The 60,948-nt window shown below is 44.6% G+C and overlaps 3 protein-coding genes and 3 pseudogenes across 3 annotated transcripts in view; 3 read left to right on the forward strand and 3 right to left on the reverse strand.

Moving 5' to 3' along the window:
- The window catches only part of CLEC4F (C-type lectin domain family 4 member F), a 10,049-nt gene extending 7,230 nt beyond the window's left edge, over positions 1 to 2,819 (reverse strand). Inside the window, 2 exon segments of the mRNA XM_021001145.2 lie at positions 1,334 to 1,438; positions 2,653 to 2,819. Of these exon segments, the coding sequence (XP_020856804.2) occupies positions 1,334 to 1,438; positions 2,653 to 2,815 (268 nt within the window). The 5' untranslated portion in view covers positions 2,816 to 2,819.
- Positions 2,820 to 13,482: 10,663 nt separating this feature from the next.
- LOC110218431 (lithostathine-1-beta-like) lies at positions 13,483 to 20,059 on the forward strand. Its single transcript, XM_078149104.1, has 5 exons — positions 13,483 to 13,487; positions 17,277 to 17,391; positions 18,628 to 18,768; positions 19,631 to 19,742; positions 19,992 to 20,059. Exons 1-5 carry the CDS (start codon positions 13,483 to 13,485, stop codon positions 20,057 to 20,059), a joined length of 441 nt encoding a protein of 146 aa, XP_078005230.1.
- Positions 20,060 to 31,356: 11,297 nt separating this feature from the next.
- On the forward strand, positions 31,357 to 33,401 carry LOC110218384 (lithostathine-1-alpha-like). Its single transcript, XM_078149105.1, has 4 exons — positions 31,357 to 31,418; positions 31,609 to 31,729; positions 32,045 to 32,182; positions 33,174 to 33,401. The coding sequence occupies exons 1-4, from the start codon at positions 31,357 to 31,359 to the stop codon at positions 33,399 to 33,401; spliced, it is 549 nt and encodes a 182-aa protein (XP_078005231.1).
- Positions 33,402 to 43,899: 10,498 nt separating this feature from the next.
- Positions 43,900 to 46,190, forward strand: LOC110218410 (lithostathine-1-beta-like; annotated as a pseudogene).
- Positions 46,191 to 46,801: 611 nt separating this feature from the next.
- Positions 46,802 to 47,347, reverse strand: LOC110218409 (succinate dehydrogenase [ubiquinone] cytochrome b small subunit, mitochondrial pseudogene; annotated as a pseudogene).
- A 12,094-nt stretch (positions 47,348 to 59,441) lies between these two features.
- On the reverse strand, positions 59,442 to 59,759 carry LOC110218411 (cytochrome c pseudogene; annotated as a pseudogene).
- Positions 59,760 to 60,948: the final 1,189 nt, after the last annotated feature.

Below are 60,948 nucleotides of genomic sequence, written 5' to 3' on the forward strand. Positions count from 1 at the left end.
GGTCACCTACATACAATGACCTAACTCTAGTAGTGGGGAAGAAGGAAAAGGAAAAGAAGATATTTTCTTTTGGTCCTATGTCTGGTCCCTTTAAGCTCTGGCTATTTGGGTCAATGTTAATATTGGTAAAGGCAGAGGGTTAGGACAGATGACCTTTGAAGGCTCGTATGATCATAAATGTAGAGTTAGAAGAGACGGTAGAGGCCATTGAATCCAACCTCTTCACGTCATAGAGGAGGAAACTGAGGCACAGTGGTTCAGTGAATTCCACCATTTTTATGTAAAGGAGTGGAGGGACAAAACATTGAGGGCTAGTAATTGCCTCCTTTCTAGGCTTATTGGTGCAGCCACTCATTTGGTTTAGAGAATGGCCATTGGGTATCATTCTCACTCATACTCTGTGATGTGAGACAATTCAAGGACAACTATTTCTGCAAATCTGCAAAATTCTGCAAATTCTGCAAAACCATATTCTTAGGTTATTATAGCTGTTCTGAGAATTGTAAGATAGCAAGAAACAATTGTTCCAACCCTAGCAAGGATTAGAAAGGTGAATGCAAGAGAGATTTCTCCCAATAAAAAGTTAACATTTACGTAGCACTTTCCATATATTATTTCATTTGAGCATCACAACAATACTGTGAAGTAGGTGCTATTATTAGCTCTACATCACATATGAGGAAACTGAGGCACAGAAAAGTTAGAGCACTTGACTAGGGCCACACAACTAGTAAGTGTGTGGGGTACAATTTGAAATTAGGTATTCTAGACTCTAAGTCTAGAGGCATCAACCTAAGTACTGAATGCCCCTGGGTACTTCAGGCTTAGGGGAAATGGGGAAAGTACTTATCTTGAGACTATAGATGGTACCCCTTGGGGGGCATAGATCTTTCAGAGCTGAACTCGTGGCCATCTCAAAAGCTGATGGGAAGGTGAAGAGGAAGAGTTCTCTCAGGTTGAGAGAAGCCTAGACAAGACCACATTTGGGGAGGGGGTGGGATGTTTACAGGAGAGGGGCAAAGGGAGGGCCATTGTTGTTGTTCAGTCATTTCAATTGTGTCCAGCTCTATGACTCCATTTGGGGTTTCCTTGTCAAAGATACTGGAATGGCTTGCCATTTCCTTCTCCAGCTCATTTTACAGATGAGGAAACGGAGGCAAAAAAGGTTAAGTGACTTGCCCAGGGTCACACAGCTAGTAAATGTCGGAGGCCAGATTTGAACTCAGGAACATGAGTTTTCCTGACTCCAGGCCTGGCACTCTATCCACTGTGCCAACTAGCTGCCCAAGGGAGGGCCAGTAAGGCCCAAAGTCCAAAGCTCCTAGAAACTTACACACAACAATAGTAGCCACCAGAGTTATGATCAGACAGATGAGGATAACTAAAACCATCCTTGATGTCCTGAGGGATGAGATTTCCTTGGTCTTGGAGTACAGACCTGAAGAAAGAGAGCAGTGTCTCAGGAAAGCATTTGTTCTGTGACCTTGGACAGTTCCCCAGCCCTCAATTTCCTCAGTTGTGGAATGAAGATAAGATCATCTTCCCTGCTTCCTTCTCCATTGAGGTAAATCATTCTTTGAAAAAGATACGAGCCTCAATTGTGAAGTATTCCTCTGATGGCAATCCTTGGAATTTGATATTCATAACAGCTCCATGAAGGAAACACTACAGGTTGTCACTGATTTTATAGATGAAGGCACTGAGACTTGGAGGGGCTCAGTAAATAAGTTGCCCAGGCACACAGCAAGTGTGTGTTGGAGGCAGAACGTCAATGGAGGCGTCCTTGGCTCTAAGGCTAATACATCAGTTGCCGTGCTGCACTGCCTCTCATTTATAAAATTTAAAAAAACCACATCGTATGTTTGAGTTGGAAGGGTCAATCAACATTTATTGAGTGCTCACTGTATGCCAGGCAATGTGCTAAATGCTGGGAATATAAAGGAAGCTAAAGCCAGTACTTGTTCGGAAGGAGCTCAGAATCCAGTGGGAAAGGCAATCTACAAACAACTATATACAAACGAGCCATGGACAAGACAAATTGGAGATAATCAACAGAGGAAAGGCTATGAGATTAATGGGGATTGGAAAAGGTTTCTTGTAGAAAGAGGGATTGTAGCTAGGACACGAAGGAAACCAGAGAAGCAGGTAGGCAGAAGAGCAGAGGGAGCATCCCAGACGTGGGGGCAGCCAGAGAGTATGCCCAGAATCAGGAGATGGAGCTGAGGAATAGTCAGGAGGCCAGGGTCACTGGTTCACAGAGTACCTGGAGAGGAATAAAGAATAAGACGACCGTAAGCGTGTGGAGGATGGGTGAGGGTTACAAAAGGCTTGGAATGTCAACCAAAGGATTTTGTCCTTGGTCCTGGAGCCCCTGGAGTTTGTAAGGTAGGGGGTGATATGGCTGGACCTGAGCTTTAGGAAAATCACTTTGGTGGCTGACTGGAAGATGGACTGGAGTAGGGAAAGACTAAAGGTATTGAAGTAATCCAGGCATGAGGTGATGAGGGTCTACACCAGGGTGGGGACAGTGTCAGAGGAGAGAAGGAAGCATATTCAAGAGAGTTGCAAAGGGAGATTCAACAGGACTTGCAACTGATTGGAAGTGGAAGATAAGAGATAGCTATTATTATCCCTATTTTCCACATGACAAACCTGAGGAGGAGTCCATGATAACATCTAGATTATGAGTCTGAAGAGCTGGGAGGATAGCAGTGCCCTCGCTAATAATAAAGCAGTTGGGAAGATGGGAGGGTTTGGGTGGAAGAATGATGAGTTCAGCTCTGGTTGTGTTGAGTTGAAGGTGCCTACAGGACATCCAGTTCCAGATATCTGAAAAGCAGTTGGAGATGAGAGACTGGAGGTCAGCAGGGAGGTTGAGCTGGCTAAGCAGATCTGAAAATCCTTAACATAAAGATGATAATGAAAGCATGGGAGCTGATGAGATGACTGAGGGTGAACAGAATCCTGTGGGATGCTCACAGTTAGTGAGCATGAACTGGATGAAAACCCAGTACAGGAGACTGAGACTGAGTGGTCAGAGAAGTAGGAGGAGAACCAGAAAGGAATAGTTTCACGTACACTCTAAAGTCGTATGTTGATGGGTAATGGTAAGATTAAAAGTATGACAGCAATCATAATAATTATCATTTAAATAGCCTTTTGAAGTTTGTAAAACATTTCATAAATATTATCTTATTTTGTCCTCATAAAAATATCCCTCCCTGGGCGGGGGTGGGGTGAGATAGGAACCTGAAGCAAAAAGGTGTTAAGTGATTTGTTCAGGGTCACATAACTAGTAAGTGCCAGAGGTTGGATTTGAACTCAGGCCTTCTTGACTCCAAGTCTTAACAGTCTATCCACTGTGCCATCCTCCCAGTTCCTCAGACTTATAATCTAGGTGTTATCATGAACTCCTCCTCAGGCTTGTCATGTGGAAAATGGGGATAATAATAGCTATCTCTTGTCCTCCACTTCCAATCAGTTGCAAGTCGTGTTGAATCTTCTTTTGCAACATCTCTTCGATATGCTTCCTTCTCTCCTCTGACATTGTCCCCACCCTGGTGTAGACCCTCATCACCTCATACCTGGATTACTTCAATAGGCTGCTGGTGGGTCTGCCTACCTCTAGTCTTTCCCTACTCCAGTCCATCTTCCGGTCAGCTACCAAAGTGATTTTCCTAAAGCTCAGGTCCAACCATATCACCCCCTACCTTACAAACTCCAGGGGCTCCAGGACCAAGGATAAAATCCTCTGGTTGGCATTTAAAGCCTTTTGTAACCCTCACCCATCCCCCACACACTTACAGTCATCGTATTCTTTATTCCTCTCCATGTATTCTGTGAACCAGTAACCCTGGCCTCCTGGCTATTCCTCAGCTCCATCTCCTGATTCTGGGCATTCTCTCTGGCTGCCCCATGCCTGGGATGCTCCCCCTGCTCTTCTGCCTCTCAGCTTCTCCAGCATCCTTCAAGTCCCAGCTACAGTCCCACTTTCTACAAGAAACCTTTTCCAATCCCCATTAAGCTACCTAGCTGTACGTAGCTGAGGTGGGAGTAGAGTCATGGGGAATGAGTGAGCTGGGGAATGGGGAGACTGGGGTGTTTGAGGGACTACCATTATGTATGTGGAAGGCACCTAATGTGAGGATAGGATTTGGGGAGGAGATCTCAAAGATCACTTAATTTTTAACCTGGGATCCACAGGGTATCTGCGAACTTGAATGAGAAAAATGTCTCTTTATTTTCACCAAACCCTAACTCAAATTTAGCATTTCTTTCAATTATGAACGTAAAGAGCAAAACATTCTTCTGAGAAGGAGTCCATAGGCTTTACCAATTTGCCAAGGAGGTGTCTAACACAAACTAAGTTGAGAACCTCTGATGTAGTCCCTTCCTTTTACAGAAAAAGGAACTGAGGTTCAAAGTGAAGGGACTCACCCAACGTCATATAGGTAGGAAAAGTGGCAAAGCTGAGATTTAAACCCAGGTCCTTTGACTCACTGGTCATTGCTTTTTCTGTTGTGGGACGTCCTGAGCTGGCAAAGGGGCCTCACGCGTGGAAGAACATGACTAAAATGAGGAAGGACTAAAAGTCTTAGCACAGAAGTAAAAGAAAATGAGGCAGCAATGGGAGAAGAGAAGGAAGAGAAATCAAAGACCCAGAGTCCCCCCCTCCTCTCTCCCCATTGTGCCTGAGAGCTGAGGAGGACATGAAAGAGGGTGGAGCGGAGGGAGACTGGGAACCTAACAGCAGAGAGGCTTTCTCAGAGGTCAGGAACCTTCGAGAAAGTCAGTCAGTGCTGATCAATCTTTAAGCATTTATGAAGTGCCTCCTGTGCTTTGGGTACTGTGCTAAACCCTGGAAATACCAAGGAACACGAAAACAATCCCTGACCTCGGGGAGGTCACGGATGGACAAGGGAGGAAAAGCTTGGGCTGGGGGAGGAACTATGAAGGGGGGTCCATGTGTGCGTGTGTGTGCATGTGTGTATGTGTGTGTATGTGTGTATGTGCGTGTATGTGTGTGAATGTGTGTGTGTGTGTGAGAGAGAGAGAGAGAGAGAGAGAGAGAGAGAGAGAGAGAGAGAGTGTGTGTGTGTGTGTGTGTGTTCTCCTGAACATGAGTTGGGAGGCAGCCTGGTACATGGAAAAAGCCCTGCTCTGGAGTCAGGGCCATCGCTGGCGCACCAGCGCTTCCCGTTATTGACTGTGTGACTTGATGAATTCCTTCGCCTCTGTGGGTCTGCCTTTCCTTGCTGGATTTGCACCACATCGGATCTTCTCCATTTGTGTGCATGTCTTGGACCCCCTTGGCAGTCAGTCTGGTGAAGCCCGTGGATGAACGCCTTATCAGAGTGTTTGTAAATGCAGAGAATAAAATACGTGCCAGTTTTCCTTCCACATCGTGACTTTCCCCATCATGGTTTTAATATATTGTGGGTCGGCATAAGAATTAAATGGGAATTTTGTGGAGTTTTGTGGGAGCTGCGCATGATACACAAAAGCCTGCAGACAACACAGTAAAAGTTCAGAAACTCAGAAATGCATAAACATAAATGTATAGTATTATATAATATCAACATATTTTATCTTTTGATACATAATAATTCAGACTTTCTTCTCTGGTACAAAGAGAGGGCCAAAAAATTTATGAGGGTTTTCTAGATTGTGAGGGCACCACCCCCGTAACGCCTGTGATGTGGAAGGTATAGCTATATTGAACCGTACTGAGTTATCTAAGGATTAGGAAAGCATTCCCAGACCATAGGTCACTACATGGATTTGAAGGTCCTTTCCAGGGCAGGGCAGATTGGGGAGCTTTCTCAAGGCCTGAGTACAGGTCAAGGACCTGTATCTGTGTGTGATGTTAACTGCCGCTGATGCTTGTCTTTGACTGAGAAGGAAAATGGGGCTGGGGATGTGTTTAGAGGGTGGGGTGTAAAAAAGGACCAGGGCCAGTGTCAGTGTGGAAAACCAGAGCCCTAGAGCCAGAAGAGACCTCAAGAAATCACTGGGTCCTAGCCCCTTGGCCTCGGGACAATTATTCTCTAAACCAGGAATTTCTTTTACTCAGAATCTGTCAACTTGAGGTGGTCCAGTGGATAAAGCACTGGCTCTTGGAGACAAGAAGAACTGAGTTCAAATCTGGGCAAGGATACTTACTAGCTGTGTGACCCTGGGTAAGTTAGTTAACCTTTGCCTGCCTCAGTTTCCCCAACTCTAAAATGGGGATAATGAGTGCTAGATTTGTCCTCCTTACCTCACAGGCTGTTATGAAGAACAAATGAGACAGTATTTGTAAAACACTTAACATGGAGCTTGGCACATGGTAGGTCCTTAACAAATGCTTATTCCCTTTCCCTTGATAATCTTATATATTTTATTTTATGAATTTAAAAATATTTTTTCTGAAAAAGAGTCCCTTAAGCTTCTGAAAAGGAGCCACACCAGATTGTCCATGAGATCCAGGACACAAAAAAGGCTAAGACCCCCTGATCTCTGGGAGAGATGTTGGGTAAGGTGTTGTATAAGATGTGTTACATACGCTGTTATGAAAGTCAGGGATGGGTTGACCGATCATGGGCTTAGAGATAATTCATAGAAGTGTGGACTTAGATCTGAAAGAGACATTGGGAGCCAACTTCCTCTTTTTACAGATGAAGGAACTGAGTCTCATAGAGATAAAAAGACTTACTAGCTAGCGAGTGCTGGCAGTGCCATCCAAGTCGCCTGGACCCTTAGTCTGGCATCCTAGACGCTAAGTCACACCACCTCTGAGTGAAAAATGAATTAAACTTTCATCCTCCCAACCTTTGCCCCCACTCTCACCCTGGAAGATCTCTTCCCTCTGCCTCTCCCACCCCCAAGTGAGGGCTCCCTCCCCTCAGTGCTGAGTTCCTCTGAGGAAATATCCAGGCCAGTCAACCTTTATTGTCCTCCTGACTCTGTTCCTGAGGCAATGTAGCTTGCTACCATGCCCAGAAAGAGGGGACCTCCTTCTCATCCTCTTCCTCCTCACCCTTTAATCTCTCTTTTAGGCATTGTCTTCCCCATTAGAATGTAAGAATGTGAGGGTACAGTGTACATTCCAAGTGTTTAGCACAGTGCCTGTAACCACTGAGCAAATAAATGCCCATTGACCTGACTCCCAGACCCTATCTGGTTTACTCCTCCCCTGCCCCTGCCTGGGCTGCCCAGGGATCAGGGCCAGCCATGTTGAGATGAGTCCAGGAGAGGATCCCAAAGGAAGGGAAGTGGAGGGAGGGGGCTCAGGCAGCTCACCTTGAGGCTTCAGTGTAATGTGTTGGTGAGCTGCATTGAAGTGGGCGCTCGAGCTGACTGGCTCTCTCTCCTCTGCTGTGGGCTGGTCCCCCATCTCTGCCTAGGAGCCAGACCCAATCCCTGTTTATGGCTCTTCTCTTCAAGAGATTTTTGTCCAGAGAGAACAGAAGTGAAACTGACATAACTCCTGTGCCTTTATAGGCTGATAACCTGGTCCTCATCCCAACTTACCCCTAAGCCCTCAGTCCTTTTGACTCAGCAGAACTGTGGTCAGCAGTCATGGGGTAGGGCTCTCCATCTAGTTTGGGGACTCTCAAGACAATTCCTCAACAACTTCTGTATCAGGTCCTGCTCCTCTCTTGCCTCAGAACTCTGCTTAGGGTCTAACTTTCAAGAAGTCTCTCCCCCTAATCCTAGCCAGAGACTGACAGCCCTTGACCTCAGTCCCCCTTGGGGCAAGTGCCCTGAGACCACAGGAGGCTGAATCAGGTTTAATAGAAAATCTGAGAGCTTGAGGAGACTTCAGTGACCATCTGGTGTGACCTGTACATGAACAAGAATCCCTGTATTTATAATGCATCTAACAAGTAGTTTTTGCTTGAAGGCTTCCAGTGAGGAGGAGCCAGGGAAGATCCTCTATGGGACACTGTCTCCGGACAGACAGCAACAGAGTAGAGGAGGAACCAAGGGGTGGGGAGAGTGGGACTGCCAGCCCTGAGTTGGAGCATTTTGGTGTGGTGGGAAGAGCGCTGGCTTTGTAAGAACTGGGTTATCGACTTCTGGCTTTGCCGCTTCATGCTTATGTGACTTTAGCAAGAACCGAGCTCCGGTATCCTCGTTTATGAAAGGACAGGGTTGGGTTGTTGCTGTTGTCGACTCTTTGTGACCCCATTTGGGGTTTTCTTGGCAGAGACACTGGAGTGGTTTGCCATTTCCTTCTTCAGCTCATTTTGCAGATGAGGAAAGTGAAGCAAACGGGTGAAGTGGCTTGCTTAGGCTCACATAGCTAGTATGTGTCTGAGGCTGGATTTGAACTCAGGTCTTCCTGACTCCAGCCTTGGTACTCTGTCTACTGTGCCACCCAGCTGTCCCAGCATTGGATTAGGTGATCTCTAAGGTTCCTTAGCTCAAAGTCTGATGATCCAGCTGTCTCTTGGACATCTCCAACTGGGTGTCCCATAGACGTCTTATACTCAACATGCTCAAATCCTCCCCTCTTTCCAACTTCCTTATTGCTTTCATAGGCACTAGAATCCTCTCACCCAGACTTGCGCCTTCAGTGTCTGGACTCCTCACTCCCATTCTCCTCATATTTCCAGGTTATTGCCAAGTCTTGTCTTTTCTGTGTGTCAGTCAATAAGCATTCGTTAAGCACCTACTGTGTGCCAGGTGGGGCTGAATACAGCCCCTTCTCTCAAGGAGCTCACATTCTATTGGAGACAAGAAGCGAACAATTACACAAATGTCCTTCCTGTGTGTACTCTATTCAAAACCTTTTGTATGTGCCCCCTTCCTATATGCTCACAGAGCTACCATCCTGGGGCAGAGCCTCATCATCACACACCCAGACTGTTGTAAAGCCTTCTAGTTGTAAACTCACTATCTCAAGCCTCTCTCCCCTCAGATCTTTTGTCCACTCAGCTGCCAAAGTGACCTTCTAGCCACCTCTGACCGGGTCCATCAATAAATTCTGATTATTCCCTCCAGGGTCAAACAAAGTCATCTTTTATGTTTTTAGAGCCCTTCACAAGCCGGGCCCTTCTTACCTTCTCAGTCCCCTCCACACACCCTCAATCCATCTCCACCGGCCCTTCTGGTTGTGCCTTGTACATTAGCCTTTGCCCTGGGTGTCCGCCATGCCTAGAATACTCTTTCTTCTCACATTCACTGGCTTCCTTCAAGACTCAGCTTTAGGGGCAGCTAGGTGGTGCAGTGGATAGAGCACCAGCCTTGGAGTCAGGAGGACCTGAGTTCAAATCCAGCCTCAGACACTTACTAGCTAGCTGTGTGACCCTGTGCAAGTCACTTAACTCCCATTGCCTCCAAAATTCAAAAAAAAAAAAAAGACTCCCTGCTAATTCCTCCTTCTGTAGGAGGTCTCTCTGAATCCCTGTAGCTACCGTAGCCTTCCCTCCGGGATTATTTTCCATCTACTCTTATATGTAGGGTGTCCTGAAAGTCTCAATGCAGTTTTAAGCTTGGAGTAACCTGCATATCTTGTATGTACAGTTATTTGCGTGTTGTTCTCTGCCACCACCTCCCCCATTAGAATGTGAGGTCCTTGAGACCGGATAGTTTCTGCCTTTCTTTGTTTTCCCCAGCAAGATCTGGGGACAGTGCCTGGTATATAGTATAAGTGCTTAATGAATGCTTGTTGGCTCAGGAGTGAAAATACCAGGGGTCTGGATGAAAAAGAGTAACAGGAAGAGATGACTTAGCGTGGGGGAATGTCTGGGTAACATGGTGTGGTGGTAGAATCAGCGAGCCTGAATTTGGATTCTGCCTTTGCTGACTTACTGTAGTCATGGTCACTTGCATGTCTCTGCTTGATTTTCCTCTTCTGTTAAAAGAGGGGGTCAGACCAGATGACCTGAAGGACTAGGGGCCTTTAGGGCCCCCTCCAACTCTCTAGCTATGACTTGGTCAGCCTCTATAAAATAAAGCAGTTGGACTAGATGACCCTAAGGCTGCTGAAATCAAGGGTGGGGGGAGGAAAGCGGAAGGAGGGAAGCTTCCCAGGGACCTCGAAGACATGAGCTCCTCTGGACGGAAAGGACACTTCTGCACGGGCGCCGTGTGTCTGCAGGAGTCAGTGAAGAAGAGAAGGAAATGCTGACTTTAACTTTCCATTTCCTCACTATCTCCATCCTCCTCCCTCCTTCTTATTCTTGGAGGGGAAATTCAGAGGCTGAACCTGGGCAAATAATCCATAACCATAGCCCTTTACTGCTCTACAAAAGAAATGAGGTCAAGAAGGAAGGGGCCTCAAGAAGGAAGAGGATGGTAAGATTTAGGACAGAAAGAATGGTGGACACCATCTAGTGCAATCCTGGTTCTCTCCCGGTTCTCCTCTTACCTCCCTGTCCTCTTCTCAGGCTTTTTTTTTTTCCCTGCAGGATCAGCATCTATGTTGTGTCCCCTTCATGTGTTTCTGCCTTGGGTTTCTGTCCTAGACTCTCTTTTCTTCTCTTTCTTTATACTCCCTGGTAACCTTATCAGCTCCTATGGGTTCAATTATCATCTATATCCTAAGGACTCCACCCCCCTCCACTTCCTGAGGTCCAATCCCACATCACCAACTGCCCATAGGACACCAGCACCCGGATGTCCCATAGCTACCATAAACTCAACATTCCTAAAGCAGAACTCATTACATCCCCTCCCCTCAATATACTCCTGTTCCCTGTTCCTATTGAGGGTGCCACCTTTCTTCCATTGAGTCACGTTGGCAACCTCAGTGACATTCTCAGCTTTCCACCTTTATTAGCCACCCCTCAGAGACAATCAGCTGCCACATCTTCTACCTCTCCAGAATGTGACCTTTCTGTCCACCCACACAGTGGCCACTCCAGTTCAGGCTCACATCCCCTCCTGCTTGGACTAATGCTGGTCTTCTCTCTAATCCATCCTCCACAAAGCAGACAAAGTTATACACCTAAAACAAAAGTCTGACCATGTACTTTTCTGCTCAAGAAGCTTCAGTGGGAATCATTAGCAGCAGTGGTGGTTTCCAGATTTCTATGCCCACAGACACCAAAGACAACTTAGAAAGTCATCAGGAAAGGCCTATCAGACCTGGGTGAGAGAAGAGTGTGGTCCAGTGCAGGCTTCACTACCATAGCCCCTGCCCCAGCAAACCAGAAGCAGGCCTTGGGAGTGACTGAATCAGCAGTGGCAGTGGTGACTTCCACACTTCTCAGCCCACAGATGGTAAGGGGTTTGAACAACTGGTTGGAAGGAGATTACAGGGGTCTCTTTGCTAGCACTGAGACAGGACTCTGTTGCTTTGTCCATACTTGGATCTGGGACACAATCCTGGGTGGCAGTCCTGGGGCAATGGGGAGTGCTAGCATAGCAGAGCTTGTGGCAGCAGTGGAGGGGGGACCCTCCTCATTCCAGGGCAAAAAAGAGTGTTTGTAGTTGCTCACAGACCAAAGCACAGGCCAAGAGAAGAGTAAACACCTCTCCTTAGATTATACTATCTTGGAAGGACTGAAAACTTACAGGTCCCTAGAAGTATCTCTGAAAACAGCTGCATAAAACCCCTAAAGTTTGCCTTCCACCTAGGAAGCATAGCCCTACCTTAACAAAGAGTTAAAAAGTCAAGCAATAGGCTGGGAAAATGATCAAACAACAGAAAAGACTCTGACTATGGAAATTTACTTTTGTGAGAAGAAAGATCAAAACACACACTCAGAAGAAGACAACAAAGTCAAAGCTCCTACATTCAGAGCCTCCAAGAAAAATATGAATCGGTCTCAGGCCATGGAAGAGCTGAAAAAAGATTTTGAAAATCAAGTAAGAGAAGTAGAGGAAAAATTGGGAAGAGATATGAGAGAGATACAAGAAAATCATGAAAAACAAATCAACAGCCTTGTAAAAGAGAAACAAAAAATACTGAAGAAAATAGCACCTTAAAAAATAGACTAAGCCGAATGGTAAAAGGGGTCCAAAAAGCCAATGAGGAGAAGAATGCCTTAAAAGGCAGAACTGGCCAAATGGAAAAGGAGATCCAAAAGCTCACTGAGGAAAATAACTCCTTAAAAATTAGAATGGAGTAAATGGAAGCTAATAACTTCATGAGAAATCAAGGAATCACCAAGCAAAACCAAAAGAATGAAAAAATAGAAAACAATGTGAAATATCTTGTTGGAAAAACAATGACCTGGAAAATAGATCCAGGAGAGAGATAATTTAAAAATTATTGGACTGCCTGAAAGCCATGATCAAAAAAAGAGTCTTCACATGATCTTTCAAGAAATTATCAAGGAAAATTGCCTTGCTATTCTAGAACCAAAGGGTAAAGTAGAAATTGAAAAAAAAATCTACCCATCACTTCTTAAAAGAGATCTCAAAAGGAAAAATCCAGGAATACTATAGCCAAATTACAGAGTTCCCAGGTCAAGGAGAAAATATTGCAAGCAGCCAGAAAGAAACAATTCCCTTATCATGAAGCCACAGTCAGGATAATACAAGATTTAGCAGCCTATACGTTAAAGGATTGCAGGGGTTTGAATATGGTATTCCAAAGGGGAAAGGAGCTAGAATTACAACTAAGAATCACCTACCCAGCAAAACTGAGTATAATCCATGAGGGGGGAAATGGATATTCAATGAGATAGAGGAATTTCAAGCATTCTTGAGAAGAGATCAGAGCTAAATAGAAAATGTGACTTTCATATACAAGATTCAAGAGAGGCATGAAAAGGTAAACAGGAAAGAGAAATCATAAGGGGCTTATTAAAGTTGAACGGTTTATATTCCTACATGGAAACATGATATTTGTAACTCATAAGACCTTTCTCATTATCAGGGTAGTTAGAAGGAGTATATATAGACAGAAGGCACAGGTGTGAGTTGAATATCTGAAAAATAAAATTAAGGGATGAGAGAAGAAAATTAAGAGAAAGGGAAAGGGAGAGGTAGAGTGGGGTAAATTATCTCACAAAAGAGGTGAGAAAAAGCTTTTACAGTGGAGGGGAAGAAGTGGGAGGTGAGAGAGAGTAAGTGAATCTTACTCTCATCAGAGTTGGCTCAAAGAGTGAATAACATACATACTCCATTGAGTATAGAAATCTATCTTACCCTACAGGAAAGTAAGGGGGAAGGGGAGTGATAGAAGGGAGGGCAGATTGAAGGAAGGGGTAGTCAGAAGCAAAACAAAATTTGAGGAGGGACAAAGGAGAGATAATAGCTTAAATAGGGGGGAGGATAGGATGGAGGGAAATACAGTTAGTCTTCCACAACATGACTACTATGGATATGTTTTGCATGACTACACATGTATAACCTATATTGAATTGCTTGCCTTCTCAACGGGGGGGGGGGAGGGAGGAAGGGAGAGAATTTGGACCTTAAAGTTTTAAAAATAAATGTTAAAAATTATGTTTACATGAAACCGAGGGAAAATAAAATACTAAATAATTTTTTTTAAAAAGATGCTTCAGTGATTTCCTATTGCTTCTACGATAACACACGAACATGAGGTGAGAAACAAATCAGGAAGACCCAAGTTCAAATCCAGCTTCCAGCTTCAGGTGCTTCCTAGCTGGGCAAATCACTTAACTTCTTTTTGCCTCAGTTTCCTTCTCTGTAAAATGGGGATGGTAACAGTTCCTGCCTCCCAGGGTTGTTGTGAAGATTAAATGAGATAATATTTGGCATATAAGCTCTTGATAAGTGGGCATTGAATTTAACGGAATGGAATTGACTCTCCCATTTTATAGATGAGGAAAGAGATGGAGAATTACAATGGAAAGGATTCTAGATTTGGAGGGAAAGGACTTGGGCTCTGCTCCCATGTGTCCTTATTACTTAATAATAATAGCCTCACATAGTGAATCCTCAAAAGTTCAGAAAGCATTTTAAGTCATCTCTGTGACCTTGTTACTGCACCCACAAGTGGATATCCACATGGGGACAATAGCTTGGTGGCAATAAATGCCTATGATGGACTCATCTCAGCCTGTGCTACCTGTGGTCGCACAGATCACAATCTCCAAGCGTTTGAATTCGTTCAGAGTGTCATGTCAGGGTTTGGCCATCAGGTGGCATTCTATCCGAACTATTCATCTACCTACGGAAGTTGTTTGGTTGTGTCAGACTCTCCGTGAACCCATTGGGGGTTTTCTTGGCCATTTCCTTCTCCAGCTCATTTTATAGATGAGAGAAACTGAGGCAATCAGGGTTAAGTGACTTGCCCAGGGTCACACAGCTAGTAAGTATCTGAGGTCAGATTTGACCTCAGGAAAATGAGTCTTTAGGCAGTTAGGTGGCATGGTGGACAGAATGCCAAGCCTGCAGTCAGAAAGACCTGAGTTAAAATCCTGCCTTGTGGATTAACAGAAAGCGGAGGAGTTTAAATCCTCCCCCTATCCCACCAACATAGCTACTACTCACTAGGCACAGGGTTGGTACTAGCTGCAGTTGCTCAGCTGATTTTGGGTAATGGCAGGCATAGTGTGGCCCCCCAAACATTCCAGCATCCCTCTCATCCTCCATCTCCCCCTCCTTCTCCCATCAAGGCTTCCATCTTTCCTCTAGAAGTCAGAATCTGAAACAAGAGAGAGAGGCAGGGAAGCCTAGAAAAGCACTCAGTGCAGACAGCAAGTTTTCATCCTGCCTTGCAGGTCCTGCTCCTATCACAAAGAGGGGAAAGAGAGGGGCGGGGAGTCCTCTTCCTGTGCCAGGGACATCACTCTTTCTCCCTGAACCATTTCCTTGAGGCCAGATTATCCCACAGAGGCAACAGGGTGAGGCAAATTCTCCTAGGCTATTTATCATCTGAACCTCACAAAAATCACTGGAGAGAAAGATACTTCTAGAATTATTATCCCTATTTTACAGATAGTGAAACTGAGACTTTGATGAGCTGATTTATACACAGTCGTGGAGTTAATAATCAATCAACGAGAATTTATTAAACACTTACAAAGTGTCAGGCACTGTACACAAAGAAAGGCAAACATACAGCCCCTGCCCGCAAGGAGCTCTCATTCTAATGGGGAAGAAAACATATGAAGAGCTGGGATCTATACAGAGAAGATGAAGTCCATCTCAAAAGGAGGGGGCATCAGCAGCTTGGGAAGTAGTGGGGACCAAGAAGGAGCCCTGAAGAAGGTGGGATTTGAGTTGGGACTTGAAGGAAGCCAAGGAAACTGAGAGGTGCAGCTGAGGGGTGGGGCAGAGATTCCTGAAGTGGGAGGCAGCCAGGGCAAAGGCATGGAGGTGGGAGATTCCTGGGAAATGGAGCATCTTGCTCTAGGAACTGCAAGGAGGCCTGTGCAGCTGGATGGTAGAGTTTATGGAGGGGAGCAAAGGGTAAGAAGGCTGGAAAGGTAGCAAGGGACCAGGTTACACAGAGGAGTTATATTTGTTCTTGGAGGTAATCGGGAGCCGTTGGAGCTCTTTGAGCAGGGGTGGTGTGTGTATGACAGGATCAGAACTATACTTTAGGGAAATCAGCTTGGCGTCTAGGTGTTGGAAATGGATAGAACACCCGGTCTGGAGTCAGGAAGACACCAGTACAAATCCAGCCTCATTTACCTACTAATTGTGCAACCCTAGAAAAGTCACTCAATCTGTCTTCCTCAGTCGCCTTAACTGTAAAATGAGGATAATAATAGCACCAACCTTGCTGAGTTGCTGTGAGGATCAAATGAGATAATATTTGTAGAGCACCTGACACCTAGTAGGCACTTAATCAATGCTTATTCTCTTTCCCCCACTCTTCCCCTCAGCAGCTGAATAGAAGATGGCTTGTTGGATTTGAGCCCGTGTCTTGCTGTCTCCAAGTCTTGGGCTCCCTGGGTTAGACCACACTGACTTTCTGGGATTCAGTGTCCTCCTCTTGCCAGAAGTAGGAATTAGATGATCTCTGAGCTTCCACCCAGTTCTGAATGATGTGATTCTAAATATGGACTTTTCATTTTCCATCCCTGGGGGTGACCTATTTACCATCCTGGTAGAACTGGAAGGAATCTTAGTACACACGTATCAGTGACTGATCCTCTTACCTTTCCATGTACCCTGAGCATTTACCAGCAGAAGAGTTGGCACTAAATGTTAGGCGGTTTCCTTCTGTTCATTGCCTACCAAAGATGTCCCTTCCTAGCCTATTTCTATCCTTTCCTATTGAGGTGGCTGCTGGGGCCTGGAGTCAGGAAGACCTGGGTCAAATCTGGCCTCAGATACTTAGCTGTATGATCCTGACCTCGGGGGAGAAGCTGTAGAGGTAAGTTTAAACTAGATGTCAAGAAGAACTCCCTAACACTTAGATTTATTGCAGAGTGGAGTGGGTTTCCTTGGGAGGGAGTGGGTGCCCCCTCACTGGATGTCTTACAGCAGAGGCCAGATGACCATCTCTCAGGCAGACTATAAAAGGGACTCTCATTTGGACGGGGGTGGGACAAGATGGCATTAAGATGCCTTCCGGATCTGAAATGCTGTGATTTTGAAAACATGCTACAAAGGTAGGAGGGCCAAAAGCATGATGTAGATATGGAACAGCATCATAGTGATGGGTAGCAATGGTTGTATTCAGGTGTCAAACCTTGAAGATTCTCGTGCTCCCACCTGTCATTTCCTCCTGCCTCCAGGCTTCTATCTCTTGGTTCCCACTGCCCCTGATGCCCCAGCTTCTTCTCTGTGCTCGTCCTTCCCATGTTCAGTTCTTGGGTCCTCGCTGTGCACTCACTCACCTCTGGCACCTTGTTCCATGGCCATGGGAAAGGAACATTTGAGATCCCCTGGGAAACGACCTTCCTGGTCTACTTTCTGGGAGAAATTATGACCTGGCTCTTCTGGGAAGCAAATATTTCTCATGCCAGCACTTTCTCTTTCTGGGAAGAGACCAGTCTTAATTCCTGGCCACCCCATCCTCCCCTTTCCATTCCCTCCTGTTTTATTCTTCCACTAGACTCTTACCCTTCTCTCTCTCTATAAAGGCCCATGCAGGCCCTGGCTGGATATGTTGATCCAGGCACTAGCCAAATGGTAAGTGGGGAAATTGGAGGGGAGGACCATTCCAGGAATAGGGACCATCCTCCCCTACTTAGGAGAGGCATCCCTCCTGGTAAGGTTACAGCAGCTCTGGACCTGCTCCAGGGGCCCTGGGATCTCTCTAAATCGCAGATCTCCAGATTTCCCCATGCCCAGGGAAGGGGAGGCTGAAAACCTTGGGCAGTAAGAGGGGTGGGTTGGTAGAAGGGACCCCTGAAGAGAAGAGGGAGGAATAGGATCTCTGCAGTCCTCTCCTTCACCCTGGCTGCCCTCAGAGTCCAGTGCTTCTCAGGGTCTCAGGGTCTTCTCTACTTCTATAGACACAATGCTGTCTCCCCAGCCTCTGCAGGCTTCTCTTGTGCTGCACGCTGCTCCCAGATCTGGTCCTGGGTGAGTCACTCCTGGACAGTGGTGATATGCTCCCTGCCCTCTCCTATCTACTACTAAAGCCAGGCAGAGAAAACGGGTTCCACTGGGCTCAGTTTGAGTGCCTACGTGATGTGATGCAACCAGGTGACCATGAAAATAGTGCTGGCATTGGCATCAGCGGTCACAGACTTACCTGTGTGACCGTAGAGAAATCCCTTTACCTCTCTGTGTGCTGGGTCTCCCATCTGTAAAATTTAGGGGTTAGACTAGACGGTCTCTACAGACCCCTCCCCCTTGAAATCTATGGTCTCATGACCTTAGTCCAACCTTCTCATTTTACAGATAAAGAAACTGAGGCTACGAGAGGCAACATCACTTGCCTAAGGTCACACAATGAGCTTTTATTGAGCACCTCTTATGTTCCAGGAATATTTAAGTTCTTTATACATACATAGACACACACACACACACACACACACACATCTTATCATTTGATCCTCATAGCAACCTTAAGAGATAGGCATTATCATTCCTATTTTACAGTTGAGGAAACTGAGGCAGACAGAGGGGATTCTGTGGTTCTGCATAGAAGAGCTCCAAGGAGCCTTCCAGATTTAGAACCTCCGATCCTATTCTGAATCAGAGAGGAGAGAATTCAGGGGCCTCATTGGTGGGATTCCTTCTGACCGCATCCCCTGCCCCTAGCAGGACTCCCCACTTCTCATTTTGCTCCTTTCTATCCTCTGCCCTCAGGCCAGATTTCCAAATGGACCACTCCCCTGCAGATCTCCTGCCCAGAAAGATCCAAGACCTATGGCTCCTATTGCTATGGAATATTCCAACAACCAAAGACCTGGAACTCTGCAGAGGTGCTTGGGTGTGGTTACAGCAAACCCTGTACCAGGTGGGTGGGTGGGGGTGTTTGCCTCTTTGCCTCAGGGTTCCTTGGGTCAATGCCATGGTATGAGGATGAGATGCCACCTTCATCACCCCCTAATCTGACCCAGATGTCATCCATGTATTTTTCCTGTCCTATCGAGATCCTCAATCCTCCCCCCCATTCCCACCTGCCCTCATGTGGCCTTCTCTGTAAGGACAGGACCTCCCCAAGCCCCCCCAGTCCTTGTCTTTTCTAATCTCCCTAGCTGTCCTTTCCTCCACCCTTCCCTCCTGCCACAGATCCTCACAGGGTGGTGAACCCTCCTCTGCCTCTTCTTCACCCCACCCCTTCCATGTGCCCTCTTTTCTTCTCCACAGCTGAACTGTCAGAGCCTGCCCTCAGGTCATCTCTTGTCCTTGATGAATGAGTCAGAAGCTGCTTTTGTGGCTGCCCTGGCCACTCAGAGTTTAGGAGAGAATCGGAGTCACCTCTGGATTGGCCTTCACGACCCCTCCCAGGTTCGTTCTCCCCACCCACCCCCATCTACTGTCTATCTCCTCTCTTTGAATTGAGGAAGAGGGAAACAGGGGGAAAGGAAGAGCCCCTGAGGCTAGGAGGATATTCCGTGGGGTGTCTGACCTTCTTTCCTGGGCCCATGGTCATGCCCAGTGCTGCTTCTCTGTCCTCAGTCTTCACCATGAGGCCATCCCATGCAGAGACCCATTGTTCAGCACCAATCATGGTTGTTCCTTTGGGTTTACTTGGGAGAAGGGGAACGGAAGTGGATGGGCTACTTCCAGTTCCCCTGTGCTGGAGGTTTTCAAAAAGAGGCTGATAGTCATGGGAGGTATCAGAATGTAAGGCAGGAGTCCTGGATTGGAAGTCAGAGAACTTGGGTTCAAATCCCAAATCTGCCACTGTAACCTGCGTGACCTTGGGCTAGTAATATTTCTGAGTCTAGAGGTGGTAGATGAGGTGATCTCAGGTACCTTCTGACTTGAAATCAATGATAATAATAATAGCTAGCAATGATAATAATAATAATATCACTTTAAGGTTTGCCAAGTGCTTTCTTCATTGTGTTTGATATGATCCTTATAACAACCCTTACAGGTAGGTGCTATTATTATCCCCATTTTAGAGATGAGGAAACTGAGGCAGACAGAAGTCAAGTGACTTGCCCAAGGTCACACAGCCTGCATGTATCTGAGGCAGGATTCAAATTTAGTTATTTCTGACTCTAGTATTTTCTTCACTATACCGCAGGTTGCCTTTATTATGATGTTGTCTATCTGTTGGGTGATTGCCAGAGGGGATTTTTGTACAGGTGCGGGTGGGACTCAATGTCCTCTGACATTGCCTCTGGACTCCCCTCCTCAGAACATCTGCTGGCGCTGGAGTGACAATGCCACACTGACTTTAGTTACCTGGGAGAAAGGAGCCCCCACTAAAACCACCCTCAAGTTCTGTGTGAGTCTGTCTCCACGCTCAGGTGAGAGGAAAAAAACCCTTTCCCTTCAGTTCTACCCCTTCCCCTAAGTCACACAGGACACTTGGTGAGTTGAAGCTGCTAAAGGGACTCTTCTTCCCTCTCCCTCTTGCTCACTCCTTTTATTCCCTCCCTTCCTCAAATCTTTCTTCTGCAGGTCATAAATCTATATTCCACTTGTGGGGTCATGCAGCTCCTGAGGTCGAGGGCCACTAGGGTGGGGACCACTTTCCCTTTTCTCTTTGTCTTCAGGGTTTCTACAATGGAAGAATCAACACTGTAATGAGGAGCTCCCCTTTATCTGCAAGTTCTCAGCCTAGAGTGGGGGCTGGAGGGAGGAGGGAGCTGATCATGAAGTCACAGAGGAGCTAGGAGTGGACTCAGAGGACCAGGGGGGTGGCCTCTGCCCTCCCCAAGACACCTCTCCTCCTCTTCCTCACCCTCCCTTTCCTTTCCTGCCTCTTCCCTCCCCCTTATTCTTCTCCCCTTCCTTTCCCTCATTTTCTCTCCCTTCTCCTCCCCATTTTCTTCCCTCTCTTCCTCTCTTCTGTCCCATCTCTTCTCCTCTTCTTTCCCCTCCATTCCCTCTCCCTTCCCTTTTTCTCTCCCAATCTCTCCCTTCCCTTCCTTTCTCACCCAAGTTTCTATGTGGGCTTCAGAGTATTAAATACATCAAAATAAATCTGGCTTCCCCAACTGAATGTCTTCTATGTCTATTTTGCTTGAATTCACAGGAAGGGGAGATCCCTGTGGGCTATGGGTGGTCAAGAAAGGCTTCAGGTAGAAGATGGGACCTGTTGGACTTGGAGTTAGGAAGACCTGAGTTCAAATCCTGCTTCAGACATTTATAAGCTTAGTAGTGTGACCCTGGACAAGTCACTTAGCCTTAGTTTCTTCATAGCATATAAATAGCAATAATAGCATATCTACCCCACAGGGCTGTTATGAGGATAAAATGAGTTAATGTAGAGGGTAGTTAGGTGGCCTAGTTGATAGTGCTAGGCCCAGAGTCAGGAAGACCTGAGTTCAAATTTGACCTCAGATACTTGCCAGTTGGGTGACTTTGGGCAAGTCACTTGATCTCTGTCTGCCTCAGTTTCCTTATCTGTAAAATAGGGATAATAATAGTGTCTACCTCCCAGGATTGTTATGAAGCTCAAAGGAGATAATATTGTAAAGCATTTGGCATAATGCCTGGAACATAGTAAGCATCAGAGAAATGTTAGCTATAACTATTATTGTTATTATTATTCCCAATGCTTTGTGAATCTCGAGGTGCTATAGAGATGTTAGTGATGATGATGATGATGGTGGTGATGATGATGATGATGACCTTCATGTTGTGTAGGATGAGCTAGGTGGAAATAAGTGGAAAACGCCATGAATAAAGGTGTCAGATGGTAAAGGTGATGTGTTTGGGGAAGTCAATGAGTAGAATGAACTGAGTTTTGTGGAGGGGTCATGTCTGTGATGGGCAGCTAGGAGGCACAGTGGACAGAGTGCTGGGCCTGGAGTCAGGAATACCTGAGTACAAATCCAACCTCAGATACTTACTAGCTGTGTGACCCTGGGCAAGTCACTTATCCCAGTTTGCCTTGGTTTCCTTTTCTGTAAAATGAGCTGGAGAAGGAAATGGCAAATCACTCCGGTATCTTTGCCAGGAAAACTATATGGACAGTACTAAAAATGATAAAAGAGATGACACCAGAAGATGAGCCCCTCAGGTCAGGAGTTGTCAAACATGCTACTGGGGAAGAGTAGGGGATAACTACAAGTAGTTCCAGGACTAATGAAGTGGCTGGGCTAAAGCTGAAAGGTGTGTCTAGTGATGGAAGGAATGTCTGAAGCTGTAAGTATGAATATAGTGTACGTGTGTGTGTGTGTGTGTGTGTGTGTGTGTTCAGTTGTGTCCAGCTCTTTGTGACCCCATTTGGGGTTTTCTTGGCAAAAATACTAGAGTGGTTTGCCATTTTTTTCTCCAACTCAGGAGGAATCTGAGGCCAACAGGGTTAAGTGACTTGCCCAAGGTCTTACATCTGCTAAGTGTATGAGACCAGGTTTGAACTCAAGAAGATAAGGCATCCTGACTCCAGGCCCAGCACCACCTAGCTGCCTATGCAATATTGCATAGGAACCTGGAATGTAAGATCTGTGAACCAAGACAAACAGAATGTGGTCAAACAGGAGATAGAAAGCTTCAGCATTGACTTCTTGGATGTCAGTGAACTTAAATGGATGGGAACATGAGCTTGGACAGACTTTGGGAGACAGTGGAGGAGACAAGGGCCTGGCATGGTATAATCCATGAGATCACAAAGAGTTGGACACGACTGAACCACTGAATAGAACAACCAAAATCATTTATATAGAGCTTCCTATGGGCCAGGAATGGTGCTTTATGGTTAGAGGGAAGGTATTCCAGTATTCCACCCTTTCTCCCACCTATGATATCCCTAACAGGCGTAACCCAGGCTCTGATCTAGAACAGTGAGGCATAGCAGATGGAGGGATGGTTCAAGATCAGAGGCTTTGGATTCAAATTCAGCCCAGCAGCTTGCTATCTATGTGAACCTTGGCAAGTCACCCAGCCTTTCTAGACCCCAGTTTCTTCATCTTTACAATAAGCAGATTGGACTATATCTCTATGGTCCTTCTAACTCTAATTGCTGTCTTAGGGATAGGACCTGGGTCAAATACAAACTCTGTCACTCATTAACTATGTGACTTTGGGCAAATCACTTTATCTCTGTTGGCCCGATTGCCTCATCTTTAAAGTGAGGTCCATTCCAACTCGACATTTATCAACCCATGATAGGGAGCTCACTTTTCCATTTAACTATGAGCTCCTTGAGAGGAGGGACTGTCTTTTGCCTTTCTTTATATCCCCAGCCCTTAGCACAGTGGCTGGCACATAGCAGGCACTTCACAAATGCTGGTTGACTTGACTCCTTTGTGAGGCAGACCCCTCCATAGTTGAACAGCTAGCTCCTATTGTAGAAAACTTTTCTTTATTTTGAGTCCTCTGGGTTCTCAGCACCTACTGAATACTGAGCAGCTTCTCAGTAAGCCTGAATGAATCAATGAATATAATCTCTTAGAGGAGTTTAGAAGAGAGAGAAATTAGCCAGTGCATTAAAACTCATTCATGTGCATTTAACTCAACTCCTAACCAAGTTGGGTAAGGGTGGGGCTGCGTGCTACCACATGAACCTATACCAGAATGGTGGAGAGAATGCTGATGCATCACTGGGGGAGGGGCAGAGTTGGTTGAAGGGCATTGGAGGTGAGAGACAGTCTTTTTCTTTTTAATATAAATTTATTTATTTTTTAGTTTTCAACATTTACTTCCACAAGATTTTGAGTTCCAAATTTTCACACCATCTTGCCCCTCCCCCCACCCCAAAATGCATGCATTCTGAATAGCCCTTCCCCTAGTCTGCCCTCTCTTCTATCTCTCCCACCCTTCTCTTATCCCTTCCCCTTCTATTTTCCTGTAGGGTAGGATAGGCTTCTGTACCCCATTTCCTGCATTTCTTATTTCCCAGTTGCATGTGAAAAGATTTTTTTTAAACATGTGTTTTTAAAACTTTGGGTTCCAAATTTTCTCCCTTCCTCCCTCCCCACCTACCCTCACTGAAAAGGCTAGCAACTCAATATAGGTTATACATATGCAGTTATGCAAAACACTTTCATAGTAGACATGTTGTGAAAAACTAACTCTATTTCCCTTAATCCTATCCTGCCCACCCCTTTATTCTATTCTTTCTTTTGACCCTGTCGCTCCTCAGAAGTGTTTGCTTCTGATTACCCCCTTTCCCAATCTGCCCTCCTTTCTATCATCCCCCTGCTCTCTTGTCCCCTTCACCCCCTAGTAAACTGTAGGGTAAGACAGACTTCCATATCCAATTGAATGTGTATGTTATTCCCTCCTCAAGCCAAATCCTATGAGAATAAGATTCACTCATTCCCGGTGAGAGACATTCTTGATTCATTCTTAGAGAGAGGGCACAAATGATTCTAGGCCTTTGAGGGGACCAATTAGAAATATCTGGAGGGATAGAGACAGACTTTGGAAGGCAAACATATAGAGGAATTCAGCACCTCAACTTTCTCTGATTTCCAACTCGCCTCCTTGGAGATTATGGGGAATTTCTTATTAGGTGAGATTAAGGCTCCTCTCTCTTAGTTGAGCAAGATCTTATCTCATTACCATTTAATGAACTCATATATTCACACATTTTCAGCTATAAAATGTTCTAATATATACTATAAAATACACTCATGTATTTTCTGCTTTATTCTAATATATGTGTATATATCTACTATTTTAGAATAAAGCAGAAAGTACATGAGTATAGTTTTTAGGCTTGTTTTGTGAGTTTTCTGGTTTTTTTTCTTTTTTGACTTCTTTTATTTCCATTTACAATCTATTTGGATAAATGTGTTTACTCACTGTTTACTATTTGTGATGTGTGTGTGTGTTTTTTTTTAGTAGGTAGCATTTGATATGAAGGGGCCAAGCCAATGGATGTAACCTTAGGATACCCTCCTCTAACGGACAGCAATGAAAGATGTTAACATCTATTGAACCTAAAGATTAATGTCCCTCAATCTCTCTTGGGGCTGATGTTGTTACTACCAATCTGGTGAGCATTCCCCAGGACTCACTAAAGAAGTAAAGCAAGCACCAAGCTCACAAAGAAGGCAGTTAAAGAGGGGCTTAAGGACAAAGACATTATGGTGTTTGTTTGTTTGTTTGTTTGTTTTTTGGCTAGGCAATGGGGTTAAGTGACTTGTCCAGGATCACACAGCTAGCAAGTATTGTGAGTCTGAGGCTGGATTTGAACTCAGGCCCTCCTGAATCCAGGGCCAGTGCTCTATTCACTGTGCCACCTAGATGTCTGGGGGCAAAGACGTTATGAATGGAAGTTGAGTTGCTATGGTGGAGAAAGGCAATTAAGAGGGGAACAAAAAGCCAAGACCACAAAGAAGATTGTACTCAGGCTTGCATGTGTCAAACCCAACTGTCAATCTAAGAGGATGCTGGCCAATAAGAGATGCAAGCATTTTGGACTGGGAAGAGACAAGAAGAGAAAGGGCCAAATGACCCAGTTCTGAGCTTCCTAAAATGAAACATTGCTATTAGTTACATTCCTAAGTCTCACATTTGCTGTGTTGGGAGGGAAAAAATGCTTGAGGAAAGTGAGATCTGTGGTCAGAGAAATTGGTCCCATGTAGGAGTAAGATGTGGATGCTTGATGTAGCTAAGGATATAATTTTGTGGTTCACACAGATGTGTCCCAATCAATCTTAACTCAAAGTCTTTTGTCATTCAGAAAGCCCAGTTGGGGATTTTTGGTGGTCTTTGGATGTTAGCAGGATTGTTAAAATACGTTAATGACTGCCTCCATGCCCAGGCAAACTGTGGGGTGGGGGTGGAATGGGAAATACAAAGAAATAACAATATGGACAGTTTGTAGTTCAGCCATTATATATGGGGCAATCACTGGCATTCAGCAAATCAGTAGCGAATTCATCACGATGGCGGTGGGGAGAGTTGCCTTTTTTTTCAAATAATTCTCTTAATGAGGTGGCTGCTTCCCACATGTATTTGGCTTAAATGATGCTTTGTGGAGAATTGCTTAATAGGGATTAAAATGCCTGGTAGTAGCACAAGCATTTATTAAGCACTTGCTGTGTGCCGGGCACTGCATCACGTAGAGTACATGAGTAGGTGGTCATTAAAGTGATGGCCTATTAATTGAGACATCTGATGATGTTGTTCATTATGAGATAAGGGATCATGTGAAAGACAGTTGTTTTAAAAAAAAAAGGTGACTTGCAATAGTAAAATGTGTTTGGAAAGCACCGACACTGATATTACAGCAATTTGGAACATGCACAGACCACCCAAGGCAGAGTTATCTAAGACATTTGGGACCTACTCCTGGGAGACAGGATCGACACTGAGTAGGCATTCTGGGTCAGCTCACCCTGTGGCTAAGAGTATCCTCTTTCCATTGGCTGCTCCATTGAACCCTTTAGGAAGCTCCTCTAAGCACAGAGTGCCTAATACAGTGTAGATGTGCTTTCCAAAGGTTTGAGTTGAACTAAAGAAAACTGTGCCCTAGACCAGCGATATTGAGTGGGACAGATAGATAGCATTCTCCTTGGGTACCCCCATGATGACGCTCTTGCTCTTTCCCAGTTACCAGTGGAGTGAAGCAAGGCTCTGTGCTTGTTCCCATGCATTTTAGCATGATGTTTTCAGCAATGTTGTCAGATGCCTTCAACAAGGATGAAAAAAACATCAAGGTCAGCTACAAAATTGTAGAAGGCATAGATTGCCCCAGAATATCTGCAAACCTTGACATTGAAATAATTCTAGGGATGTCATGATGCCCTAGAGTTATTTTATTCTGCTTAGCTCGAGATGGCAGACCCAGGAGTGATGGGTGGAAGTTGTAAAGAGGCAAATTTTGTTTTAATTTGGAAAAAAACCCAGCCATGCAAAAAAAAGGATGGGCTGCCCCAGGGACTAATGGCTCCCTCCAGCACCCTTCCTAATTATTCAAGCAGAGGCTAAATGGCCACTTATTAGATATATTATAATGGGTCATTCAGTTAATAAGTATTTATTAAGCATGTACACTGTGCCAGGCATTGTGCTAAGTGCTAGAGATACAAAAAGAGCAAAGGACAGTCCTTGCCCTCAAGGAGTTACAGTCTAATAGAGGAGACAACATGCAAACAAATATATAAAAACAAGCTATATAGAAGATAAATAGCAAACAATTAAAAGAGGAAGAACATGAGAATTAAGGGATGTTGGGAAAGGTTTCCTGTTGAGACTTAAAGGAAGCCAAGAAAGTCCAAAGTTGGAGATGAGGAGCAAGAGCATTATAGACAGTGGCTAGTCACAGAAAACGCCCAGAATTGAGAGATGGAGTGTCTTGTTCCTAGAATAGCAACGAGGTCACTGTCACTGGATCAAAGAATAAGTAGTGAGGAATAAGATGAAAGAAGACTGGAAAGGTAGGAGGTAGTGAGGACCTAAAGGGATCTGAATGCCAAATAGAAAATTTTGTATTTGATCCTGGAGGCAATAGGAATTTATGGAATGGGTGGGTGTGTTGTGGTGATGACAAGATTGGACCTGCATCTAGGAAAATCACTTTAGGGGCTGAATGAAGGATGGATTGGAGTGGGGAAAGACTAGGGCTAGGCAGACTTCCCAGCAGCTACTACAATAGTTCAGGGGTAAGGCGATGAGGGCCTGCACCAAGGTGGTGGCAGTGTCGGAGGAGAGAAGGGGGTATATTTGAAAGATGTTACAAAGTTTAAGTCAACAGATCTTGGAAAAAGGTTGGATGTGGAGGGAGTTAGAGTTAGTGAGAGGTACCTAGGTTGTGAGCCTGAGGTCTTGGGAGGATGGTGGTACCCTCAACTTCCTTAATAGGGAAGTTTGGAAAGGAGGAGGGTTTAGGGGGAAAGGTAATAAGTTCCGTTTTGGATAGGTTGAGTTAAAATATCTACTGGACATCCATTCTGAGATTTCTGAAAGGCAGTTGAAAACATGAGATTGAAGGTCAGCAGAAAACTTAGGGCAGGAAAAGTAGATTTGAAAATGGTCAGCATAGGGATGGTAATTAAATCTGTGGGGGCTGATAATTAAATCCAGGGGAGCTGATGAGATCACCAAGTGAAGTAGTATAAAGGGAGGCAAGATGAGGACCCAAGCCAGAACCTTGTGGGATACCTATAGCAAGAGGGTGTGACCTGGATGAGGAACCAGCAAAGGAAGGTTAGGAGTGATCTGATAGAAAGAGAACCAGGAAACACTAATGTCCCAAAGACCTAGAGAAAAGTGAGAATTAAGGACAACAGGGTGATCAACAGTTTCAAAGGCTTCAGACAGGACAAGAAGAATGAGGGCTGAGAAAAAGCCACTGGATTTGACAATTAAGAGATCATTGGTAACTTTGCAGAGAGCAATATTGGTAGATGGTAATTTTTCAAAGTCAGATTGTAAGGGGTTAAGAAGAACATGAGAGGAAAGAAAAGGGAGACACCTGTCATAGGTGGACTTTTTATGGACTTTAGACACAAACTAGAGACATAGAAGAGATACAGATAGATAACAGGAATAGAAGGATCAAGCGATGGTGAGGGGTTTTTGAGGATGGAAGATACATGGATGGGTTTGTAGGTAGTAGGGAGCCAGTAGACAGGGAGAGATTGAAGAGAATTGGTAGAGTGGGGATGTATTGAAGGAGAGGAGGTGCAGTGGAATCTCATGCTAAGGGGCTGTGAGATGGAGAATCTGGAAGCAGCAATGGGGAGCAAGGAGAATTCCAACTCTTCTGCCTTGACCAGTGAGCCAAGGGGAATAAGTGAAGGTGTAAATAGTACTAGAAAGGGTGACCAGGGAAGCTGTGTCATTAGAGGGGAATCAGGTTTCACTAATAGCTAGAAGATGGAAGAAGTGGGGAAAGAAAATATTTTTAGGATGAAGGAAAATTCATGCCTGGAAGAAGACATTCCAGAGGGCATAGTCAAAGGGTGGGTAGTGTTTGGTTGGGACTTTGGGATGGGAGGATTGAGGGGGATAGGAATAAGGAATGGGGACTGGGTTTTGGAAGATGACCTACAAGGGTTCAGAATCAGTGGGATATGTAGTGACAATGTTCATAATTGACCACCATTTTTCCCAAAGGAGGCTGGAGACCAGGTGAATACCTCATAGAAAGCATGCAGTCAGATGGGAGCCTCTATTTCACCATTGATCTTTTCTCCGAAGGCTAGAGATTAGCCAGGATATGACACAGCAGGAGTTGGAATACAGAGAAGCAGAAGAAGACTTGCCTGAACTGATGCAGAATGAAGTAAGCAGAGCCAAGAAAACAACATATGCAATAATTACAATAATGTCAAAATCAAATGACCAAACAATCAAAACTGAATGATGAAAAATCATAATGTGAAGCTTGGCCCCAAGAAAAGAAAAAAGATATCTCCCCTCTTCTCCTTTGCAGAGGTGGGAACCTACAGGTAAGAAACATTGTATTTAAAGCACAAGTTTTTTGATATGTTGGTTAGTTTTGCTAAACTGATTTCTACCTTTTTTAAAAAAGTCTTTGTCAGAAGAGGTGGTTCTCTGTGAGTAGGAGGAGGTGTACACTGGGAAAGGGAGGAGAGAAAAACAAAAGATAACAATAAAAATGCCCTTTAAAAGAGTGCCATAGTAATATGGCAAAACAGGAAAATGGTAAATGTTGGAGATGTGGGAAAACTGGAACACTAATGCATTGTTGGTGGAGTTGTGAACTGATCCAACCATTCTGGAGAGCAATTTGGAACTATGCCCAAAGGGCTATAAAACTGTGCATACCCTTTGATTCAGCAATAGCACTATTAGGTCTGTATCCCAAAGAGATCATAAAAAAGGGAAAAGGACCCATATGTACAAAAATATTTATAGCAGCTCTTTTTATGGTGATAAAGAATTGGAAATTGAGAGGATGCCCATCAATTAGGGAGTGGCTGAACAAGTTCCAATATATGAATGTAATAGAATACTAATGTTCTATAAGAAATGATGAGCAGGCAGATTTCATAAAAACCTGGAAAGTCTTACATGAACTGATGCTGAGTGAAGTGAGCAGAACCAGGAGAACATTGTACATAGTAACAGCAACATTATGTAGTGACCCAACTTTGATAGACTTAGCTCTTCTCCGCATTACAATGATCTACGGCAATTCCAAAACACTCATGATGGAAAATGCTATCCACATCCAAAGAATGAACTATGGAGTCTAAATGCAGATTGAAGCATACTATTCTCTCTCTCTCTCTCTCTCTCTCTCTCTCTCTCTCTCTCTCTCTCTCTCTCTCTCTCTCTCCCTCCCTCGGTTTTTCCCTTTTGTTCTGATTCTTTTTTTCACAACATGACTAATGTAGAAATATGTTTAATATGATTGTACATGTATAGCCTATAGCAGATTGGGGGGGAGGAGAGGGGAGAAGGGGGAAAATTTGGAACTCAAAATCTTATAAAATTGAATGTTGAAAACTAAAAAATAAATAAGTAAATAATGTTTAAAGTGCCATAGCTCCCTTCCAAATAGCAATTTGGAATTTTAGCCCAGAAGTCACTAAGCTATGCATGTCCTTTAACTTATCCATATCACTCCTAGGCATTACCCACCTATTGGTAGGGGGGTAATAGGGGTGGGACACATATTTTGAGATATAGTCAGCTTGTGACTTCATTTTGCTTGACAATATCAATTTATTAAAAGGAAGGGCTTTCAAAGTATGAGAATTAGTGTGTAGAGGTAATGATAATAAAAGAAAAGAGAAAAGGATGTTCATGGAATGCTCAAAAATATACTGAAGGGAGAAGGAAGTGTAGATGGAAACGCAATGAACAGGACAGCATTGGCACTATCATATTAATTTGAATACACATTAAAACAAACCATAGGTGACATAATTTCATGTTGCATATACAACCCACTTTCTTTCTTCTCTGTATATTGAAAAGTTCACCTTAGTTTATGTCTGACCAGCCCATCATCAAAAAGATAGGAAAAACAAGCTTTAAAATTGTTAGTCTGGTATTGGTGACTGAATGAGCCCTGCCAACACTTCTCCAATTTCTTTCTTGTCTAAAATATCCCAAGAATTTATATTAGAGGGGTGTGCACAGTCAAGTTGCCTTGTAACCTTGCCTCCACTGGCAGGAATCCTCTTCTCTAGCTCCAAGATCTATGGTCCCACACCTTTCCTAGACTCCTTTTTCCCATACCAGGATAATGCTGGAAACTCATTCATTTCAGGGTAAATTCCCTCCTTCTCCTCATCTTACCTCAGGTTTCCCAAGGCTATGGGAATGGGGCAGCTGGAAGCCACTGGAGAAAGTACTAACCCTCTGCCCCTGCCTGGAGAAATGATCGTCCCTCTGTGCCTGATAGAAGGCACTGCTTGTACTGGCTCCTGAACCCAGCTTGGGAAAAACCACGCCCTATGCCCAGAACCCCCTTACCCATCATTAACACATGTGCTCCAACCTTCACCCTCCCCATCTCTGTCTTTACTTAATCACCTTCTCTTCTTCCCCTGCCTGTGGCCACTCCCCTTTTGGCCCTCTCCTTGTAAAAGTCCTCTCACTGCCACATCAGACACATGATCCCTTAGCCCTGCCAATCTGGTAAGTGAGAGATGAAGGGCTTGGAAAAGGAAAATCAGTCACTCCCCACACTGAGGTCATTCCCTTCCCAGAGGCAAGAAGGAGGCATCTCATCTCAGGAAGGCAGCTGGCTTGGAGAGAAATGAAAGCAGACATTTATTCCTAAGCAACTATGAAAGGGAAGGGTCTTTCCCTCTTAACCCCAGCTACCACCAGATTCTGTCCAGCCCCCAGAGTCACCAGAATACTCCACACCTCAGGAAAGGAGAGGAGGAAGGGGTCAGTAGAGAGCCCAGTTCCAGCCTCAAGGAAGAGAGAACATGCTCTGAGACCCCACCCCTGGCCCAATCTCTGGGCTGACCTCCGGGCTAGGGGTGCCATGGGGCTTAGGGGCTCTGTTCTATACCCTCAGGCTCCAAAGTAATGCTGCCCCCTGACTTCTCAGAGCTGCTTTTCACGTGCCTGCTCCTTACAGGCCTGGCACAAGGGGAGTCCCACCAGAGCTTCCCACCTGGGCCTGGGAGAATCCATGGGAGAAAAGAGAAGGGGCTAGAGGGAAGGGGTGTGGGGATCAGAGAAGTCAGTATGGGCAGCTGGGATCTCCAGGGCTTCATAGATTCAAGGCCACACAGAGAAGGCCAGGGTCTTCCATTCACCTTCTCTCTTCCCTCTCCCAGGACTGGAGGACCCCTCTGATCCTCCCTCAGCAAGGAGCTCCTGCCCTGAAGGCTTTAGCTTCTTTAATTCTCACTGCTACGGCTTGATACATCAGGAAGAGGCTTGGACCACTGCTGAAGCTGGTTGGAGAAAGGCATCCCTGAGAGAGGGGAGGGGGGAAGCTACCATTTTAATGTAGTCTAGAATTCAGACATGGCTCACAATGAACTCCCTACCACTCTCCCCTACCTCTGACCCTTCTGCTAAGTGACAACCAGACATTTTCCTCTGGGGCCATTCTTAGCCCTCCGTGGTCCTGAACAGTAGGTTCCTCTCTCAGGGCCCTCAGCCTTTTCTTGCCTCTGGTGACTACCCTGACCTCTGTAGCAGTCCGTATTCTCATGTCCTTTTTCCTTCTTCTAATGACACGAGCTCCTTCTGCCTTCTCCCACAGCTGCTGTGCCAAGACTTCCGCTTGGGTCACCTCGTGTCCCTGCTCAATGAGGCTGAGACACTTTTTGTGGCCACCATGATCACTGAGAGTCAGAGTAATGAGAAGCCCATTTGGATTGGTCTGTATGACCCTAATAAGGTGAGACCCAAAGTGCCTCCCTCTCCTTGCTCAGGGGGGAGAGCAGGTGGGGAAGGGCTGGTCTGATTCCAGTCACTGGCTCAGGTTCTTTCTCCCCTTTCCAGAGTAAAAGTCTGGACTCCTGGGAAAGGGGAGGGAACGGGAAGGAAACCTGAGGACACCTGCAAGTGGCAGAGAGACTTGAGGATGGGGGGTGGGACAAGCCTGTGTAGTATCTATCCAGCCCCTCCCCCCCACCTCCCTGGCATTCACCTCCCATCTGCACCACAGGAACTCCACCCACTGCTTTTGATTCAATTAGCATGTATGGTGTATTCAGCTGCCCAACTCTGAGTTTCCCCTAGGAATTGTGCTAAAAGGCAAAAACAGTCTCTGTCCGCCCCCTCCAAAGCCCATACTACAATGGATGAGACAATGTGGAAATAACTAAATCCAAGCAAGAGCTCTCCAGAACACATGGAAAGTCATCTGGAAGGGAAGGGCATTGGCTGTTGGGGGACCAAGACAGACCTCTTGCAGGAAGTGGAATTGGAGCCAGAGACACCGGCATCCTGGCTGTTCCACAAACAAGACGCTCCATCTCTGGGCTCCGGGCTTTTTCACGGTGGTGCCCCTTGCTGGGGGTGCTCTCCCTTCTCATCTCTGCCTCCTGGCTTCCTTTGAGGCCCAGTTAAAGCCCCATCATTTACAGGAAGCCTTTCCCAACCCCTCTTAATTCTAGTGCTTCCCCTCTCTGAATTATGTCTGGTATATAGCTTGTTTGTATATGTTTGCTTGCCTGTTATCTCCACCATTAGACTGTAAGCTCCTTGAGGGCGGAGATTGTCTTTTGCCCCTTTTCTGTATCCCAAGTGCTTAGCATAGTGTTTGGCACATAGTAGGTCCTTACTAAATGTTGATTGGTCGGGTTGAGTCTTGAGTATTGGAGGATAGGTGATTGGGGAGTGTCTCACTCTTCACTAACCACTGCATTACCTGATCCCTCCCCTAGAACCGCAGGTGGCGCTGGTCCAGCAATGGCCTTTTTCTCTACCAAGCCTGGGGGGATAAGGGAGCCCCCAGTCAAACCAACCCAAACTATTGTGTAATACTGACTCAGGATTCAGGTGAGAAAGAGAGAGATAGAGAGACATCAACAATTCTGGCAACAGCCAGGCCCATTTCCTCCATCCCTGTGTTTGCTGAAGCCATGGATTCGCAGGGGCCCCTCCTTACCTAGAATATGAGTTCTCCTCTCTCTTCTCCTCTCCTGCTCTTTTCCCTCTCCTCCCCTCCCCTCCCCTCTTCTCCCCTCTTTTCTCCTTCCCTCCCATTCTCCTCCACAAACCCCTACTGATACACTTCCTCCAATGATTATCAGTTGATGTCGATTAAACATTCAGACTTAGTTATGTTTTAGAATTTTTAAAAAATTAAATTGGTATAGTAAAAACAGTCCCAATCACTTCCCCTACAGGAAAAAAAAAACCCAAGGATAAGTACCCTCTCCTCCAAGTACATACAGAGTCAAGGGAAAAGAGTGCTCAAACTGAAAAGGCACATGCAGTGACGTCCTCCGTGCCTAATGCAGACTTTGCTACTCACTACTGTTCCAGGCAGCTAGGTAGCACCATAGTGCACAAAGTGCTGGGCCTGGAGTCAGAAAGACTTGTCTTCCTGAGTTCAGATCCGGCCTCAGACACTTACTAGCTGTGTGACCCTGGGCAAGTCATTTAACCTTATTTGCCTCAGTTGCCTCACCTGTAAAAGGAGCTGGAGAAAGAAATGGCAAACCAGCCCAGTATCTTTGCCAAGAAAACCCCAAATGGGCTCACACAGAGTCAGACACAACTGCAGTGACTGTATAACAACATTATTCCAGAAACCCTGGTAGAATATTGAAGAGAAGTCAAACTCCTCATACTTTTTCAAGTCAAGGAGGTGGGAGACTGGAGAAGATAGAGGTCCTTTGCTTTCTCAGCGAGGGATTTCCTCTCAGGGACTTGGCTGGAGCTCCTCATTCCTTTATACTGGCCAGACACCACAATGCTGGATTCAGATCTGGCTTGCTGTTTTACCTAAGACCCAAAAAGTCTCTTTCCAATGCGCCTTCTGCTCGGCGTCATTCCATTGCATTCAATGGATTTCACACCTTCTCAAATAACCAAGGACTTTTAACTTCCAGTCTAATGCACTTGATTGAGCGGTTACTTCAATAGAAGTGTTCTCATCGGGTTCAAACAGCTGCTTTAAGTTGGATAGGGTGTTTCATTTGATACAGTTGACTCCCACTCTTACATAAGAACGGGTATAGAACCAAAAGGCAAAAGGCCAAGGTTATCAGAATAGGGGCCATCAGACCCAGTCAGCCCAGACCAACATAACTATTTCTCTGTAGAATTCCACGTATGGAATAAACTGTCCTTCCCCTCACCCTGCTGCCTTTTTTGTTCTCTGTGGTTGGTACTCGATTCTTCAAATATAGATTATCATGTGTATGTGTACATACACATATTTTGCAGGGTTAGGGCCAGCTTCTCTCTACTCTAGCCTGCTGTAAGAGCCTATCTTTATGAATTTATTCCTCAAGGCTTTACTGAACAACTACTGAGTGACCTACTCATTGCTGAGATTCCTACAGATTACAGGGAAGACAGAATATGTCCCCCATCCTTTGGGAGTGTAAAGGTTAACTGGAAGTAAAGACACTATACATGATATCCAAGACAGAATTCTAGAACCACAGAATTTCAGAATTAGAAAGGAACTTGACCACCATGCAGTCTAAGCCATATTCCCAAACCATCCTCAGTACAACATGCAGTGTCTTTATTTTGGTCCGATTCTCCCTTTTTGGAGAGGACAAGTTATAGGAACAGGCCAGGCTGGAATCAGACAGGCACCTTGAACGAAGAATGTGAGCTTCCCCATTGGTGTCTGGGTGAGAGGACAGGGGAGAACTTCTGATTGGATTTCAGGGACTGGGGATGCCTTGGAGATCATCTGGTAAAGTACACTCTCAGTAACTCTCATCTCAGCCCAAGTGGGTAAGAAAGTTGTGTTTGAGCCCATGTAACTTCCACTTGCTTCTGCTCGAGGCTACCATGGACAGTTCCTGGAGGGAAGAGACTTTTAACATCCATGAGATTTCCTCATCCAAAACACAGGTCTGCCCTGCTGCACACTGTCTTCTGTACAGGAAAAGGGGAAAGGAAGACCATTGCAAGAACATTTGTTGTTCTCCTCCTGAGGCAGACAGAGAGATGGCTCTTGGGATAAGAGTCTGCCCACCTCTCTACCCCTCAACCTTCCCCAAGATTTCTTAGGGCTATGGGAAGAAGGCAGCTGTCAATTTTGGGGAAGAACTAATCTTGTGTCCCTTCCTTGTATTCCAGGAATAATGAGTTGCTCATGCCAGCTCCTGAACCTACCTTGGGAAAGATCACACCCTTTGCCCGGAATCCCCCTGTCCCTCATACACACGTATTCTGATTCTCACTCCCCCTCTTTGCCTTTGCCTAGGGTACTCTTCTTCCACCCCTGCCAATGTCCTTCCCCCAGCTTGTCCTCTCTCTATAAAGGCCCTGCCATGACCTGGCCAGACACATCATCCCCAAACCTTCCCAGCCTGGTAAGTTAGGAGAAGAAGGGCCTGGGGAGGGTGAGTTCATCCAGATCAGTGAGACCAATCCCATCACTGGAAGAAGAAGGAGGCATTTTATCTCAGGGAGGGAACTAGCTTCTGGAGAAGTGTTAGCAGGATCTCATCCCTGAACAACTCTGAAAGAGTGGGCACTTCCCATCTCCTAGTGACCATCAGATTCCTTCCAGCCCCCAGAGTCATCATATTGACCAAGAACACAGGAAGGGACAAGGTGGAAGGGCAGAGTAGGGCGGTCTGGGTGAAGAACAACAGGAGAACAAAGTCTTGGTTCTCTAAAGCTCTGAGGCCCCATCTCTAACCTCATTTCAGGGCCAAGGACACCTAAAGGCCCAATCTTCACTTCGCACCCTGTCTCCCATGTTGTTGCCCAGCTTCTCAGGGATATGGTCACCTGCCTGCTTCTCTCAGGCCTGGCACAAAGTGAGTCCCCCCAGTGACTCCCTGAGGACTTCACACCTGAGTCCGGTAGGAGGGTGGGGGGGACAGTTAGGCAGGAAAGGGGAGAAGTGGGTATGAAGGCTAGTGGGGACAGTGTAATCAGGCTTTGTGGATCCAGGCCCAGAAATCAGGAGGCCCAGGTCCCTTCTCATGCAGCTCCTCTCCTCCCTCCCCCAGGCCAGGAGAAGTCCCCTGCTCCTCCCTCTGCCAGGAGATCCTGCCCTGAGGGCTTTGCCTTTCATGGCTCCCACTGTTATGGTTTATTGATTACTGAAGAGACCTGGGCCACAGTGGAGGTTTGTTGGGGACAGGAACCCCTAAGAGGGGTGAAGGGGTCCTCTCACCTCATTGTCCCCCAGGTGAACCCTACTCCTTACCTCCCAATCATTTCCCCCCTCCTCTGTTCCTTCATTGTATGTACCTCTAGACCCTTATCCCACTATGACCCTGGAGGCACATGGCCTCCTACAAAACCCTCATTCTTCTCCTCCTGCCTTTGTTGACCACCCCGTTACCTGCAGCTCCCCTAAGGTGGCCCATCTTCCCAGTCTCCCTCCTTCAATGACATCAGACCTTCCTGCTTCTCCCCACAGTTGCTGTGCCAAGACTATCCCTCTGGTCATCTGCTGTCCCTGCTCAATGGGGCTGAGGCCTCCTTTGTGGCCACCATGATTACTGAGAGTAGGGTTGGCCTGCAACCTTTCTGGATTGGCCTGCATGACACTAACCAGGTGTGACTCCGAAGCTCCTCCCTCTCTCTGTCCCAGGGGTGAGAGTAGGAAGGAGGGAGGGGGCTCTGGTCCCAGTCTACCAGCTCAGGCTCCTTCTCCCATTGGCCCCTGGGAAGTGTATGAGGAAGTGTGCCTAGAGGGCAGGAAGATCTTGGGCAGACCTGTGAGGTGTCCAAGGCCAGAGAGGTTGCTCACCTGCTCCCTTCTACTGCCAGCCCCACGAATTGGGGAATGGCTGAACAGATTGTGGCATATGACTGTAATGAAGTACTAGTGGACTATCAGAAATGATGAGGGGGGTGGTTTCAGAAAAAACATGGCAAGACCCAGATGAACTGATGCAAAGTGAAGCTGGATGATTGTGCATAGTAACAGCAACGTTGTAATAATGAACAGCTGTGAAAGGTATGGTTACTCTGATCTACACAACGATCTAAGACAATTCTAAAGGTCTCATGATAAAAAAAAAATGTTCTCCACCTCCAGAGAGGGAAGTGATGAACTCTGAGTCAAACTGAAGTAGAATTTTCTCACTTTATTTTTCTTGCTTTTTGGGACATACGGCTAATATGGACATGTGTTTTGCATAGATTTCATATGAATAATTGATATCATATCAATTGCCTTCTCATTGGGTGGGGGAGGAGTGGGAGGGAGGGAGAGAATATAGAACTCAAAATTTAAAAAGAAAAGATCATAAAAATTTACACACAAAAATATTTTAAAGCACCCACACCCCATCCTTACTGCTACTCCTCTGCCCCATTCCAGTTGGTTAGATGGACGGGTTTGGTGTGCCCAGCCCTGAGCACTCCCAGAGAAGCTTCTCAGTGACCACTCTGGTGGTGATCCAAGATCACAAAGCAGAAAGCAGGAATTTAGGGAACAGTCTCTAATATCCAATTACCCAGACTCCCCTGGGAGTTCAGGGCAGAAAAGCATAAGGAACCTGAGACTCAAAAGGGTCCCTGAAGGGAATGAGGAAGGGTGAACTGGGGGAGGATCTACCTGACTTTTTAGATGGGGTAAGCTATGGAAGGGAGGAGGGAGGGTGCTCAGAAATTACAGCAGGTTTGGCAGCTTATGGAAGGGCTCAGAGGGCAGACGAAGCCTGGCATGTTCTGGAGGGCCTGGGGAAAGTTTGTATGTAGTTGATCTGGGGAGGAGGAGGGGAAAAATCATTGGGCAAAAGTCTCATTTTGCACTAACCATTGCCCTTCCTGGTTGTCTCTCCTCAGAATGGCAGATGGAAATGGAGCAGCAAGGCCCTATACCTCTACCAAGCCTGGGAGGAGAATGGTCCTAATATAATGACCAACCCAGCTTCTGTGCCAAACTGACTCCTGAATCTGGTGAGAGAACAAAACCCCAGCAGGTCTGGTATCTATGCAGGCCCATTCCCTCCACTTCTCTGCTGGTTGAAGCCCTGGCTGGATGCGTACTCACACTTAAAATATGGAAGTATCTCTCCTCTCCCCTCCCTTCTCTCTTCTTCTCTCCACTATTCTCCTCTCTCCTCTCTTTTCCTTCCCTCCCTCCCTTTTTCTTCCCTTCCCTCCCCTCTTCTCTTATTTCTCCCCTTAATCTTTCCTTCAGCTACCCTCTCCTCCATATCTCCTTTCCCAACTTTCTTCTCCTTTCTTTCCTTTCAATCTCTCAGTTTGCCTCTTGCCTTTCTTTTTTTACTTTTACTTTTTTTTCCCTTTTTTACTTCCCACCTTTTCCTTTTTTTACTTTTACTTCCCACCTCCCCTTCTTTACTCTTTTCTCTATTTTAGACCACAGGGGAATACGTGAATGAGTATAAGACCCCTGGGCATGAGGTCTGAGTCATCTGCATGGGATGATTTCCTGATGGTTGCCCTGGACAACCTAACCCAGGCCATCTCTCTGCAGGATTCCAGAAATGGAGAAATGTACTCTGTAATGAAAAGCATCCCTACCTCTGCAAGTTCCAAGCCTAGAGGAGACAAGCCAGAAGAAGGGGTGGGAATTCTGCAGCCCTGGAGCCAAGCACGCACCCTGAGCACCCTGGCCAAAATCTGTTCTCTCACAAAGCCTTCTTCTTCTTCTTCTTCCTCACACTCAAACCTCCCCTCCTTTTTGAAATTTCCCTCATGTCCCCATTCTGCCTCCTCCTCTCACTTACATTCTTCTTGTTGCTGCCTGGCCTGGAATACTGGCAATCAGAATAAACCATCTTCTTACCTACCCCACTGCCTCTAGTGCAGTTTGGAACCTGACTCTTTGAATCTGGTTAGGGGTGTGTGTGTGTGTGTGTGTGTGCGCGCGCACGCGCGTACATGTGTATGAGTTTTAGCATGAAATAGTCTTTCCTCTCTCCTTCAACCAGAGCCTTTCATTAATCATTCTTTCAATACTAAACCAAAATTGGAGAATGTGACACTTGATCTGCATCTTGAGGGAAGTTGACTCTTCTAAGATCACCAGTTTTTCTAGAGGGCCCTTGTGGGCACCTCTATGTGTACCTCCTGAAAAGTTCCCTATTTCAAGGGAGCTATGAGCCCACAGCCACTCAAAGCCATAAGCTCCACCCCTAAACCCAATGTTTACTCTTACTAGTCATTCACAGGACACAATTAGTACAAAGCAAAGGCATTTAATGAAAAAATATAGTAAGAAAAATAGCCATAGAATTTTCCATGATCCCAGGAGATGAACCCTCACCAATATACAGATCAGTGGGGGAAGAGTGGACACACATGGACATCATGCATTAGGGGCTAACATGTAGGGGATGCACATGTGGCAACATTGTGTGTGGAGGACAAGAGATGGAGAAAAAAATTCGTATACTGGAAGAGTATATGAATAGGTAACCCAGGTGACTAGGACAGCTGCCTTAAGATATACTATGATTCCCCTGCTGCAGGGCCGCCCATGTTTTTTGGTGATGTCACCCCTCAATTCTCACTGGGTAGCCCGTCTCCTCTGCCCCAGGAGATGCAGCATCGAATCTTGGACTGTCCACACCTGCCTTTCTTTCACCCCTGGGCTGTGCTCACTGTGGCCACCTACAGGACCTCAGCTGAAGTGTTCAGCTGAGACGCTCCTCTCTAACAAGATCCTTGGGCTCCTGCTTCTCCTTCTTTTAGCTTAAACTGAAAAGCCAAACTTCAGTTTGCTATGTGACAAAGGCCTCCTCTGCTGAGCTGTACTATGGCTTCTCTCTACAATGAGAGAGGTCTGCCAGAAACCAGTCAACAGTTATCCAACAAGTGAGTTTGGGTTTTTTCACACTGGGGTCCCTGGTTATAAAATATCTGCCCTTCCAAAGAATCTTCTTCCTACCCTTCCTTCTCACACATAGATCTCCCCTCTAAAATCTCCATCCTGTCTCCTCTTCTCCACGAGGCCAGAATATGATGGCACACAGATCCCTGTCCTTTTGGAGAGAAAGTGTCAACATATTAGGCTATGTGAGGGACTGCCTTTGTCACTAAGAGAGCTGAAATTTGCCATCCAGGTTTAAACTAAAAGAGCAGATTTCAAACATTTGGGTCTCAGGACTACTTTATTTAGACATATGTGGTCCTAAAACATATTTATGCAAATTAGCAGAAGTACCCATGATACTTCTGAAGTCTCCAACAAGGTAATCAGTTCCTTTGGTGCCCAAGAAAATGTGTTTCTTCAAATTCACATTTTCTAGTTATTAATAAGATCTTTCTCTACCTCTTTATAAAACTGAAGTATTCCCACACAAATGAGGAATCCTTCTACATTATTAACAATGAGATATAAATCCTGCAATCCACCTAATTTTCTCTCCAAAACAGTCCAAAATCCTGCCAGTAACCTTTATTTCTTCATATACATATTTAGCAGTGCATGTTAAACCAAAGTGATTTTTCAACTTACATTAGACATCCCAATGTTCATCTATAGCACAGGAAATGTCTTGCATCCTTGGAAAAGAAATAAATCTCTTCTTTTACAGAAAGAACTTTTTCTTTCCTTCATATCATTAACAGCTCAGTATGAGAAGAGGTTTAAAGGAATGAACTGATGCCATATTGGGGGCTGGCTTCCAACATCTCCAAAGGCCTGGGTGCCTCAGAGTTACTGAAACATCCTTCAGCTTTCCACCAGTCCACCAAAACCTTTCTGAGTTTTCCCATGAAATGAAAATGTTGAAAAAAGCCAAAAGAGTTCAGATGACCAGGGGAGGCCTCTGAAAGACTTTGGCCCTTGTTCTGAAGGCCTCTGTTTGAGATCCCTTTCTTTCTCTCGTAACTAGAGCCAGCAGCAAGCCTCTCAGGCTTTGAACTCTCCATCAACAAGGGAGAAGGGGATGATGGGAGAACATAAGGGCAAAAGGGGAGAAATTTGCTGCCCCTTGCCAAGTTTAAGGACAATTTGCTAGGAATGAATATAACAAGTCTCAGAAATCCTGCTAAGGACTGAGCTCTGGTTTCAGAGGCACCAGCAGAGGGGAAGAAGTAGGAACCTGATTCTTCTTCCCATCCTGGGGCTGGAGCTGGTGCTGCAGAATGGCCAGTCAATCAAATAATTAACATTTATTAAGGACTGACTATGTTCTATGAACTGTGCTCAGAACTAGGGATTCAAAAAGATGCAAAAGACAGACCCTGCCCTCCAGGAACTTACAGTCTAGTGGGAGATGATAACAGGCAAACAAAATGTACAAATATGCTATCTACAAAATAGATAGGAAATAATCAAGAAAGGGAAGGCATCAGGTGTAAGAAGGTGTGGGAAAGGGGCAGTTAGGTGGCACAGTGGATAGAGTACCACCCTGGAGTCAGGAGGACCTGAGTTCAAATCCGGCCTCAGACACATAACACTTACTAGCTATGTGACTTTGGGCAAGTCACTTAACCCCATTGCCTAGCCAAAAACAAACAAACAAACAAAAAAACACCAAAAAAAAAGAAGGTGTGGGAAAGACTTCCTGAGGCTTTTCACCGTGGCTTAAAGGAAGCCAGGGAAATCACTAGGTTGGGACTAGGAGAGAGAACACTCCAGGTGTGACGGCCAGCCAGAGAAGATACCTGGAGCCTAGAGATAGAGTGTTTTGTTGTTGGATCAGGCAGGAGAGCAGTGTCACTGGACCAGAGACTGCTTGATGTAGAGCATAGGGGCAGGTACTGGAGAGGCAGGAGGACAGGCTTGAAACATCTACCAGAGGATTTTGTATTTGATCTTGGAGATGATGGGAAGCTCTGGAGGTTATTAAGAAGGGATGTGACATGGAAAGATCTGAGTTTTAGGAAAATCAGATTATTTGTGGCTAAATGGAGGAGAGATTGGAATGGGGAGAGATGAAAGGCAGGCCAACCAAAGAGCAGGTCATTACAACATTGCAGGCCAGATCTAAGCACCCTGGATTGGGAAGTCAAGTGTCCAGAATGAAAGAAGCGATGGCACCAAGGACCATAGGATTGCTTACATCCTGTCCAGGGTCTTCTGGGCTGCTCTGGGAACCATACTGGAGAGAGACATTGGCATTTAAACTAGACTATGTCCTCAGTAGGGCCATCTTTGAATCACTCACTGGGTACCTCAAGGGCCTGTCAGTGGGCTCCAAAGTTGTTAATGAGGAGGAATCAAATGGATTTCCAACTACCCAAGTCCTACTGATGAGAAAACATTTTAAACCTCTAGTAGAGACTCTTCTAAAAGAGAGGGAGGTAATTGCCAGGAGTAGGCAGGTGGCAGAGGGATGCTGTAGCCTGAAGGCCTAGGAGACTTGGGATTGATTTTTCTTTTTTTGGTGATCTTGGGAGATCTTCCGCTTGGCCTTGCCTATGTCCTTTTGTCTCTCCCCTTTGGGGGCAAAGTTGTGCTAGAAGCAGCAGCAGGGAACTTGGTTCTTTGTGGACTATGTCAATGAAACCCCAAATCAACTCTAGAAAATGTGCCAGTGATCACTGAGAGGCCCTTTCTAAGAGCCTGACGATTTTCTTTCTTGTCCAGGGAATTCCAGTAATTAACAGGAAGACAGAGGGTCCAGTCAAGGTCCTTGGGTCCATTAACTGGAATTCCCTCCTTCTCCAGGGCCAAGGTCTATGACCCCATAACTTCCCTGGATTCTAGTCTCCTTCATCCAAGTCCTTCAGGAAGCTCACTTGTTCTGATGTGTATTTCCTCTTCCTCTAATCACCAACCTTCACCTAGATTTCCCATGGCTATGGGAACAAGGCAGCTGGCATGCTGAGGGGAAGGAACCAGTCTTTGTCGCTCCTTCATGTTCCGGGAAGAAAGCAAGGCTCATGCCTGCTCTTGGAGCCAGAATGAGGAAGACTACACCCCCTTCCAGGAATCTCCTTATCAACACCTGTGCTCTGACCTTCACTCCATTCCCCCACCTCTGCCTAGTTACCTCCTCTCCCACCCCTGCCAATGTCTACACCCCTTTGGGCCCTCTCTCTATAAAGGTTCTGTCACTTTCTGATCAGATACACTATCCCTTAGTCCTGACAATCTGGTAAGTGAGGGAAAGTGTGGGAGGTTGGGTCCCTCCAGTCTCTTGAGCCCATTATCTTCCTAGGTGGAAGGAGGAGGCATCCACTAGGTATCTTGGAGAGAGATGCCGGTAGACAGTCATATCTAAACAACTCTGAAAGAGGAAGTGGTCTTTGCTCAATGGTCCATTCCATCAGTTGCACCCAGATTCTGTCTCTTACCTAGGGTCTGCAGATTCCCTCAGACCCTAGAAAGGGGAGAAGAGGAAGGAGAGAGTAGGGAACATAGTCCCAGCCTGGGCCCAGAGAGCAGTAGAACAGCAGCTCCCTGGGTCTATTGTGGTCTAGGCCACCATCCTTGTCCCCATCCCTCTATGATCCTTGGGTGGGACATGACAGGGGGATCAGATTTCTCTTCTCTCTTCCCCAGAATCAAAAGTGATGCTATCTGCCATGATGTCCCTGAGCTTCTCAAGGCTGCTCTTCACCTGCCTGCTGCTGCCAGGCCTGATACAAGGTGAGCCCCTCTAAACCTTCCCCTTGACTACACATCTGGGCCTAGAAAAACCCAGGGATCTTTGACATATTAAGAAGGAAAGGGAAGGGGCAGGACAGCAGGAGTATGAGGACAGTGGAACAGAGAAAGAGCAGTTGGGGGTTTGTAGGGTACAAAGAGAGATGTCCAGAGAACAGGAGCCTCAGCTTCCCTCACATGCAGCTCCTCTCTTCCTTCCCCAGGCCAGGAGAAAGCCCCTGCTCCCCCATCTGCCAGGAGCTCCTGCCCCTAGGGTTTTAGCTTCCATAACTCCCACTGCTACAGCTTGTTGCAGTCCTGAAGAGAATTGGAACACTGCTGAGGTGTGTTGGGAAGAGGATCCCCTGAGGGGGGTGGCTGGGTTTGTCTTAGTCTCTCAGTGCCTCTTGGGGTCAGAAATGGGGTCACAATGAGTCTCTAACTCTTCACCTCTCACCCAGACCATCCACTCTCCAGGACTCCAGAGCTAAGTTCCTTCTTTTTCTGTGACTCTTAGACCCTCACTTCCCATGATGGTGATCCTTGTACCCCTTTAGCCATCTAACCATGGTCCCCTGCCCTGGGGCCTTCAGCCTTTTCTCTTTTCCTCTACTGATCACCCTGTCCCCTGAAGCTCCCTTGGAACATTCTCTGGCCTCCTTTGCTCTCTGCCTCTCCCAGTGACCCCTACTTCCTCCATGCCTTCCACAGTTGCTGTGCCAGGCCTATCCCTCAGGCCACCTGGGGTCCCTGCTCAATGAGGCTGAGGCCTCCTTTGTGGCTGCCATGATCAAGGAGAATTATATTGGTGAGAACCCAGTCTGGATTGGTCTGCATGACCCCAACAAGGTAAGACCCAGAAGCCCCTCCTTCTCTGTGTCCAGGAGAGTGAAGGGGGAAAGCAGTGTGTGTGTGCATGCGTGGGCGTGTGTGTGTGTGTGTGTTTGTGTACATGGGGAAGGTTGTTTGTACTAGTCTTGGAGGTCCAAGACCCTGAGAAAAGCACTAGAATTAGGGAAGTATATGAGCTGTGCTAGAGAAGGCAGGAGGGTTTGGAGGGGCATGGAGGGAGGTCTGGATGATGTCAAGGGTCAGAAAGTGTCTGCACCTCCACCTGCAACTCTTGGTACTCATTCATCTCCCATTTCACTTCAGTATCTCTGTCCATTCTTTTTGACTCAATGGACAAGTCTTTTGTGCCCATATCTGTGCTTAGCTCTCAGCATACCCCAAGAGGAGACTGCTCAGACACCACCTTTGTGGAGACAAGAGTCACATCAGGAAATTTTGCATCTAGGGAAGAGTGCAAAACACCCCAGGACCTAGGGCTCCCCTAGAGGCTCAGGATAGGAAATGGGGCAAGATAAAATTAGAGGATGAGGCCCAGGAGGTAGAGAAGATTTTCTGGTGGAGGACTGGGCTCTGCCTGGATCTCATAGAGAGAATGTGAGGGAGTGGAAGCAGGCTGGTGCTGAGGAATCCCAGAAGCAGCACCAGGGATAGCAACATCTAGAAAGATTTAGAGAATGGAATAAGCCTGTTTTGAGTCTGCATGTGCAGTTGATCTGTTTATTAAGGGTCTAAAGGAGGTTGGTGGTTGGTGAGAGGTGTCTCACTGTTCTCTAACCACTTCCCTTTTTGATCCTCTCCCCTCAGAAACGTAGGTAGAGATGGAGTAACAATGCCCTTTACCTCTACCAAGCCTGGGAGAACAATTATCCAAGCAAAACTGATCCTAACTACTGTGTCATCCTGACTCATGAGTCTGGTGAGCTAGAGAAAAGAAAAAACATTCACACCTCCATCATCTACTTAGAAGCATTCCCTTCACTATGTGTTGTCTGAAAGCCCGGATGCATGGAGGCACTTCCTTTCTAGAATATGGGAGTGACTCCTCTCCTCTCCTCTTGTCCTATCTTGTAATGTTTTCTCCTTTTCCTCCTCCTCTTTTCTCAACCCTCTTCTCTCTTTCCTTTCTTTCATTTCTCCTTTCTCTTCCCCTCTCTTTTCTTCTACTTCCCTTCCCTCCTTATATTTACTCTCCATGTTTCTTAGGTCAAGCTTGAATGAGTGTGCCACTTATGGCCAGGAAGCCACTGTCATCAGACTAGGGACCTCCCATCCTAACTTGTCTCTCCAACTTAACCTGGGCCCTCTCTCTACAGAATTCCAGAACTGGAAAGATGACTCTTGTCAGGAGAAGCACCTCGACCTCTGCAAGTTTCAAGCCTAGAGAGGAGAAGCCAGAAGAAGTATTTGGAATTCTGCTGCTTTGGAGCCAAAGGAGGGCCATGGCCATGGTCTCTGCCTTCCCAGAGAATCTTCTTTCCATCCTCCTTCCTCACACCAGCCCCTTCCCTCCTCTCCTCTTTGTTATCTACCAACTGTCTCCACTTTTCCTCTTCCTTTTCTTCTCTTCCCTCTACCCCCCACTCAGTGTTCCTTGCCTCAGGGCCTTTTTTTCCCTTTCTTACATATTTTTTATTATATGAATTAACAAAATGGCTTTTTGCTCAGTATTCCCAAGAACAAGAAGCATTTTAAGAGGGACAGGGCTGCTGGACAAATCCAGTCACAACAGGATGATGAATAACTGAATTAAGAGATCAGTAAATTGAAATGTGGCAGCTTACAAGGGTTAAGCAAGATATAAACCTAGTGAGATCCTGAGACAACTTAGTAACTCTCAGAACTTGGAACACAAGCTAATCTCACAATTTCCTTAATCTAATCCTTCTTGGATTACATTCCTCATAGAAACCAATTATTGAAATTAACTGTGCCTGACTGGAGAATGAGTGAGGTCTCACCAGTGGAGTTCATTGCTACTTTCCTCTCATTTTCATTGGTTAATAATGTGATAGAGCAGAGGCAATGGGTGTACAATCATTTCTGTTTCCAGGAAAGTCAGAGGCTCCACAGCATGGTGACAGCTTTGCAGATGCCCACATCGTGATAGTTGAAATAGCAGAGTCCTGCAAAGGTCACCGCTGAGAGCATCAAGAGGCTTGCATTGGCTCCTTTCACCAACTTGTCTTCATGAACGTAGTCAGTAATAACCTGTTCAAGACCCCAGTGACTGTGGAGGGTAAGGACTGCAGCCAGTGAGTAGTCCACCACAGAGCTCGGGTACAGATAGGCAGCTGGGAGCAAGCCCAGCAGCAAGAAACTGATAGCTCTCTCACTAGTCCAGTGCAGAGACGCAGCCTTAGAGTTAGAGCTGCGGCTGGCAGACAGGCGGATGTGCTGTCTCCGGGGACAGGCCAGTCCAGCAGAGACGCTGAGGCGAAGGCGGGTCTGACCACTCGGGCATCCAGGAGCAGAGCTCGGCCCCGGGCACAGCTCAGAAGGTTCAGGCGCCCCAGCGCCGCAGCCGCAGCCAGCGCCATGTCTGCCCGAAGCCGCCTCAGGGCCTTTCATCCCCATATGCCACATTTAGCTCAAAGTTGATAAGTGACCTGAATATAAATGGTCACACTATTTTTAAAAAGTAGAAGAGATCAAGTTTAAGTTCTTATCACAATATTGTTAAGGTGAGAATTCTTAACCAAGGAGTCAAAGAGATCATTCAAAACAAAAATTTGAATTACATGAAATTGCAAAACTAAGTTTGACCTTGATATAGGAAATTTGGCTTTCTCCTATATTCTTTGGAGGAAGGAGACAGTACCCTCTTATGAGAACTCGTTAATGAGGATTGTCCTTTAAGTTCCTTCCTCTTAGGTTATGTCTGTGAGTAGATTTCTAGTAGACTCCTCCAATCATTCTGTATCTTTGAATAAACTTTTGATCTGATGCCTGAATTTTTTTTAATAAACCTCCAGTTTTTAAACAAGGTAGTGTTTTATGATTTATAAAGTACTTTCCTCATGTGAGGCTTGTAAAAACAACCCTAATTTTAGAAAAGAGGAAATGGACACTCAGAGAAACTACCAAGGTCACAGAGCTAGAAATGCCCCAACACGGATCTTCGGATTTCACGTCGGTCACCTCTTTCTCCAATAACTTTGATTCTTCAGTAAGAGCTGGAGTGATGCTACTTTCCAGGCCCACCTCCTCATTTCAGTTCAGCTTAGAATTTCCCTTAGGTCATGTAGAACACCATTTCTTGTTGAACTCAGACCTTAGCCTTCTCTCCATGTGTGGGAAGCTCTATTGACTCTGAGACGTCCTTCCAACTGAGCAGCTGGCATCAAACTTCGGGCTCCTGCTCCAGTGTTTGCTCATTTGGATCAGGAAGGCAGAAGCCTCTTTGATCCACAAGCATTCATGCTTTTGGCTTCATGAAATCCTTCCTTGGCCCAGCCCCCTTCTCCCCTCCTGGAAGCCTCTAAGGCTGTCACACTCAGAAGATTCTTGGTCTTCTTATGTTTCTGTGTGTATCAAATTGCGTGAAGCATACAGAGAAGCCGATGGCTTTGGTAGGTCCTCCCCTCAGAAGAAGCAGTTTGTGCTTTGATTGAGTCACACATGGAGTTGGTTGCCCCAGTGTTCTAAGGTCCCATCTGGGACCATATTCCAATGGCCCCTGAGTTCTTGAGATAGTTCCACTTTCCTGGGTCCTATCTTCCTCATGCCAACCCCTGCCCAGTGCAGGTAGCATATCTCTGCCTCTCCGGGTATCAAAGGTCCTGTCCACTGTCCCTGCCTCTAAAAAGAAGAGACTTTTGTTCATGTGGTTGGTACAGTTGTTGAGCAGAGCTGAATGACCTATAAGGAAGAATTGGCAGAGCAGAGACCGCCAGATCCATGAAGAGAGAGGCAAACCATCATCTTCAGAGATGAGTTCAATTGCTTTTCAGGCAACCAATCAATGTGCACATTTTTATTCACCATTTCCTGTGTCCCAGATACTACTGAGGATGCAAAGAAAGACAGAAAATAAGTCCTTATCTCAAGGAGCTCCCATTCTAATGGTGGAGAGCATATATAAGTCACTCTGTACAAGACCAGTCCAGAAGAAATAACAGATCACTTCAGAGGGAGCTTTACTGAGTTAGTCCCCCACGAGCCACAGGCATGAGGCCTCATTCATTAGGTAGTCAAAGGAGGAGCAGCACCACCTGGGCCAGGAGCAGGAGCAGATAGAGAAGCAAAAGCCCCCTCCTGATGCAGACACAGCTGATTTTTCCTCCCTGATGACTGATTTCCATAATGTCCCCAGAAAAATGAGCCAGCCCCAATGCTGTTGCATCCCTAAATCTAGGCCTCTATAAATCCCTATGAGACAGCTAGGTGGTTCAGTGGATAGAACACTGGGATTGGAAATGAGAAGACTCATCTTTCTGAGTTCAAATCAGGCCTCAGATACTTACTAGCTGTGTGAACCTGGGCAAGTCACTTCACCCTGTTTGCTTCAGTTTCCTAATCTGTAAAATGAGCTGGAGAAAGAAGTGACAAATTACTCCAGTATCTTAGCCAAGAAAACCCCAAATGGAGTCACAAAACATCTGATACAACTGAAGAACAAATCAGTGAATTTTATAGCTGATAAGTCTGATCAAAAGATCATAGATGCTTCTTGAAGTTTAGGAATTTTGGAATTGTGTTATGTATGAAGAGGTGAGGAACCACTTACTGGAAAAGAGACATTTCTACAGTTTATATAAAAATCACATACAAATAAACTGGGGAAGAGGCATCAGTAGTAACTGAGTAATTAATGAGAAAGGTAACAATTTTAGAATTTAACAAATAAGAGTGCTAGCATAGCAATGGACCACACGGAACTCAGGACAATGAAACTGAATATGGCAGTGAGTCCAGTAGTGTTCTGAAGGGTGATCACTCTGTTTAAGCTCCACATAAGGAGGGTAATGCCCTATTACACCTAGCTAGACTATCTTAGTTAGACATATATATTCAATATTCTTGGAATGTTTTCTTATCCCTTCTCAGCAAAAGTATGGAAGACAATGGAGAAGTCCTCACACGTATTGAATTACCAAATGTGTTTTGAGACTTTATTGGGAGGGTCATTATTCAGTGTGAGAGACAGTGTGGGCATTAACAGCTAGGTAAGATCCCTGGGAACTTCCTGTGCCTACATTGTGGTGGCCACATATGTCTGCCCCAACACCTATGTTTCATTTCTATGTGGCTCCAGCCACTGAGAGGGAGTCCATGGTGGATGCTGGGCTTACACACAGAAGAAGAACTCAGAAATGATGAATGTTTCTCCACATTTGACTTGTAGTTGTACATTTGAGCTCCTGAGCCTGAGCTCAATTTCTGACCTTTCAAAATGAGGTCTAGGTCTCAGGAATGAATGAATTAATTAATTATAAAGCATTCATTAAGCATTCACTACATACAAAGTGCCGTGCTAAGTCTGGATGCACAGACAGAAAGCCAGACAGTCCCTCCTCTCAAGGACTTCCCATTCAATTGGGGGAAAATACACATGGAAGGTCACAGCTGCTTATCATATGGAAAGCTCCCAGGGTCATTAGGGTGCAGCGGCAAAGCTAATGTCAGGCCTCTTCTTCAGTGTCATTTCCACTGATAAAATCAGTGAATCTTTTCACAGACTTCGTTTTTGTTTGTTTGTTTGTTTTTGTTTTTGTTGTTTTAGGCAATGGGTTAAGTGACTTGCCCAGGGTCACACAGCTAGTAAGTGTTATGTGTCTGAGGTCGAATTTGAACTCAGGTCCTCCTGAATCCAGGGCCAGTGCTCTATCCACTGAGCCACCTAGCAGCCCCAACAGACTTTGTTGACAAAAACTTTCATCCCTTTTTCAGTATAATTGGTATGTTGTAAGAGGAACATTAACAGACCCGCAGTAGGTACTTGGGAGTGGGGATAGGGGTTGGAGGACTACAGTAAGGTCCTCGAGGAACTATAAGGACTGGTGAGCAAAATGTGTATATTTAGTCTGGAGGAGATTGAGAAGTATTGGCTCTGAGAGTATTGAGGGTACTCAGAAGTTGTCCAACCAAACATGTGTTAAGTCAGGGAATCCTTTGCTGAGGCAAAAAGTGGTCTAAGGAAGACACTGTTCTCCACTGTTACAGTTTCCTCACATGGAAATTAGTTGCTGAAATAAGCATTCATCAAGTACCTACTGTATGCCGGGTGCTATGCTAAGCAGTGAGGATACAAAGAAAGGCAAAAGGTAGTCCTTGCTCAAGGGTCTCATAGGTAATGGTTCTGGAGGAGTGAAGACAATATACTAGCAAATATTCACAAGGAAATATGTGTGTATGCATGTATACAAATATATGTATATATGTGTATGTGTGTATACACACACACACACACACATACACACATATATATAATAAATAACAATAATCAATAGGGGATAGCACAAGAATTAAGGAAGAATCAGGAAAAGCTTCTTGTAGATAGTGGTATTTTATCTGGGACTTGAAGAAAGATAGGCAAGCCAGGGCATGGAGATGAGGAAGGAGACAATTTCAGGCGTGGGGGCCAGGCAGAGAAAGTGCATGGAGTTGGCATGGGCCATCAATGTAGCCTGCTGCTATCTTTCTGACTAACAATTCTATCACCCAAGTGTCGTGCTTGGAGGTATACCCCAATTCCCAGGGCAGACTTCCTAAAAACGTTTCCACTTGATTCAAGGTGTTCTATAGGTATTCATCCACTAAAACTGTAGCTTATGACTGCCCAGCTAACTAGTTTAAAGCAGGGGTGGGGAACCTGCAGCTTGCAGGCCACATGTGGCCCTCTAGGTCCTCAAGTGTGGCTTTTTGACTAAGTCCAAACTTCACAGAACAAATCCCCTCAATAAGAGGATTTTTTCTATAAAACTTAAACTCAGTCAAAGGGCTGCACCCAAGGACCTAGAAGGCCACATGTGGCCTCAAAACCACAAGCTCCTCACTCCTGGTTCAAAGAAAAGCATTTCATGAGAAGAAATAGTAAGGAAAATAGCAATGAAACCTTTTAGTCATAAATCCAGGGGCAATTCTGTCCCAAATACAGGCAGCATCATCGGGAAGAGTGAACACAAGCCAGCATAATTTATGGAAGGGAAGAGACACGTCTTATTTCTAGAGATGTTGATCTCTACTGGGCCTCTTCTCTAGATGTTGGAAATGGAGTCAGCCTCAGCAAGTAAAGTACATGCCTTCAGGACAACCCCAAACACAGTGGTGAATATCTAGGTAACAAGCCTGCAATGGCACAGAGACACAAAAATCCAGTGATGTCATTGTGTCACCAGATTTGTTCCCCATTGGTCTCTGATGGACATCACTTCATTATACATGGAATCTCCATCAGATGCTTCTTTGATTGACACGACCAACATCTTCTGTCTGAAAGTGTCAATCCTAGAAATGACAAGACAGAAGAAGGAATTGGTATTTGGCCACCTTGGAGGCAAAAGCAGAATCTCAGGCCCTACACAGATCCTCTTTGGAAACAAAGTGTTTTACAGTATATAATCAATATATTGAAATAAATTGATTGTTTCAATCATGTCAGATATAAAATGTTCTTCCATAACACTGGCAATGACTTTCTATTTATTAAAAAATAAATAGAAATCTTTTCTTTTCTAGAAAAAGTTTTTTCTTTTCCTTATTCTCAATCTGAAGGGGGCTTTAAGGGGACAAACTGACACCATCATGGCAGCTGACTTCCAAAGGCCTGGGTGCCTCGGAGTTACTGAAGCTTCCTTCAGTCCTCCACCAATCCACCAAAATCTTTCTGGGTTTTCCTATGAAATGAAAATGGCGGAAAAGTCCAGAATTCAAACTACTAGAGAAGACCTCCAAAAGACATTGGCCCTTCTCCTAAGACCCTTTATTGAACATTCCTTTCTTTCTCTTGTAATTGTAGTCATCAACAATCCTCTCAGGTTTTGGGGTGGGGCTTAAGGAGACAGAAATTTGGTGCCCATTTCTACAGCCAAGACCAGCTTCCTAGGAAGGAGTGATTGTAACAAGCTCCAAAAACCTTGCCAATGGCTGAGTTCTGGTTTCAGAGGCACCAGGAGAGCAACAAGGCTAATCTGACTTCCATTTTACACTGTGTCAAGCAGTAGTATCTAGGATTTTGAGGACTAGATGATGGGATTATTAGAAATTCTAACAGAGAGATAGTATCTGGAAACATTCAACAGATGAAATAATGTGGGGGATTTTGAGGAGAGTGAGAAAAAGTTGTGTGTGTGTTTGGAGGGGTTCTCGGTCATGACTGCCTTCCCCCTACAGAACTGGCATTGGAAATGTACCAGCAATGCCCTATTCACCTACCAAGCCTAGGCTGCGAGTGCCCCCAGCAACAGCAATCCTGGATACTGTGTGACCTTGACATCAGAAACAGGTGAGACAAAAGAGATTCACAGACATCAAAATTCCTTGTATCACAATTGCATCCCCTCAGCCCGAACCTTCTGTATTTGCTAACAGGTTGGGAGATAGAGAATCCACTTCACCCACATTAAGAGGATATATCTTTGCTTCTTTCCTCTCTCCTCCTTGCCTCTTACGACCATAAGACTCTATCTGTAGCTTTATTAGTGCTTAGGGGGTTAGGGAATGCCCTGAATCCTGGGTCTGGGTGTTGGGGTTACTTGGCTGTGGGGCCACAAGTTCCATTATACCTACACACACACACACACACACACACACACACACACACACACACACACACACATATATAGCCTGATGTATATATATTATATATAATGTATGTTATATATGTGTAATATATATAATATAAATATGTATCTATTATATAGCCTGATGAATCACATCTCTCCTTAGGATTCAAAAACTGGAAAGATCAATCATGTACAAGCAAAAACTACTACATCTGCAAGTTCAAATCCTAGAGATTACAAGCCAGAGAAAGGACTTGGGAGTCTGCTTCTTTGGAATCAAGCCTTGACCTATGAGGGGCCTGGCTACAGGTTCTCTATCCTCTCAGAAACCTCTTCTCCCTACCTACAGGCTGGTATCTCCCACCCCTGTGTAACTGCCTGTCAGCTCTCTCCTTTGCCTTTACTTAATATCTCCTTCCTCCACTTACATTTCCTAGTGGGCTACCCGGTGCAAAACACTGGACAATCAGAATAAACCATTATCTTTCCCAGCCTTCTCTGTCTTGTATTATTTTTATTTGAAGACTGGCTTTTCAAGTAGGGTTATGGTGTGCATGTGTGTGTGTGTGTGTGTGTATGTGTGTTTATGTGTGTGTTTCAGGGGAAAAGATAGAGATCCCATAGTATGCAGGAAGAGGTACTTTTTCTAGCCTCCTCCCAGAGGCAATATTCATTAATTTACCAAGTCTTTGTTGAGCACTTATGTCATGTCTGAAATCATATTGAGTCCCCTGGAGACCACAGGAAACACCTATTCAGTGCTGTGGTTTGGGAAGTTGATTTTGTGAACCCAAGCTTAAGACTTCATACTTGTCCCTATTAAATTTCATATAATTTGATTGGGCCCACCATTCTTCCACAATAGATCTTTTTGGATCCTTTCTCTTTCTTCAAGTGTATAAGGGTTCTCTCTCTCTCTCTCTCTCTCTCTCTCTCTCTCTCTCTCTCTCTCTCTCTCTCTCTCTCTCTCTCTCTCTCTCTCTCTCTGTCTTTCTCTCTCTTTCAATTTCTACAGATTTGATGAGTATGCCTGCTACGTCATCCTCCAAACTACTGATTTTTTTTTTTAAAAAATTGAGATTCTAAGATTCTTTAAGAGACTAGCCAAGGGCTCAGATTCCTTAAATCTGGCCCATTTGCATCAACAATACAAATGCTCAGATTCTTAAAATCTAGCCAAGGGCTGAGACTTGCTGAAGCCTGCTTGTTAATACGAGTGTTACAAATGTTTAGATTGCTTAAGAGTCAGCCCAATATGGTGGATCTTTAATAAACTTTGTCTTTGGCTGAAATAAAAAATGAATAACACCTTGGGTTCACTCCCAAAGCCAACTCATTTCTTTCCTTGCACAGGAGTCATCAAGGTAGAGTGGAAAATATCTGTTTTAGACTGGATCACTTGAGTGCAAGTCCTACCTTTCACATTGACCATATAATCTTAATGCTTGGGCAAGTTTTTAACCCTCTTTAAGCTACAGAACAGTTACCTGTTGGCCATGTTACAGGTGGGTCCTCACTGGAAGTTCAATGCTGGGACTGATGACAGTTCTGGACACCCCTGAACTTCTATTCCCATAACTTACCCCAAGGTGAAGTAGTAGATCAAAAGAATGTCAGCACTGCAGGAAGGATGAGGTTTTTTAGGAGGAAATTGTGCACAATTGTTGCCAAACACCTTTGGTTCTTTTTGATATTGGTGTACCACTGGACGAGGGCTATGGTCTTGGTGTTCTCACTCATGCCTGACACCTAGCATATGTGTATGGTTGAGCACGCCATCCCACAGAGTAAAGGTAAAGAATAGAAACAAAGACTGCGTGTCCTACGACTTGAGGCAGGTAATTCAATCTGGGCCCACTGAAGCTCTTCCTTGTTTATCCTATTCCAAGACTAGAAAAAAGATAAGAGTTGATGAAGGACATGGGAGGGAGAGCTAAGAATGAGGAGGCCAAGCTCCATTTACTTTTCTATGAACACCAGGTGTAGGCATTCCTCATAGACCTTCCTGACAATTAGAGAGAGTTGTCCCAAAGTGAAATGGGCTTCTTGGGTAAGTGCTGGTTTTTCCATTCATGAGGGTCTTTTAAAGGAAAGATTGGAGGATATTTGAATGACCCATAGCAGGGAGAACCAAATGCTTGTCAATCTTATTATAGTGGGCATTCAGTTTGGGATGCATTCTGGTTAGACCAGCTGGCTTCTGGAGTCCCTTCTCTCTCTGAAATTAGAGTTGAGATATATCGCGATATTCTCAATTTCTGGATATTTCATTGACTCCTTGTCTGTTTCCCTTTAGTAACAGGAAGTAAAAGACTTATATGCCTTTGAGACATGTTCTGAGTTTTGGCCTCTCTGCCACTTAGGAATTTATTAAAAGTTACTGATAAAATCATCACCATAGAATTTTCTCACTACTGTGGCTCAGCATTCACTATTCAGGGCAGCTAGGTGGCGCCATAGTGGATAGAGTACCAGGCCTGGAGTCAGGAGGACTCATCTTCCTGAGTTTAAATCTGGCCTCAAACACTTACTAGCTCTGTGACCCTGGGCAAAAAAAATAAAAAATAAAAAACAACAACAACAACAAACGAAAAAAACCTGTTTGCCTCAGTTTTTTCAATCTGTAAAATGAGCCAGAGAAGGAAATGGCAAACCATTCCAGTATCTCTGCCAAGAAAACCTCAAATGAGGTCTTGAAGAGTCAGATACAACTCAGAAATGACTGAACAACATTCAGTATTCAGTACTATCATCTGTTTTTCTTCCTCAGAATGCAATTAGTTACATGTATATTAAACACAGATATGCATCACAAGTTATGACTAAGCATAATTTTATATTAAGGATAATATACTTTAATATTTTTAATTAGCAGAAATGATTCCTCTCTTCTTCTTACCTCCAAATTGAGAAAGAAAGAAAAACAACCAGTTATAAACATACATACTCATCAAAACAAACTTCTGCATTGGTCATATCCTCCCAAAGAAATACGTCACAATTTGAGATCTGAGTGGATTAAAAACCAGAATCCTCCAATATATTGTTTACAAGAAACATATTTGAACCAGAGAGATACATAGAGAGAAAAGTAAGAGTCTGGAACAGAATCTATTATGCTTCAGCTGAACTTAAAAAAATAGGGGTAGCAATTTTTATATCAGATAAAGCAAAAGCAAAAATTGATCTAATTAAAAGAGATAAACAGGGAAACCATATTTTGCCTGCAGGTAATACAGACAATAAAGCAATAGCAATACTAACCATATATGCAACTAATCTTATAGCATCCAAATTCTTAAAGGAACAGTTAAATGAGTTACAAGAGGAAATATACAGTAAAATTATACTAGTGAGATACCTTTATTTTCCCCTCTCAGAACTAGTTAAATCTAACCAAAAAAAAAATAAACAAAAAAGAAATTAAGTAAATTGATTTAAAAAATTATTAATGATAGACTTCTGGAGAAATTTGAATGGGAATAGAAAGGGATACACATTTTTTTCTCACTGTTACATGGTACCTACACAAATATCAGCCATGTATTAATGCATAAAAACTCACAACCAAATACATTGAAACAGAAATATTATTTTCAGATCACAATGCAATAAAAATTATATTCAATAAAGGGCTGTGGATAGATGAAAATACATTAAAATGCATAAATTAAAAAACAGATTAAAATTAATTGGAAACTATATAATCTGATACTAAAAAATGAGTTGGTCAAAGAACAAATCATAGAAACAATCAATAATTTCTTTTTTCTTCTTTCTTTCTTCTTTTATTTTCCCCCAGCTACATGTAAAAATAGTATTTAACATTCATTTTTAAAACTCTGAATATCAAATTGTCTCCCATCCTCCCTCCCCATCTTCTTTCATTAAGAGGCAAGCAATTAGCTATAGGTTATACATGTTTAGTCATGTGAAACATAACCATAATAGTCATATTGTGAAAGAAAACATAGGAAAAATTCTCCAGAAAAACAAAGAAATGTTTAAAAAGTATGCTTCAATCTGTATTTAGACACCATCAGTTCTTTCTCTGGGGATGGATAGCATTTTTCATCATAATCTCTTCAGAGTTGTCTTGCATCATTTTATTGCTGATAATAGCTAAGTCATTCACAGCTGATCATTTTACAACATTGCTGTTACTTTGTACACAGTACATTTCACTTTGCATCAGCCCATGCAAATCTTTTCTGGTTTTCTGAGAGCATCCTGTGTATCATTTCTTATGGTTCAATATTATTCCATCACAATCACATACTACAACTTCTTCAGCTCATCCCCTAATTGATCAGCATCCCCTAAATTTTTAATTATTTGCCCCTAGAAAAGAGCCAATATAAATATTTTGTACATATAGATCTTTTCCCTATTTTTTTTAAATCTCTTTTGGGATACTGACATAGTAGTGGTATTGCCAGGTCAAAGAGTATGTGTGGTTTTATAGCCCTTTGGCTATAGTTCCAAAATGCTCTACAGAATAGTTGAATTAGTTCACAACTCCACCAACAGAGCATTAAAGTGTCATTTTCCCCACAGCCCCTCCAACATCTGTCATTTACTTTTGCTGTCCTATTAGCCCATCTAATAGGCATGACTTCACCTGAAAACTGATCATATTTTTTTATCGTTTTTCAATTGGGGAATGGCTGCTATTTTTGATAAGTTTGACTTAGCTCTCTAGGTTTGATAAATGAGACCTTCATCAGAAAAAATTTGCTTCATTTTTTTTTCACAATTTGTATTGCTAACTGTATTTCCTCAATCCTATTCCCTTCCCCACCATTTATTATATTCTTTATCTCTCTCTTCACCCTATCCCTCCTCAAAAGTGTTTTTCTTCTGACTACCCCTTCTTCCAATCTGCCCTCCCTTCTATCACCCCCTACTTCTCTTATTCTCTTCCCTTCCTACTTATAGATTTCGCTACCCAATTGAGTGTGTATGTTATTCCCTCTTTGAGCCAATTTTGATGAGAATGAAGTTCACTCCCTCCCTCTCACCTCCCCACTCTTCCCCTCCACTCTAAAATTTTTTTCTTGCCTCTTTTATGTGAGATAATTTACCTCATTCTACCTCCCTCTTTCTCACAGTATATTCCTTTCTTGCCCCTTAATTTTATTTTTTAGATATCATCCCTTCATATTCAACTCACACCTTTGCCCTCTGATTATATATACTCCTTCTGACTACCCTAATTATGAGAAAGGTTTTATGAGTTACAAATATCACTTTCCAATGTAGGAATGTAAAGAGTTTAAACCCATTAAGTCCCTTATGATTTCCCTTTCCTGTTTACTTTCTTATACTTCTCTTGAGTCTTATATTTGAAAATCAAATTTTCTATTCAGCTCCAGTCTTTTCGTCAAGAATGCTTGAAAGTCCTGTATCTCACTGAATATCCATTCCCCTCCCCCCGAGGTATTATATTCAGTTTTGCTACACAGGTGATTCTTGGTTGTAATTCTAGCTCCTTTGCCCTTCAGAATATCATATTCCAAGCCCTGCAATTCTTTAACATGTAAGCTGCTAAATCTTGTGTTATCCTGACTGTGGTTCCATGATATTGGAATTGTTTCTTTCTGGCTTCTTGCAATATTTTATCCTTGACCTGGGAACTCTGGAATTTGCCTATAATCTTCCTGGCAGTTTTCATTTTGAGATCTTTTTCAGGAGGTGATTGGTGGATTCTTTTTTTTTTCTTGGCTGCAATTATGACCATTCCTTTATTAGGACTGCTGAACAAATTTTTAAACAGCCATTCATGATCAATGTTCTCGCGTTGATGAAACCAATTTAAATAGGATTGTTATGATACATGTAAAAAGAGAAAAGCAATCTCATCATGAGAGATGTCTCCTTTTTATAATAAATAAGGCAGCAGACAGCTATTACTCATTGGTAGCCTTTTTAAGGTATGCTATCAAGTCTGTCCTTTCTCCCTTCTTCTTAATGCCTGCCAAGATCATTTTGGTTCCAGGGATATACTCCTTGGGGTTTTCCAAGTATTCCATCAGCATATCCTCTCCCCAGATGATATCTTTGTTCTTATTGGCATCTGTGTAGGAGAAGCCGGGAGACTGGCTGGTTTTTCCACCAAAGAGGCCACTCAAATTGGGCCCCGTCTTGTGCTTGCCTTCCTTCTCGATGGTGTGGCACCAAGCACAGTTGTGAACAGAGATCTTCTTGCTCTTCTCCACATCACCCATGGTGAATTTGGCTCGGCCCCCGCAGCCCCATGCTCACCCACTCCGTCGCTGCCTTGCTCAGACTCACGCTTCCTCCTGTGGACTCTTTCAATTTATATTTTATCCTGTGGTTCTAGAATATCAGGGCAGTTTTCTTTGATAATTCATTTCATTTCTTTTCTTTTCCTTTTTGTTTTGTTTTGTTTTGCTAGGCAATGGGGTTAAGTAACTTGCCCAGTGTCACACAGGTAGTAAGTGTCAAGTGTCTGGTCTAAGACCAGATATGAACTCAGGTCCTCCTAACTCCAGGGCTGGTGCTCTATCCACTGTGCAACCTAGCTCCCAGTATTTGATAATTTCTTGAAAGATCATGTACAGGCTCTTTTTTTTTTAAATCATAGCTTTCATGTAGTCCAATCATTTTTTAAAAATTCTCTCTCCCAGATCTATTTTCCAGGCCAGTTGTTTTCACAATGAGATATTTCACATTTTCTTCTATTTTTTTCATTCTTTTGGTTTGGTTTTATTGTTTCTTGATTTCTCATAAAGCCATTAGCTTCCATTTGCTCCATTTTAATTTTTAAGGAATTATTTTCTTCAATGAGTTTTTGAACTTCCTTTTCCACTTCTCCAATTCTGCTTTTTAAGGCATTCTTCTCATTTGCTTTTCGTACCTCTTTTACCATTTTGCCTAGTCTGTTTTTTAAGGTGTTATTTTCTTCAGTATTTTTTGTGTATCCTTTACTAAGCTGTTGATTTGTTTTTCATGATTTTTTTTGTATCACTCTCATCTCTCTTCCCAAATTTTCCCTTTGTCTCTCTTATTTGGTTTTCAAAATCCTTTTTGAGCTCTTCCATGGCCTGAGACCAATTCATAATTTTCTTGGAAGCTTTGGATATAGGAGCTCAGACTTTTGTGTCTTCTTCCGAGTATGTGTTTTGATCTCCCTTGTCACCATAGTAACTTTCAATAGTCAGAGTTTTTTTTTCCACTGTTTGCTCATTTTCCCAGCCTATTGCTTGAATTTTAACTCTTTGTTAAGGTAGGGCTCTGCTTCCAGGGTAGAGGGAGAACTGTCCCAAGCTTCAGGGGTTTTGTGCAGCTGTTTTCAGAGATTCTTCTAGGAACCTGTAAATTTCAGTTCTTCCAAAGTGGTATGATCTGAGGAGAGGTGTTTACTAGTCCCCTGGCCTGTGCTCTGGTCTGTGA

This window comes from Phascolarctos cinereus, unplaced genomic scaffold, assembly GCF_003287225.1.
Source record: "Phascolarctos cinereus isolate Bilbo 61053 unplaced genomic scaffold, phaCin_HiC Scaffold_2;HRSCAF=192, whole genome shotgun sequence".
In the NCBI taxonomy this organism is placed as follows: Eukaryota; Metazoa; Chordata; class Mammalia; order Diprotodontia; family Phascolarctidae; genus Phascolarctos; species Phascolarctos cinereus.

Coding starts and splice junctions, on each gene's coding strand:
- LOC110218431 (XM_078149104.1), top strand. Junction 18,769..19,630: donor GCCTTCACGACCCCTCCCAG/GTTCGTTCTCCC, acceptor TCCCCTCCTCAG/AACATCTGCTGGCGCTGGAG. Junction 19,743..19,991: donor GAGTCTGTCTCCACGCTCAG/GTGAGAGGAAAA, acceptor CTTTGTCTTCAG/GGTTTCTACAATGGAAGAAT.
- LOC110218384 (XM_078149105.1), top strand. CDS start 31,357: ATGCTGCCCCCTGACTTCTCAGAGCTGCTTTTCACGTGCCTGCTCCTT. Junction 31,730..32,044: donor AGGCTTGGACCACTGCTGAA/GCTGGTTGGAGA, acceptor CTTCTCCCACAG/CTGCTGTGCCAAGACTTCCG. Junction 32,183..33,173: donor GTCTGTATGACCCTAATAAG/GTGAGACCCAAA, acceptor TCCCTCCCCTAG/AACCGCAGGTGGCGCTGGTC.